Below are 69154 nucleotides of genomic sequence, written 5' to 3'. Positions count from 1 at the left end.
CTGCATATGTATCCAATACAGACATTTTTGTAAGTGTCTCCCCTATTCCAGATCTCGGCTGATAACACCCTTACATTACATCTCAAAAAGAATACATCTTTGCCACCACGAAGCCTTAAGCAGAGCCACTGGAATTATTCAGCAGAAGAGGACCTCATTATGCGGCATGCTTGACTAAATGATGCAGCAAGAAAAGGTAAATTATGCAGCACAATGTGCCACATTTTGTGGTTAGCATTACTTCATTATTTTGTCATTTTAACTCAAGGTAACGCTGTCACTGGAAATATTTCACCTCATTATTACCAGTTTAACACCCAAATACAGCAGTAAGCAACTACAAGACTACCAGTGAATCTTTGCAAAGGGCCTTCCAATTCTCCGGAACACTTTGTCATGCTTTAAGTAACTTTTGTTCCGTTTGAGCTAGAATCATGTTTCTTTAGTTCAAATCTGCAGATTAGGGAGCAAATGCAGTAAAACTATAATTATGTGGAAAACACTGCTGATGCAGAAACTCGTAATTCCAGTGGCCCTGGCTTTAAGTGACTCAATCAATTAATAGCTGGTAAGAAGGCTGTTTTTTTAAAACTATCTGCACTACCACCACACCCTTCGCTTTCAGGCAGAGGCACCTCAAAGTCAGTATTAACCATTCAGGGGCAGTTTTTTTTGTGAATGCTGAGTGAATTGGGTGGCAGGTAGAAGGCAAGCAGGGTTGCATTCAAATGCAGAGCTCTAATCCTCTCGATCCCTGGGGCCTCACAGTAATGGTCTAGGAGACAAAGGAAAGGAGCGAGATTCATAGATTTTGTCACAGAGAAGGCCCAGAATAGGGAGCACTGTATGTTGAATTATTTTTATGTTACAAATGGCCAGAGACAGCTTCTTCAGAGATATACCCCAAAGAAGGGGACAATATGAGTTTTTTTTTTAGGGACATTCATTAGTGGAGATTGTACTGCTGCCAAGTGTGTAAGTAGACAATGCTGGTTATCAATAAGGAAGCAGATGCATCAGGACTGCGGCCCAGGAATTTGAGGGTATGACTGTCTACCTTTAAAAAAGGGGCATTGGAGCTTATTTTCCTTTCAATCATTAGGACCGAGGTGATGATCCATCATGGTGGGGAAGAGGTAAAAGATGCAGAGGAGATGGCCTGCTACTCAGGACTGCGGTTATCATTAGTGCAGCAGGTATAGTTGCTTTGGGGTCAAAGAGTATGAGAGGCTCACAACACCCCAACTATGGGGAGCAGTTTTGTTTGGGATAATGTCTGGTTTTGTATGATGCATTTGCTGTCTTATAAGTCTCATATTTAGTGCAGTTCATAAGCTATAGAAAAAGTATTCTTGAAATCGTCTCATAAGCCCAGCTCCTTGCACGAACCATGTCCCTCCCGCTCCCCCAATCCTTGCCATAATGTTTTAAAGAGGGGGCCTGACCTCAAAACATTTTGCTTACGTGGGGCTCAGAGTGAAAATGTTTGAAGACCTCTGCTCTACATGGATAAAACATAACAGCCATAGATGCAATGCAGCTGGCACCAAGGTATTAATAGTAGTACTACGCCTCCCCATTGCCACCTGATTTATCACTGAAATATCAGCTTTAAATATGTTTGCGAAATTATGAGGTTTAAAAATACAAGTATTTTTGTGTTGAATAGACACTTTAAAATGTTGGTCAACACGACTAACTTAACTAACCAAAAGTGTCTAATTTAGTAGGTTGGGCTGCACACAGGAGAGCTACTTACAGGTGGTTGGAGAGCTGCCAGTAACTCACGAGCTACTCATTGGAGAAGCCTGGCTTAGGAACACCAATCATCATGATGGAATCAGTACTGGCAGGTCTACTTTTAGTGGGTCACAGGGAGTTGTTAGGTTCATGACCGAGATAGGCCCCAAAGGAAGAAGAAGAGGGAAAATTATCCAGAGTCAAGTGCCCAGTATGAGCGCCTAAGCTTTGAGTACTCGAGGTATTGGAAGTTACCCCGTTGTAGTTAAGCGGCCACAAAGGCACATGAATGGGAATTTGCTGATCATGATTAGCAGTGGGAACTTCATCGAATATGGGATCGGCACCCTTATTCACAGGAGTCACCATCTGGTTACAGCAGCAGATGGTCTGGAGATGGTTCCAGGTAGATCAATTTGCCCAATAAATGCATGCTTGTTGCAAAGAGCTAGAAGCTGTTTCAAAGAATTGAGCAGTGATGTAATCATGGATTTTAGACCCCCCACCTCAGTTTTCAAATCTAAGATAAAAGCAAGGAGGGGGGTGGCGAATAACCTTTAACAGTTTTTAACACGTTTATTGATAATAGTGTTGTGTTCAGAATGCTTGTGTCCCCTGCGGGACACCATACCTGATGTGCTTGTCGGTGTCCCTGCGAGGACACCGTACCAGCAGTGAGGTCATCAGCTGGTAACTGTCAGAAGTGACAGTTCCCAGCTGATCGCCAACCTGATTGCAGCTCAGCTCCGACGGCTGTAGGAGCATGCGTGTTGGCTCGTATTAATAAAAGAATTATCTTCTAAGCTTGGTGGAGAAATTAATAACAATACTGGCGACGATGAGCCAACACAGAACCCACGGAATATGAAAGAGTAAATTGAAAAAGATCGAGTGAAAAACCACGCTACCCGTCATTGTGCTGCAGATGGGGTTTGAAAGGAACGAAAAAAAATAAACTAGGCACAAAGGAACAAGTAATTGGAAAAAAAGACTTTTGGCAATCTGAAGAGAAAAAAAAAAAAGAAGAAGAAGAAGGAATAACCTGCCATGGATGCGGAGTGAGTAGTTTGCTGGAATCTGACTAAAACAGATAATTTACGAGTGTGGCAAGGAAACGAGTTAAATAGCACCTAACCAACTGCTAAGTGGCTTATTGCGAGGCATAGGAAATTGGTGTGCGCAATGTGTAAACTGACTGGAAATATCTTCAAGGAAAATTGACTTCAATTTCATGACTGAATTGCGCATGTTGACCACCTACTGACGTGTGCACGAAACAGATTGAGGAACGTGTGGCGCATAAGGAATAAATAATACTGGTCAACTGGATCAACGGCAAACTCCAACCGTCATTCTGCAACTGCAACCAGGACAGCTGTGATCACCGTCAGCCGACTCCCACGTCATCGCGTCACACGTGATTGATGTCGGCGGCCATTTTGAAGAGGAAAATACATGCATTTGTAAAAAGCGGTGCAGTCTATGTGGAAAAGACGTCCAGGAAGCGATCCACTCGTAAAAGACAACGCGGACTGTGCGCTCGATATAAAACAACCATAAAAAAAAGCCTTGTGAATCTCAGCAAACAGAGGATCAGACGGTAATTAAAACTATATAAAAAAAATTCATAATATTTTAAAGTTTATGCAGAGTGCTTTTAATTCATTCTTGTGGAAGGTATTACACCAACACAAACTAAAACGAACAATAGGACACATTCAGGGGTCATAAGTATAGCACTTTGCACTCAACATACAGCTACAATTTACCCAAAAACTGTATAAACTGAAGAATACAAATGAGTGACATGGCAACTGGCTGTATATGGAACCTTTCACCCCCTGAGTCATTTCTGCGTGCAGGCAGTGAACCAGTGTTAAAGTGGGAAGAGTGGAGGGAATATTTCCTCAACTACATATCCACCCTTGAAGAAGATGCAGAAATAAAACCTGAAAAGAAGTACAAAATGCTGATGCACAACTTAGGGGCAGGAGGAATAAAAGTTTACAATTCTATAAACAAGAAAATAAGAGGGGAAAATGAAGGTGATGCATTCACCAATGCAATTGATGATTTAAATGCATATTACAAACCGATGGTTTGCGTTGGAGTAGATAGGTACAAATTCTTTCATAGGAAACAAGGAAAGGAAGAGTTAATAGATGACTATGTGGCTGCTCTTAAAGACTTAGCTATAAACTGTCGGTTTGGACAACTTCACAATGAATTAATAAGGGATCAAATTGTAATGCAAGGCTCTAACGAAAATATTCAAGACAATCTTTGGGCTAAGGGTGAGTATCCCCTGCAGAACATAATAGATATACCTAGGAAGGCTGAACTCACGGGACGATGCGCAAAAGCGGTGCTAAAAGAAGACAAAGTAAAGAAGGAAGGCGAGAATGTCAACAAGGTGTCTGATCAAGGGAGTTGGAAAGTTAATAAGCAGAATGTGAAAACAAAAGACACCACACAAACGTACAGGAGGAATGAGACACGAGGTAGGGGATATTGTTATCGATGCCTCAGCATTGCTCACATGGCATACGACTTTAAGTGCCCTGCCCGTGAAGCAAAATGCACATTTTGTGCTCTGATTGGACCTTTTAACAAAGCATGCAATAGGAAGAGACCCCAACGTGTAAAAGCAGTGGAAGATGAAGAAGAAGAGTTAAATGATGAGGATGATGAAGACATCAACATGTACATTCTCAACATAGATGATGAACAAGAAAAAGACAACGGAACAAAATTGAAGGCTAAGACAAAAAAACGGTTTGCACCATGACAATCGGTGGAGTGGAAATAAACATAGTGGCAGATTAAGGGTCACCTTATACCATCGTGAACGAGAAGGTCTGGGAGGCCAAATTTAAAGAAATTGGAGAAAGACTCAATAAACCAGACATTGCAATAAAATCATTCAATTGTAAACCTATAGAAGTACGGGGTTACAGAAGTCTTAAGTTTATATACAAAGGTAGAGAAGCCAAATGTAAGCTCTATGTTTCAAAAGTAGGACCATCTGTACTCGGATGGATGGACCAGGGAAGTCTAGGAATCAAGCTTGATCCAAGCAGCTATGAACCGGTGCTGAGTCTGTTGGACACTGACAACTATGCTAGCCAAATACTAGCAAAATACCCCAAAGTATTCAGTAGCAATGTAGGAGTACTTAAGGGATACCAGCATAAAATAAAATTGAAACCCATCACCACACCTACGGTGCACAAAGCAAGGAACATACCATTTGCAATAAGAGATGAGGTCAGAAATCAACTTGACAAATTACTTAGTGACGGAATAATAGAGAGGGTACAGGCATCAGAGTGGGTTGCACCACTCGTCGTGGCTAAACGCCCCAATGGAAAACTTAGACTTGTACATATTTCCCATTTCACAATTCATTTTAAAAAGAAAAGACATATGATTAGATTGTTAGCTTTTCAAAAGAACGACACAGTATCCAGATTTAGGGAAAGACTGTTAAAAAACGCAACAGCAAATTACATTGCGTGGATGTAGTCCAAAACAAAACACCTTGTGGTTATCTATAAACCACCTCTCTAAAATGTGCCGCCGCGGAAGGGGGATGAAATAAGTTTTTACGCGGAAACACATAAAGAGAAATGGAAAATTGGCGATCGATTATCAAAACCACAGACAGATCTTATTTAGGCTTCAATTGACACACTTTAAAACAAACATCAGACAGGTTTCAAATCATATACTACATTGTCACTGATAATACATTATTCCCTATCTGTTCAGGGTCATTTCACAGCTTCATAGTATATTTTCAATAGATTTCATACATATTGTGGTTTCCCATCATATTCCTGTCCTTTAGAGTACAGATTCCACATTAATCGTCAATGGATAGGCAATGCCCCAATTAAGATTTGTTTTTGTGTGTATATTTTGGGCATTTTGGGACTTTTCAAAGTGAGAGGAAGAGAGAGAGAGGAAGGAGGGGTAGGCAGAGGCAGACAAAGAGTATTGTCAAAAGAATTTGAGAGAGAAACAGTTGTAGTAGTAGAAGCCAGTGAGAGTGTCAGTGTCAGTGATAGTGTAAGTGAGAGTGTCAGTGTCAGTGAGAGTGTCAGTGTCAGTGAGAGTGTCAGCCTCAGTGAGAGTGTCAGTGAGAGTGTCAGTGTTAGTGAGAGTGTCAGTGAGAGTGTCAGTGTCATCATCAGTGAGAGTGTCAGTGAGATTGTCAGTTTCAGTGTGTCAGTGAGAGTGTCAGTGTCAGTGAGAGTGTCAGTGTCAGTGTCAGTGAGAGTGTTAGTGGGAGTGTCAGTGTCAGTGAGTGTCAGAGAGAGTGTCAGTGGAAGTGTCAGTGAGAGTGTCAGTGCTAGTGTCAGTAAGAGTGTCAGTGATTGTCAGTGAGAGTGTCAGTGAGTGTCAGTGAGAGTGTCAGTGAGAGTGTCAGTGGAAGTGTCAGTGAGAGTGTCAGTATCAGTGAGAGTGTCAGTGAGTGTGAGTGAGAGTGTCAGTGAGAGTGTCAGTGTCAGTGTAAGTGAGAGTCTCCGTGAGAGTGTCAGTGTCAATGAGAGTGTCAGTGAGAGTGAGAGTGTCAGTGAGAGTGTCAGTGAGTATTAGTGAGAGTGTCAGTGTCAGTGAGAGTGTCAGTGTCAGTGAGAGTGTCAGTGAGAGTGTCAGTGAGGGTGTCAGTTTCAGTGTGTCAGTGAGAGTGTCAGTGAGAGTGTCAGTGAGAGTGTCAGTGAGTGTGAGTGTCAGTGTCAGTGTCAGTGAGAGTGTCAGTGAGTGTGTCAGTTAGTGTGCCAGTGAGTGTGCCAGTGAGTGTGTCAGTGTCAGTGAGAGTGTCAGTGAGAGTGTTCAGTGAGTGTCAGTGAGAGTTTCAGTGGTAGTGTCAGTGAGTGTCAGTGAGAGTGTCAGTGAGTGTCAGTGAGAGTGTTATTTAGTGTCAGTGAGAGTGTCAGTGAGAGTGTCAGTGTCAGTGAGAGTGTCAGTGTCAGTGAGAGTGCCAGTGAGTGTGTCCGTGAGTGTGTCAGTGAGTGTCAGTGAGTGTCAGTGTCAGTGAGAGTGTCAGTAAGTGTGTCAGTGAGTGTCAGTGAGAGTGTCTCTCTCAATGAGAGTGTCAGTGAGTGTGTCAGTGAAAGTGTCAGTGAGAGTGTCAGTGTCAGTGAGAGTGCCAGTGAGTGTCCTTGAGTGTCAGTGAGAGTGTCAGTGAGAGTTTCAGTGAGAGTGTCAGTGAGAATGTCAGTGTCAGTGAGAGTATCAGTGAGAGTGTCAGTGAGTGTGTCAGCGAGTGTGTCAGTGAGAGTGTCAGTGAGTGTGTCAGTGAGAGTGTCAGTGTCAGTGAGAGTGTCAGCATCAGCGAAATGGTCAGTGAGAGTGTCAGTGTGAGTGTCAGTGTGAGTGTCAGTGAGAGTGTCAGTGAGAGTGTCATTTTCAGTGTGTGTCAGTGAGAGTGTCAGTGTCAGTGAGAGTGTCAGTGAGTGTGAGTGAGCGTGTCAGTGAGAGTGTCAGTGTCAGTGTCAGTGAGTGTCAATGAGAGAGTCAGTGAAAGTGTCAGTGAAAGTGTCAGTGAGTGTGTCATTGAGTGTGTCAGTGAGAGTGTCAATGTCAGTGAGAGTGTCAGTGTCAGTGAGAGTGTCAGTGAGAGTGTCAGTGAGTGTCGGTGAGAGTGTCAGTGTCAGTGAGAGTGTCATTGAGAGTGTCAAGGAGATTGTCAGTGAGAGTGTCAGTGTCAGTGAGAGTGTCAGTGAGAGTGAGAGTGTCAGTGAGAGTGTCAGTGTTAGTGAGAGTGTCAGTGAGAGTGTCAGTGTCATCATCAGTGAGCGTGTCTGTGAGTGTGTCAGTGAGAGTGTCAGTGTCAGTGAGAGTGTCAGTTTCAGGGTGTCAGTGAGAGTGTCAGTGAGAGTGTCAGTGTGAGTGAGAGTGTCAGTGAGTGTGAGTGAGAGTGTCAGTATCAGTGAGAGTGTCAGTGAGAGTGTCAGTGAGTTTGTTAGTGTGTCAGTGAGAGTGTCAGTGGAAGTGTCAGTGAGAGTGTCAGTGGTATTGTCAGTGAGAGTGTCAGTGATTGTCAGTGAGAGTGTCAGTGAGTGAGAGTGTCAGTGAGAGTGTCAGTGTCAGTGTAAGTTAGAGTGTCGGTGAGCGTGTCAGTGTCAGTGAGAGTGTCAGTGAGAGTGTCAGTGGCAGTGAGAGTGTCAGTGAGAGTGTCAGTGAGTATCAGTGAGAGTGTCAGTGAGTGTGTCAGTGAGAGTGAGAGTGTCAGTGAGAGTGTCAGTGAGAGTGTCAGTGTCAGTGAAAGTGTCAGTGTCAGTGAGAGTGTCAGCGTCAGTGAGAGCGTCAGTGAGAGTGTCAGTGTGAGTGTCAGTGAGAGTGTCAGTGAGAGTGTCAGTTTCAGTTTGTCGGTGAGAGTGTCAGTGAGAGTGTCAGTGTCAGTGAGTGTGAGTGAGTGTGAGTAAGAGTGTCAGTGTCAGTGAGAGTGTCAGTGAGTGTGTCAGTGAGTGTGCCAGTGAGTGTGTCAGTGAGAGAGTCAGTGCCAGTGAGAGTGTCAGTGAAAGTGTCAGTGAGAGTGTCAGTGGTAGTGTCAGTGAGAGTGTCAGTGAGAGTGTCAGTGAGTGTCAGTGAGAGTTTCAGTGAGAGTGTCAGTGTCAGTGAGAGTGTCAGTGAGAGTGTCAGTTTCAGTGTGAGTGTCAGTGAGTGTCAGTGAGAGTGTCATTTAGTGTCAGTGAGAGTGTCAGTGTCAGTGTCAGTGAGAGTGTCAGTGAAAGTGTCAGTGAGAGTGTCAGTGAGAGTGTCAGTGTCAGTGAGAGTGTCAGTGAGTGTGTCAGTGAGTGTGTCAGTGAGTGTCAGTGAGAGTGTCAGTGTCAATGAGAGTGTCAGTGAGTGTGTCAGTGAAAGTGTCAGTGAGAGTGTAAGTGTCAGTGAGAGTGCCAGTGAGTGTCCTTGAGTGTCAGTGAGAGTGTCAGTGAGAGTGTCAGTGAGAGTTTCAGTGAGAGTGTCAGTGTCAGTGAGAGTGTCAGTGAGAGTGTCAGTGATGGTGTCAGTGAGTGTCAATGAGAGTGTAAGTGTCAGTGAGAGTGTCAGTGAGAGTGAGAGTGTCAGTGAGAGTGTCAGTGAGAGTGTCAGTGAGAGTGTCAGTGTCAGTGAGAGTGTCAGCGTCAGTGTCAGTGAGAGTGTCAGTGAGAGTGTCAGTGTGAGTGTCAGTGAGAGCGTCAGTGAGAGTGTCAGTTTCAGTGTGTCAGTGAGAGTGTCAGTGAGAGTGTCAGTGAGTGTGAGTGAGAGTGTCAGTGAGTGTGAGTGAGAGTGTCAGTGAGTGTGTCAGTGTCAGTGAGAGTGTCAGTGTCAGTGAGAGTGTCAGTGAGAGTGTCAGTGAAAGTTTCAGTGAGAGTGTCAGTGGTAGTGTCAGTGAGAGTGTCAGTGATTGTCAGTGAGAGTGTCAGTGATTGTCAGTGAGAGTGTCAGTGGTATTGTCAGTGAGAGTGTCAGTGTTTGTCAGTGAGTGTCAGTGATTGTCAGTGAGAGTGTCAGTGAGAGTGACAGTGGGAGTGTCAGTGAGAGTGTCAGTGAATGTCAGTGAGAGTGTCAGTGAGTGTCAGTGAGAGTGTCAGTGAGAGTGTCAGTGAGAGTGTCAGTGAGAGTGTCAGTGAGTGTCAGTGAGAGTGTCAGTGAGAGTGTCAGTGTCAGTGAGAGTGTCAGTGAGAGTGTGAGTGAGAGTGTCGATGAGATTGTCAGTGAGTGTCTCAGTGAGAGTGTCAGTGAGTGTCAGTGAGAGTGTCAGTGAGTGTCAGTGAGAGTGTCAGTGTCAGTGAGAGTGTCAGTGAGAGTGTCAGTGAGAGTGTCAGTGTCAGTGAGAGTGTCAGTGAGAGTGTCAGTGAGAGTGTCAGTGAGTGTCAGTGAGAGTGTCAGTGAGTGTCAGTGAGAGTGTCAGTGAGAGTGTCAGTGTCAGTGAGAGTGTCAGTGAGAGTGTCAGTGAGAGTGTCAGTGTGAGTGAGCGTGTCAGTGAGAGTGTCAGCATCAGTGAGAGTGTCAGTGAGAGTGTCAGTGAGAGTGTCAGTGAGAGCGTTGGTGAGAGTGTCAGTGAGTGTCAGTGAGAATGTCAGTGAGAGTGTCAGTGAGTGTCAGTGAGAGTGTCAGTTAGAGTGCCAGTGTCAGTAAGAGTGTCAGTGAGAGTGTCAGTGTCAGTGAGAGTGTCAGCATCAGTGAGAGTGTCAGTGAGAGTGTCAGTGAGAGTGTCAGTGTGAGTGTCAGTGAGTGTCTCAGTGAAAGTGTCAGTGACAGTGTCAGTGTCAGTGAGAGTGCCAGTGAGTGTCCTTGAGTGTCAGTGAGAGTGTCAGTGAGAGTTTCAGTGAGAGTGTCAGTGTCAGAGAGTGTCAGTGTCAGTGAGAGTGTCAGTGAGAGTGTCAGTGAGTGTCAATAAGAGAGTCAGTGTCAGTGAGAGTGTCAGTGTCAGTGTCAGTGAGACTGTCAGTGAGAGTGTCAGTGAGTGTGTCAGTGTCAGTGAGAGTGTCAGTGAGAGTGTCAGTGTCAGTGAGAGTGTCAGTGAGAGTGTCAGTGAAAGTTTCAGTGAGAGTGTCAGTGGTAGTGTCAGTGAGAGTGTCAGTGATTGTCAGTGAGAGTGTCAGTGATTGTCAGTGAGAGTGTCAGTGAGAGTGTCAGTGGTATTGTCAGTGAGAGTGTCAGTGTTTGTCAGTGAGTGTCAGTGATTGTCAGTGAGAGTGTCAGTGAGAGTGACAGTGGGAGTGTCAATGAGAGTGTCAGTGAGTGTCAGTGAGAGTGTCAGTGAGTGTCAGTGAGAGTGTCAGTGAGAGTGTTAGTGAGAGTGTCAGTGAGAGTGTCAGTGAGAGTTTCAGTGTCAGTGAGAGTGTCAGTGTCAGTGTCAGTGAGAGAGTCAGTGAGAGTGTGAGTGAGAGTGTCGATGAGATTGTCAGTGAGAGTGTCAGTGTGAGTGAGAGTGTCAGTGAGAGTGTCAGCATCAGTGAGAGTGTCAGTGAGAGTGTCAGTGAGAGCGTTGGTGAGAGTGTCAGTGAGTGTCAGTAAGAATGTCAGTGAGAGTGTCAGTGAGTGTCAGTGAGAGTGTCAGTGTCAGTGAGAGTGTCAGTGTCAGTGAGAGTGTCAGCATCAGTGAGAGTGTCAGTGAGAGTGTCAAGTCAATGAGAGTGTCAGTGGTATTGTCAGTGAGAGTGTCAGTGATTGTCAGTGAGAGTGTCAGTGAGTGAGAGTGTCAGTGAGAGTGTCAGTGTCAGTGTAAGTTAGAGTGTCGGTGAGCGTGTCAGTGTCAGTGAGAGTGTCAGTGAGAGTGTCAGTGAGAGTGTCAGTGAGAGTGTCAGTGAGTATCAGTGAGAGTGTCAGTGAGTGTGTCAGTGAGAGTGAGAGTGTCAGTGAGAGTGTCAGTGAGAGTGTCAGTGTCAGTGAAAGTGTCAGTGTCAGTGAGAGTGTCAGCGTCAGTGAGAGCGTCAGTGAGAGTGTCAGTGTGAGTGTCAGTGAGAGTGTCAGTGAGAGTGTCAGTTTGTCGGTGAGAGTGTCAGTGAGAGTGTCAGTGTCAGTGAGTGTGAGTGAGTGTGAGTGAGAGTGTCAGTGTCAGTGAGAGTGTCAGTGAGTGTGTCAGTGAGTGTGCCAGTGAGTGTGTCAGTGAGAGAGTCAGTGCCAGTGAGAGTGTCAGTGAAAGTGTCAGTGAGAGTGTCAGTGGTAGTGTCAGTGAGAGTGTCAGTGAGAGTGTCAGTGAGTGTCAGTGAGAGTTTCAGTGAGAGTGTCAGTGTCAGTGAGAGTGTCAGTGAGAGTGTCAGTTTCAGTGTGAGTGTCAGTGAGTGTCAGTGAGAGTGTCATTTAGTGTCAGTGAGAGTGTCAGTGTCAGTGTCAGTGAGAGTGTCAGTGAGAGTGTCAGTGAGAGTGTCAGTGTCAGTGAGAGTGTCAGTGAGTGTGTCAGTGAGTGTGTCAGTGAGTGTCAGTGAGAGTGTCAGTGTCAATGAGAGTGTCAGTGAGTGTGTCAGTGAAAGTGTCAGTGAGAGTGTAAGTGTCAGTGAGAGTGTCAGTGAGAGTGTCAGTGAGAGTGTCAGTGAGAGTTTCAGTGAGAGTGTCAGTGTCAGTGAGAGTGTCAGTGAGAGTGTCAGTGATGGTGTCAGTGAGTGTCAATGAGAGTGTAAGTGTCAGTGAGAGTGTCAGTGAGAGTGAGAGTGTCAGTGAGAGTGTCAGTGAGAGTGTCAGTGAGAGTGTCAGTGTCAGTGAGAGTGTCAGCGTCAGTGTCAGTGAGAGTGTCAGTGAGAGTGTCAGTGTGAGTGTCAGTGAGAGCGTCAGTGAGAGTGTCAGTTTCAGTGTGTCAGTGAGAGTGTCAGTGAGAGTGTCAGTGAGTGTGAGTGAGAGTGTCAGTGAGTGTGAGTGAGAGTGTCAGTGAGTGTGTCAGTGTCAGTGAGAGTGTCAGTGTCAGTGAGAGTGTCAGTGAGAGTGTCAGTGAAAGTTTCAGTGAGAGTGTCAGTGGTAGTGTCAGTGAGAGTGTCAGTGATTGTCAGTGAGAGTGTCAGTGATTGTCAGTGAGAGTGTCAGTGGTATTGTCAGTGAGAGTGTCAGTGTTTGTCAGTGAGTGTCAGTGATTGTCAGTGAGAGTGTCAGTGAGAGTGACAGTGGGAGTGTCAGTGAGAGTGTCAGTGAATGTCAGTGAGAGTGTCAGTGAGTGTCAGTGAGAGTGTCAGTGAGAGTGTCAGTGAGAGTGTCAGTGAGAGTGTCAGTGAGTGTCAGTGAGAGTGTCAGTGAGAGTGTCAGTGTCAGTGAGAGTGTCAGTGAGAGTGTGAGTGAGAGTGTCGATGAGATTGTCAGTGAGTGTCTCAGTGAGAGTGTCAGTGAGTGTCAGTGAGAGTGTCAGTGAGTGTCAGTGAGAGTGTCAGTGTCAGTGAGAGTGTCAGTGAGAGTGTCAGTGAGAGTGTCAGTGTCAGTGAGAGTGTCAGTGAGAGTGTCAGTGAGAGTGTCAGTGAGTGTCAGTGAGAGTGTCAGTGAGTGTCAGTGAGAGTGTCAGTGAGAGTGTCAGTGTCAGTGAGAGTGTCAGTGAGAGTGTCAGTGAGAGTGTCAGTGTGAGTGAGCGTGTCAGTGAGAGTGTCAGCATCAGTGAGAGTGTCAGTGAGAGTGTCAGTGAGAGTGTCAGTGAGAGCGTTGGTGAGAGTGTCAGTGAGTGTCAGTGAGAATGTCAGTGAGAGTGTCAGTGAGTGTCAGTGAGAGTGTCAGTTAGAGTGTCAGTGTCAGTAAGAGTGTCAGTGAGAGTGTCAGTGTCAGTGAGAGTGTCAGCATCAGTGAGAGTGTCAGTGAGAGTGTCAGTGAGAGTGTCAGTGTGAGTGTCAGTGAGTGTCTCAGTGAAAGTGTCAGTGACAGTGTCAGTGTCAGTGAGAGTGCCAGTGAGTGTCCTTGAGTGTCAGTGAGAGTGTCAGTGAGAGTTTCAGTGAGAGTGTCAGTGTCAGAGAGTGTCAGTGTCAGTGAGAGTGTCAGTGAGAGTGTCAGTGAGTGTCAATAAGAGAGTCAGTGTCAGTGAGAGTGTCAGTGTCAGTGTCAGTGTCAGTGAGACTGTCAGTGAGAGTGTCAGTGAGTGTGTCAGTGTCAGTGAGAGTGTCAGTGAGAGTGTCAGTGTCAGTGAGAGTGTCAGTGAGAGTGTCAGTGAAAGTTTCAGTGAGAGTGTCAGTGGTAGTGTCAGTGAGAGTGTCAGTGATTGTCAGTGAGAGTGTCAGTGATTGTCAGTGAGAGTGTCAGTGAGAGTGTCAGTGGTATTGTCAGTGAGAGTGTCAGTGTTTGTCAGTGAGTGTCAGTGATTGTCAGTGAGAGTGTCAGTGAGAGTGACAGTGGGAGTGTCAATGAGAGTGTCAGTGAGTGTCAGTGAGAGTGTCAGTGAGTGTCAGTGAGAGTGTCAGTGAGAGTGTTAGTGAGAGTGTCAGTGAGAGTGTCAGTGAGAGTTTCAGTGTCAGTGAGAGTGTCAGTGTCAGTGTCAGTGAGAGAGTCAGTGAGAGTGTGAGTGAGAGTGTCGATGAGATTGTCAGTGAGAGTGTCAGTGTGAGTGAGAGTGTCAGTGAGAGTGTCAGCATCAGTGAGAGTGTCAGTGAGAGTGTCAGTGAGAGCGTTGGTGAGAGTGTCAGTGAGTGTCAGTAAGAATGTCAGTGAGAGTGTCAGTGAGTGTCAGTGAGAGTGTCAGTGAGAGTGTCAGTGTCAGTGAGAGTGTCAGTGTCAGTGAGAGTGTCAGAATCAGTGAGAGTGTCAGTGTGAGTGTCAGTGAGAGTGTCAGTGAGAGTGTCAGTTTCACTGTGAGTGTCAGTGAGAGTGTCAGTGAGAGTGTCGATGAGATGTTAGGGAGATTGTCAGTGAGAGTGTCAGTGTCAGTAAGAGTGTCAGTGAGAGTGTCAGTGTCAGTGAGAGTGTCAGCATCAGTGAGAGTGTCAGTGAGAGTGTCAAGTCAATGAGAGTGTCAGTGAGTGTGTCAGTGAGTGTGTCAGTGAGAGTGCCAGTGTCAATGAGAGTGTCAGTGAGTGTCTCAGTGAAAGTGTCAGTGACAATGTCAGTGTCAGTGAGAGTGCCAGTGAGTGTCCTTGAGTGTCAGTGAGAGTGTCAGTGAGAGTTTCAGTGAGAGTGTCAGTGTCAGTGAGAGTGTCAGTGTCAGTGAGAGTGTCAGTGAGAGTGTCAGTGAGAGTGTCAGTGAGTGTCAATAAGAGAGTCATTGTCAGTGAGAGTGTCAGTGAGAGTGAGAGTGTCAGTGAGAGTGTCAGTGAGAGTGTCAGTGTCAGTGAGAGTGTCAGTTTCAGGGAGAGTGTCAGCATCAGTGTCAGCGTCAGTGAGAGTGTCAGTGTGAGTGTCAGTGAGAGTGTCAATGAGAGTGTCAGTGAGTGTCAGTGAGAGTGTGAGTGTGAGTGTCAGTGTCAGTGAGACTGTCAGTGAGAGTGTCAGTGAGTGTGTCAGTGTCAGTGAGAGTGTCAGTGAGAATGTCAGTGAAAGTTTCAGTGGTAGTGTCATTGAGAGTGTCAGTGATTGTTAGTGAGAGTGTCAGTGATTGTCAGTGAGAGTGTCAGTGAGAGTGTCAGTGAGAGTGTCAGTGAGAGTGTCAGTGAGAGTGTCAGTGAGTGTCAGTGAGAGTGTCAGTGAGAGTGTGAGTGTCAGTGAGAGTGTCAGTGAGTGTCAGTGAGAGTGTCAGTGAGAGTGTCAGTGAGTGTCTGTAAGAGTGTCAGTGAGTGTCAGTGAGAGTGTCATTGAGTGTCAGTGAGAGTGTCAGTGAGAGTGTCAGTGTCAGTGTCAGTGAGAGTGTCAGTGTCAGTGAGAGTGTCAGTGTCAGTGAGAGTGTCAGTGAGAGTGTCAGTGAGTGTGTCAGTGAGTGTGTCAGTGAGTGTGTCAGTGAGAGTGTCAGTGAGAGTGTCAGTGAGAGTCAGTGAGAGTGTCAGTGAGTGTCCTTGAGTGTCAGTTAAGGTGTCAGTGAGAGTGTCAGTGAGTGTCAGTGAGAGTGTCAGTGAGAGTGTCAGTGAGAGTTTCAGTGTCAGTGAGAGTGTCAGTGTCAGTTAGAGTGTCAGTGAGAGTGTGAGTGTGTCGATGAGATTGTCAGTGAGAGTGTCAGTGTCAGTGAGAGTGTCAGCATCAGTGAGAGTGTCAGTGAGAGTGTCAGTGAGAGTGTCAGTGAGAGTGTCAGTGTCAGTGAGAGCGTCGGTGAGAGTGTCAGTGAGTGTCAGTGAGAATGTCAGTGAGAGTGTCAGTGAGTGTCAGTGAGAGTGTAAGTGAGAGTGTCAGTGTCAGTGAGAGTGTCAGTGTCAGTGAGAGTGTCAGCCTCAGTGAGAGTGTCAGTGAGAGTGTCAGTGAGAGTGTCAGTGTGAGTGTCAGTGAGAGTGTCAGTGAGAGTGGCAGTTTCACTGTGTCAGTGAGAGTGTCAGTGAGAGTGTCAGTGTCAGTGAGAGTGTCAGTGAGTGTCAGTGAGACTGTCAGTGTCAGTGAGAGTGTCAGTGAGAGTGTCGATGATATTGTCAGTGAGATTGTCAGTGAGAGTGTCAGTAAGAGTGTCAGTGTCAGTGAGAGTGTCAGTGAGAGTGTCAGTGTCAGTGAGAGTGTCAGTGAGAGTGTCAGTGTCAGTGAGAATGTCAGCATCAGTGAGAGTGTCAGTGAGAGTGTCAGTGAGAGTGTCAAGTCAAGTCAAGTCAAAGATAGCTTTATTCGAATTCAATAAGAAATCATAAAAGCATATTAAAATGCATAGATGCAATAAAATCCAATAATAAAATGATAGAATAATACTATCCCCAACACAGTTCATTTGAAGTAGGGGCTTACAGCATGGTAGATCTACATCTAATAATGCTTTTTAGAAACAATGAGACCGCAGTTATAGACATTTCATCTTGCAATAATTGGATCTTGAAAAAAGCGGGTCTACACTGTCTCCGGCCCCAGACCTTTAACAAGGGTAACAAGTATCTCTTCCTGTCCCAAGAATAAAATTTACAAAATAAAATACAATGTATTGTTGATTGCAAAGAGGAATCATCACATGGACATCGTATTAAGTATTTCGACCAGTCGTGTATACCTGGAAAGGTAATCAGCCTAAAAAAAGTGCCTGTTCTCAATCGTGCTAATAACATCCTACTATAACTGGACTGGTTAGAGGACAGATAAATCTGGATACCAGGACCCTGTAATAGAAGATGGTGCTCAATGACAGATACCTTCTTCCTCTCTGGTTGCCAACGTTGATTGTCAGTGAGAGTGTCAGTGAGAGTGACAGTGGGAGTGTCAGTGAGAGTGTCAGTGAGTGTCAGTGAGAGTGTCAGTGAGTGCCAGTGAGAGTGTCAGTGAGAGTGTCAGTGAGAGTGTCAGTGAGTGTCAGTGAGAGTGTCAGTGAGAGTGTCAGTGTCAGTGAGAGTGTCAGTGAGAGTGTGAGTGAGAGTGTCGATGAGATTGTCAGTGAGTGTCTCAGTGAGAGTGTCAGTGAGTGTCAGTGAGAGTGTCAGTGAGTGTCAGTGAGAGTGTCAGTGAGAGTGTCAGTGAGAGTGTCAGTGAGAGTGTCAGTGAGAGTGTCAGTGTCAGTGAGAGTGTCAGTGAGAGTGTCAGTGAGAGTGTCAGTGAGTGTCAGTGAGAGTGTCAGTGAGAGTGTCAGTGAGAGTGTCAGTGAGAGTGTCAGTGTCAGTGAGAGTGTCAGTGAGAGTGTCAGTGAGAGTGTCAGTGTGAGTGAGCGTGTCAGTGAGAGTGTCAGCATCAGTGAGAGTGTCAGTGAGAGTGTCAGTGAGAGTGTCAGTGTCAGTGAGAGCGTTGGTGAGAGTGTCAGTGAGTGTCAGTGAGAATGTCAGTGAGAGTGTCAGTGAGTGTCAGTGAGAGTGTCAGTTAGAGTGTCAGTGTCAGTAAGGGTGTCAGTGAGAGTGTCAGTGTCAGTGAGAGTGTCAGCATCAGTGAGAGTGTCAGTGAGAGTGTCAGTGAGAGTGTCAGTGTGAGTGTCAGTGAGTGTCTCAGTGAAAGTGTCAGTGACAGTGTCAGTGTCAGTGAGAGTGCCAGTGAGTGTCCTTGAGTGTCAGTGAGAGTGTCAGTGAGAGTTTCAGTGAGAGTGTCAGTGTCAGAGAGTGTCAGTGTCAGTGAGAGTGTCAGTGAGAGTGTCAGTGAGTGTCAATAAGAGAGCCAGTGTCAGTGAGAGTGTCAGTGTCAGTGTCAGTGAGACTGTCAGTGAGAGTGTCAGTGAGTGTGTCAGTGTCAGTGAGAGTGTCAGTGAGAGTGTCAGTGTCAGTGAGAGTGTCAGTGAGAGTGTCAGTGAGAGTGTCAGTGAAAGTTTCAGTGAGAGTGTCAGTGGTAGTGTCAGTGAGAGTGTCAGTGATTGTCAGTGAGAGTGTCAGTGATTGTCAGTGAGAGTGTCAGTGAGAGTGTCAGTGGTATTGTCAGTGAGAGTGTCAGTGTTTGTCAGTGAGTGTCAGTGATTGTCAGTGAGAGTGTCAGTGAGAGTGACAGTGGGAGTGTCAATGAGAGTGTCAGTGAGTGTCAGTGAGAGTGTCAGTGAGTGTCAGTGAGAGTGTCAGTGAGAGTGTTAGTGAGAGTGTCAGTGAGAGTGTCAGTGAGAGTTTCAGTGTCAGTGAGAGTGTCAGTGTCAGTGTCAGTGAGAGAGTCAGTGAGAGTGTGAGTGAGAGTGTCGATGAGATTGTCAGTGAGAGTGTCAGTGTGAGTGAGAGTGTCAGTGAGAGTGTCAGCATCAGTGAGAGTGTCAGTGAGAGTGTCAGTGTCAGTGAGAGCGTTGGTGAGAGTGTCAGTGAGTGTCAGTAAGAATGTCAGTGAGAGTGTCAGTGAGTGTCAGTGAGAGTGTCAGTGAGAGTGTCAGTGTCAGTGAGAGTGTCAGTGTCAGTGAGAGTGTCAGCATCAGTGAGAGTGTCAGTGTGAGTGTCAGTGAGAGTGTCAGTGAGAGTGTCAGTTTCACTGTGAGTGTCAGTGAGAGTGTCAGTGAGAGTGTCGATGAGATGTTAGTGAGATTGTCAGTGAGAGTGTCAGTGTCAGTAAGAGTGTCAGTGAGAGTGTCAGTGTCAGTGAGAGTGTCAGCATCAGTGAGAGTGTCAGTGAGAGTGTCAAGTCAATGAGAGTGTCAGTGAGTGTGTCAGTGAGTGTGTCAGTGAGAGTGCCAGTGTCAATGAGAGTGTCAGTGAGTGTCTCAGTGAAAGTGTCAGTGACAATGTCAGTGTCAGTGAGAGTGCCAGTGAGTGTCCTTGAGTGTCAGTGAGAGTGTCAGTGAGAGTTTCAGTGAGAGTGTCAGTGTCAGTGAGAGTGGCAGTGTCAGTGAGAGTGTCAGTGAGAGTGTCAGTGAGAGTGTCAGTGAGTGTCAATAAGAGAGTCATTGTCAGTGAGAGTGTCAGTGAGAGTGAGAGTGTCAGTGAGAGTGTCAGTGAGAGTGTCAGTGTCAGTGAGAGTGTCAGTTTCAGGGAGAGTGTCAGCATCAGTGTCAGCGTCAGTGAGAGTGTCAGTGTGAGTGTCAGTGAGAGTGTCAATGAGAGTGTCAGTGAGTGTCAGTGAGAGTGTGAGTGTCAGTGTCAGTGTCAGTGTCAGTGAGACTGTCAGTGAGAGTGTCAGTGAGTGTCTGTAAGAGTGTCAGTGAGTGTCAGTGAGAGTGTCATTGAGTGTCAGTGAGAGTGTCAGTGAGAGTGTCAGTGTCAGTGTCAGTGAGAGTGTCAGTGTCAGTGAGAGTGTCAGTGTCAGTGAGAGTGTCAGTGAGAGTGTCAGTGAGTGTGTCAGTGAGTGTGTCAGTGAGTGTGTCAGTGAGAGTGTCAGTGAGAGTGTCAGTGAGAGTCAGTGAGAGTGTCAGTGAGTGTCCTTGAGTGTCAGTTAAGGTGTCAGTGAGAGTGTCAGTGAGTGTCAGTGAGAGTGTCAGTGAGAGTGTCAGTGAGAGTTTCAGTGTCAGTGAGAGTGTCAGTGTCAGTTAGAGTGTCAGTGAGAGTGTGAGTGTGTCGATGAGATTGTCAGTGAGAGTGTCAGTGTCAGTGAGAGTGTCAGCATCAGTGAGAGTGTCAGTGAGAGTGTCAGTGAGAGTGTCAGTGAGAGTGTCAGTGTCAGTGAGAGCGTCGGTGAGAGTGTCAGTGAGTGTCAGTGAGAATGTCAGTGAGAGTGTCAGTGAGTGTCAGTGAGAGTGTAAGTGAGAGTGTCAGTGTCAGTGAGAGTGTCAGTGTCAGTGAGAGTGTCAGCCTCAGTGAGAGTGTCAGTGAGAGTGTCAGTGAGAGTGTCAGTGTGAGTGTCAGTGAGAGTGTCAGTGAGAGTGGCAGTTTCACTGTGTCAGTGAGAGTGTCAGTGAGAGTGTCAGTGTCAGTGAGAGTGTCAGTGAGTGTCAGTGAGACTGTCAGTGTCAGTGAGAGTGTCAGTGAGAGTGTCGATGATATTGTCAGTGAGATTGTCAGTGAGAGTGTCAGTAAGAGTGTCAGTGTCAGTGAGAGTGTCAGTGAGAGTGTCAGTGTCAGTGAGAGTGTCAGTGAGAGTGTCAGTGTCAGTGAGAATGTCAGCATCAGTGAGAGTGTCAGTGAGAGTGTCAGTGAGAGTGTCAAGTCAAGTCAAGTCAAAGATAGCTTTATTCGAATTCAATAAGAAATCATAAAAGCATATTAAAATGCATAGATGCAATAAAATCCAATAATAAAATGATAGAATAATACTATCCCCAACACAGTTCATTTGAAGTAGGGGCTTACAGCATGGTAGATCTACATCTAATAATGCTTTTTAGAAACAATGAGACCGCAGTTATAGACATTTCATCTTGCAATAATTGGATCTTGAAAAAAGCGGGTCTACACTGTCTCCGGTGTTCTGAGAATCATTGGGTCCCCGTGAGTGGCTGCCTCCCCTACGTCACAGGGTACAATGATTCTCAGAACCAAGCTATTATCCGTCGCTCCCCCATGGCGGTTTGCCCCCCCTACGTCACGGGGGCGGAGCCGTCTGTGGAAGGCTCGGTGCACGAGGCTTCATGGCGGAGCCAGACAAGTCCAGGCGTGAGTCCTCATATTTCAAGCACGCTTCAATAGCTCAGTTGGGAGAGCGTTTGACTGCAGAGTTGGAGGACCCGGGTTCAATCCCGGGTTCGGCATAGTTGCAATTTCGGCTTTTATTTTTATTTTATTTATGTATGTATTTATTTATTTATGCGATTTTATATAGCGCAGACTTTACCCGAAGGTGTCAGAGCGCTTCACTTTAGGACCAGTAATGATACAAGAGGAAACAATTGCAAATTAACAAATTACAAAAGCAAACGTTAAGTTACATGATAAAAAATGACAATAGTGAGCAACCAAAATACATGAGGTAGCAATCGGTACATTACAGGAGAAACAAGCACTGGCGTTGCCAATAGGTTTCGCCTTTGGAAAGTTGGAGCTATTGGTTTTGTAAATGACATTTTATATTTATATATTGTTATTGACCATGCCAATAACGATATATAAATATAAAATGTCATTTACAAAACCAATAGTTCCAAATGCGAAACCTATTGGCAACGCCAGCGCTTGTTTTAAATGACGCGGCATGGCACAGCTAAATTGGCCGCAACACCCCGCTGCGCCATTTCCTTGTAATTATAGCCCCCTGTTCCTTCCTTCCCTCCCAGGTGATGGTCGTCCCCTGCTGATCCTGGCGAGTGCGCGGGGTCAAAGGTTGCGTTTCACTCAGTGAAAGGCAGTAAATAAACTGAAACAGCCTCTAAATCAGCTCCCACCAAGAGGTGAGTGACGGGGGGAGGGGCTCAGAAGGAGGGGGCCAGCCCCGGCAGGGGGCCCACGGAGCGCTGCAGGACAGGCCTTCCGGATGGAGGCCGGAGCCAGGTGAGCAGGGCGAAGATCGTGGTGTCAAGGTGCATTATGGTATATTTAGTGGATTGCATTGTTTGGTTCATATTTTGTAAACGGCCCGTGAGATCCCCGGGGCCAGTGTGGCGGGAGGAAGCCAGGCAGGACTTGCAGTTAAAGTTCACCATCAGGCATCCGATCTCTAAACAGAAACAGCAGGAAAGCCCGTCGGCATAGCTCAGTGGGTTAATGCGCCTGAAAGTGAGATGTATCTGCAACCTGCAGCTTACACGCTGGAGGAGCCACTTGGGCCTTTCATCCTTCTGAGGCTAATAAAATGCTGCGCTCCAAGTTTGTATTATAAGATGACTCGCTCTTTGCAGCATTTCAAAGATAAAACTTGTAGCTGCGAGCACTACATACAAAACCTTCCATGCTGCACCCAATTACCCCACAGAGGCCAATGTACAAGCAACAGGCTACGAATCCTGCACCACGAAAAGCGCCCAGGGGGTCAGTGAAAACGGTAGCGCTTCCGTGACCAGGACAGGGCCAGGAAGCGCTAGACATACACAGAGTAGCCACTTAAGAAGTGAGGAAGCGCTTCAGGCCACAAGGGGGTACGGGTAGCGCTATGTAAATAATATTAAAAATGCATCTGATGCTCTGACGAACGGGGCAGACTTGGGGGGCAGGTGGGGGATGACTCCGCCTCCTTAACGTGGCACTGGGGGCAGTCGGTAGGTAGGCGCCAAGGGATGTGCTGAGAGCCTCCCGGGCACTGTGGCCCTCACGTGGGCACCGGCTGCTGCATGGTGTTCGGGCACAACAGAACGGAAGCCATGCCAGTGCAGAGTCGACTCTAGTCTATTGTAGGCAGAAGGGGAGACTGGCCCTGCAGAGGGGGAGTGGGGGTACAGACAGGAGGATGCTCATGTACCAGCATGATGGGGGCGGGGTAAGAAGAGGGGTGACGGGCACGAGAGATGCAGGATAATCAAAATCAAAAGGAGCACCGCCAGCTGGACACAGGAGGAGAGGGTGACAACACCCGCAGACAGACAGCGGGACAGCCAGAGATAGGTGGGGTGAGAAGGGCACAGAGTAAAGCAGAGGGGTGAGAGGCACGGGCGCCCTCAGGGACCCAATCACTCACCACGTAGGAGGACCCGCCCTCCCCGCTGTGGGTCTCGGTCTCTGGGATGGAGAAGTGCATGTCCCCCGGTCTCGCGCACCATGCTCCTCTCTCCAGGCACGGCATGCGCCGTCTCGCGCCTGCCCCTCCCACACACCTTCCCCTCTCCTCACAGCATCACAGACAGTGGGTGGGAGGGCGGGAGGTGGCACGGAGAGTGGGTGGGCGGGGGGTGGCACGGACAGCGGGCGGGAGGGAGAAGGCAGGACAACGGGAGGGAGGGGGATTTTATTTATGAAGGCATCGGAAACGGACAGTGGGCGGGCGGGAGGGAGGAGGCACGGACAGTGGGCGGGCGGGAGGGAGAAGGCAGGACAACGGGAGGGAGGGGGATTTTATTTATTTCTTTTATTTATGAAGGCATCGAACACGGACAGTGGGCGGGCGGGAGGGAGGAGGCACGGACAGTGGGCGGGCGGGAGAGAGACGGCTAAAAAAACAAGGCCAAGGGAGAGAGGAAAATCCCTGAACATCGTGAAAGAAACAGGAGCCAGTAGTTGATGTATCTAGGATGTTTCTGTTTTGCATGTACTACACTAAGGGGATACTCTCATCCATCACTCTGCCAGGTTTGTAGGAGGATATTGGGTGGTGGTGTATAAAACAACTGAGAGGGATAGGGAAGGTTCAAGGTTCTATAGATGAGTTATAGGGCCGAAGGGAATGGGATAATATGACTGGGAAACTACACAAAAAGTGCCTTTGAAAAATCATGTGCTGACTGGCTCAAAGTAGCGGGCAGAGCGGAGCAACAACGTGAGTGTGTACAGGAAACAATTCTCCAAAACGTAGTGTGCTGGCCGGCTCAGCTTGAGTACGTGAGCGGAGCAGCAAAACATACGATAAAAAGAAATGATGGGAACTCTGAGGAGTGACACCTATGACACGGCGTGCTGACCGGCTCAGGAATTAGGAGCGTAGCAGCAATGCGCGTGCAGGCAGAGCTCACGAGCAAAGAAATATGAGGCTGGGGGGGGGTCGCGTGCTGGCCGGCTCCAAGTTCACAGGAGCGGAGCAGCAACTCGAATAGGGAGATGCCAAAATTAAAGGTGTGGTGCACTGACCGGCTTAGAAGCGGGCGGAGCGGAACAGCGACGTGCACGCCAACAGGAATGTACCTCTCTTGAAAGGGGGCCAAGGAGGTCCGCAGGAGTCCGGGGCCAAGGCTGGATAAACCCATAATTAAAGACGGGACGGAGAGCTGGACAATACACCAAACGCGCAGCAACCAGGAACCAAAATGAAACAAGGGGGGCGTGGTCACGTGTCAAGAACAGTAAGCCAAGCAATGGCTTACGTAGGAGATGGCCTGTTACGAGCCTCAGGGACCATCTCAAAAGTACTCGCATCAGTGGATTTCACAATCCCTGGCCATGCATTAATGTTCTACCAGTTTGTAGTCCTCTGGAGGCATGGCGCTAAACCTAGTTCCTAACACACTAGAGATGTGTCATAAGTGTAAGGTGGTCCTGCTTTGGTGAGGGGGCGAGATAATAAAACAAGTCCGGTCCCGGGCCGTGCTGTGATTGGCTGACGTCACGGGGGTGTCCCGGACCGGCAGCCAATCACAGCGCGGCCCGTGAAATGACGTCACGGGGGTGTACCGGGCCGGCAGCCAATCACAGCGCGGCCCGGGACAAAGGGGCGGGACTTAAAAAAAGCCCGAGAAACGCCCCCGAATCGCGTTTTCCCGAGAAAGCGTGATTGACAGCCTCTGTCTCCCAATGGCTAGCCTCCATTTATGGAGCTAGCCAATGGGAAACAGAGGCGGTCCGAACATCCCTACTGTACTGTACTGTAGACAAAAGTTTTCGATCTGGGAGGGGCACTGTGTGCCCCTCGCCAGGTCGAAACCTAAAAAGTGATATGTGTGCAGGCTACAAAAGCATACAAAGTACAAGTAGAGGTATAATACTGCAATAAATGGCAGACACTCCAGCACAAGAACAAACGTTACGTAGGCAATGGTGGCACTTGTGCAAGTATCTAAAGCAAACAAAATGTGAGAGGTAGCAAACAGTGTGTTACAAGAGAAAAGTGACATGTGCAAGTTACAAAAGGGTACCATACACCGGTACAAGGATAATACTGGAAAAAATGGTAAACATTCAAACTACCAGAACACACTCGGAAGGAACTTCCATAGTCCAGGACAATAGACTTTTCGATAATGGGAGGTCTTCCTTCAGAAGATAGCGAGGGTGTGAATTAGATTTGGAGGTGTCTTTGGAGGAGCAGTCAGTCTTAAGTCAAAATCAAAATCAAAATCAAATTAAGATCAAAATACGGCGGTCTATCCTCAACGCGGGTGGCCTTATTAGACTTAGTTTTTATACCCGTTTTACACCCCTTTTACAATAAAGGCCTGACGGATCTCTGTTATATGTGTTCATATGTATTTCCACCTGTAATAGAAGGGACCTTGCAGCTTTTCTGTGTTATTTACTGTCCCTTGGTTTCTCACGCTTACTAAGTGTTCCCGACAGGAATTGTTTTCGCCCACGGGCGGGATACTTGAAATGTTCCTTGACCGGTGGAGTTTTACCAATGTGCGCTTCTAGTTGCAATGCCTGTGCAATTTGCATTATAAGCTTCATGCCTCAACTGCCTAGACGATGTCTTTGTGTCATAACACGAAATGGTTAACACTTCCAGTCACGCAGCCTTAAGACGCTCACGTTGGTGTGGAGATGGCGCGCTCTCATGTTATAGATTGACTCTACATACGATGGCCCAACTGGACGCTAAATCCAGATGGGGCTGGGAGAGCTTGGCCCCGCTCTGGGGTTCCAGCGTTACTACTACACCACTGTCGGGTGATGGTAAGGTATCTTACTAATGCCAAGGGTTACGTATTCAGTGCAGGTAGGTACTATATATTGTCCCAAACTAGTACCTTCACAATGTACTTCCATGAGTACATCGGGGACTACTTCCTATCATGGCGCAGTTTCTCGCGTATCCGCGACAGGCCTTCCCAAGTGGCTGAGTGCGGATTAGAGACGATTACGAGCCGGGGGGCGTAACCCAATCAGGTTCCACTTATACCAGTTTGGATTACGCCCTTCGCTCGTGTTCCCAAATTGCTCCTAGGCTCCTAATGCTTCAAGTTCAGACGGAGCAATTTTTTGACTTACGCCTTACCGGCTGTAACAACAGGAGGGCCCTCGGAGTGCGCACACGCTCCTTATAACTAGACATGGCTCTTACGCCCTTGTGGGCTGCAATGATTTCGACTACAGCTCTGCTGAGGAGCCGGTTATATTATTAATTTCACTTCTGGTGTGCAAAGGGTTGGCTCCCCCTCTTACTCCTCCGTGATCGGTGCCTTGCACTACAATATTACATTCTGACACCCTTACACGGGCGTGATTGGTGCTTGGCACTACAATATTACATTCGGACACCCTTACAAGGCTGGGTGAGTTACAAGGAGGATGAAACGTACATTAAAGGAGCATTCGCCCCAGAATGCACTTGGTGCCAATCGGGATTTTTCCATCCCAGTGTCGGTCACCAGGGCCCCAGGTATACAGTCCTCAACACGGTGTGGTAAGCCCTATGACCGCCCATCATTATTATTTACGCATATCCTTTGGGCGTTGTTGTTTTGTCTTGTTTCTTATCCTTTTTCTTTTTTCCTATTTCATTTCTCCTACCGCCAAGGTCGGTCTTCTTCCTACCATTGACATCCACTCCCGCCTGATTCTAGATCTTAAATACGATGGATTTATCCAGCACTGTCGTACTAGATAGTTCGGTCTCTCTGGGGACTCCGCGGGTTGCAGGGTCCACGATACGGTTTTGGGTACGTTTTTCACCCCTTCTCCTCCAAGAGATGTAAATCCCTTTTCTGGGAAATGGATGATTTATCCATGCCACATGGGGGGTCGTTCACCATTAACTTTGTGGCAAGGTATCTGGAGTTTTTGGGGCAAGTTTAGCCTTCCCCTAGACCCCCGGGGATACGTCATAATAACGGTCCTTTACGTTTGCACCTTCTTATCGCCATTTTCGCCTATAACCCCTTATGCTTCAGGGTTTCTGCTTCCGGTCCCTTTTCGGGAATACACAATATCAGGGCCGGTTCCAGCTGCACTTCCGTTCCCCTATGCCTCAGGGGGTTCATCCATTATCTCGTTCTCTGGCATTGTCTGAGGGTGCAATTTTTCACATACTTCCCCTTGAAGCTCACTCTGGAGCTCTCCGTGCAAGGGTTCCTTCAGGCGCTTTGGTGTGCTGGTATTATTACCTTCGTTCCCATTAGCCTCTTTGGCTCTTTCCAATATATTGTAAACGGAGCTACCGCCAACTTAGGAGGTTCCTGTTCCTCCTACTAAAGGAGGGGTTGACTCCTTTTCCCTTAGACACCCTTCTAAGGCCTTATATTGGAAAGGGGTGTGGCGTTAAGGCGACTGACGCTGGAATCTGGGGATCACGGTTCGATCCTCGGCGCCAGATTAGCCTGGCACCATGTGACTCTGGCAATAGCTTGCTTAATCTTCCTGACGACCCCTACAGTGGAGGGGTGGAGTGGAGAAGCGTGGCTCAGTGGTTAGAGGCGGCAGACCCAGAAGCTGAGATCAGCCGTGGACCAGGGTTCGATTCCCCGCCTCGGCGGGTCTCGGGCTCAAAAAAAAAAATTCCACGGGGTCGACAATTCTCGCTCTGGTGCCTACTCGACTCACGGGGTCACACTCTGCGACTCTGGGCAATAGCTTGCTTAATCTCCACTACGGCCCCTCGCGGCGGGATGCCTGGCTTTCACCTTGTGGATACCCGGCCGGGGTATCTCACAGGGGAATACCAGGACGGGTTCCCTAAGCAAGCGCCTTGAGGCCCCTGGGTTAAAGTGCGCTATATAAATCGAAACACATTTACATTTACATTTACAGCTTCACTGTCAGCAGAAACAGATCCTATAATTTCTGATGTATGAAGACCTCCATCCCGACTTCAACACCCATGGCCAAGGGTTGTGTCCTGATTACCAAGGTTTCTTGCATGTCCGCCGTCAAGTAAGCAATCACCTTTTTTGGGTTCAGGGTTTCCGATAAAAACTGAAAATTGTCAGGCGCTTAACTGCGTGCTGGCGCTCCCCTATAACTCCAGGTTCTTCAGTCCCTTGCGATTCATTCAACGTGGGAGTGCCAGGTTAGCTGGTGGATATATGACACGGGACTCTGCTGTGGGGTTAATTTTCCCCACATGGTGGGCGCTCTTATACCAAATGTGTGCATATTGATTTTTCGCTCGGTTTTTCCAATGGACCGGGTTTTAGACTATTATTTTCCAACAGAGGGTGAATGGATAGGCTTGAGCCAATATTTCTCGTTAGGTATTCCGTTCACTCCCTCCCAAATCAGAATATTCCTCAGGGGAAGGGTTTTTCTCTACTTTCCCTTATTGATAATGGCCTTTTCATACATACTATCCAGTGATGATAGGCCTAATCTACTTTGCCAGTGTGCGTTGTGTACGGTTTGGCTGGTGTGGATGGGGAGCAGGTAGTATTTCTGCTCCCCGTGGTTTTGTGTACCCCCTAACTCAAAAGGGAGCTTATACAGGCCTAATCTACTTTGCCAGTGTGTGTTGTCTAGGGTTTGGCTGGCGTAGTATTTCTGCTCACTGTTGTTTCCTGTACCCCCTAACTCAAAAGGGAGCTTATACAGGCCTGTTCTAGTTTGCCAGTGTGCGTTGACTAGGGTTTTGCTGGCGTTGATGGGTAGCAGGTAGTATTTCTGCTCCCCGTTGTTTTGTGTACTCCCTAAGTCAAAAGGGAACTTATACAGGCCTAATCTTGGTTGACAGTGTGTTTTGACTAGGGTGATGGTGTCTGTATACCCTCTTTGCAGCTCCTTAATCATTCTAACATATAATTTCTGCACTATCTTTTCAGTTTTGGACAAAAGAGTGTTACCCCAGTGTCTTCTCATCAGGTACGATATCTTTTTCACCTTTTTAGGGCTTGCAAGCGAAGCGAGCGAAAAGCACTTTTACTAGGGTTTCAAAAATGGACCTTGAAATTCCACATAGGTCGTGCATGTGCATTTCAAGGTCCATTGTGATTGGGCTTTGCATGCGTGCTGTTATATAACAAAACACGCAATAGGCCATAGGCGGTCGCTTAACTCCGCCTACGGCCTATTGGTGTTTGTTATGCGCACCAAAGCCCATGTGTCTTCAATTATGGCAGCCAGACACGGCGCCACTCAGGAGCTTATTTTTTTTGTTTGGGATCCATTTCACTGTCGAAGCAACTAAACGCTGGATGGTGCCTGGTTGCCCAGGGTGGTCACTCCTTGGCCACAAGGGAGATTCTTCAGTCTTCAGCTCAGGTGAATGTCGAAGGGCAAGGGACTGTGGGAAGTAGTGCTGTCAGAACCATTCGGGAACATGAAATGCCCCGTGTAGATAATCCAACCCTCTACAGTGCGTGGGCACAAGATAACATTTTACCTGGTAGTACTCATGCCCACGCTCTGATACCCACAGATCAGCCTGATCCGTTTTCAATATCTTCTGCCTCACATAATCAGGAACTAACACAATCACAAGGTTCCTCTGTTGCGCAAGTGGTCACTCATCACGCTAAAATTAGGTCATTGGCCTCCAAATCTAAAACTCTACTCGTAATTTTGAAGGTTCTGTCCTGGAACGTTGCGGGCATTGCCAACAAAATATATACTGATGACTGGGATGTCCTAGTAGCTAATAGTGATGTTTGTCTCTTTCAAGAGACTTGGGCTAGGGAACCCCTGTACAGAATGGGATATGCTACCTTTGAAATCAAGGCCAGTTGGAGTGGCAAGGGGAGACCCTCGGGCGGCTTGGCGGTGTGGGTAGCCAGCCACATTGGATGCACTGTGGAGAATGCAGTTACGTCCTCCCAGGACATACAGTGTGTCTTGCTCGAATGGCCCAATGCCCCTAAGTTAGCAATCATAAATGTGTACTTTCGTCCAGTTGGTCCCACCATGGAGTCACCTACACTTGATGATCTCTCGTCCTTTCTGGGCCAACTACCCAAAGACTGTAAGATACTGATGGGTGGAGACTTCAATAGTCACTTCGAACCACTTGAAGGGTTGAGGGAAGGCGCACTCACAGCAGAAGATGACTTTTGGGGTGTTCCGGTGTGTCAATCTCCACATCCCAAATCTTGGTCTCCTCTTGCAGTGCAAATTATGTCTTTGACACTTAATTTTGCTCTAAGGGCTTGCAATGGGCGAGCAATCTCAGACACCCCTTCAATATGTACTTTTAACAGGAAGGATCAGGAATCGCGGCTGGACTACATTTTCGTAGATATTAGCCTGTGGTCCAAGGTTAAAGATTTTAAAGTAGTTGCACGAACGGACAGTGACCACAATTCACTTTTATTAGACATGGTGTATCCTGTAGCTGCAGTGGGACCGCAGCCCGCTGAGACCAGGGAGGACCTAAGTAACCTGGTTCTCACCTTCAACAGGCGTAGGGTAAAATGGGAGAAACTGGTAAATTTGCAAGAAAGCATTAGGAAATTGTATGAGCTAGCACTCCCTAAGTTAGAGGACTTGGATAATTTAATTAACCAACCCAGACTTCAAAACTTTAATAATAAATTAGCTTTAATCCACGAAGAGTTAGTGGGCGTTCTGGGTGAGGTTCTTTTCCCGGAAGTAGTGCAGCGCAAGCAAAAGACTCGAACCTCTACCTGGTATAACTCAGACTGTAAAAAGTCCAAGTCTGAGTTAATAACAGCAATAAAAGCTGGAACAGACAGGGGCAAGGTCGCTGAGCTTAGGCGGGAATATAAGGACATGATGGCGCAGGCAAGGTCAGAGTGGGACTGGGACAGATGGCAGGATCTCTCTCTCGCCCTAGAGACGAGGGATTCTAGGAGATTCTGGTCTTTGGTAAACATTGGTACCGGCGAACCAAAAACTGCAGTGGAGCCCAACATTGCAGCCTCTGTGTGGGAAGACCACTTTGGTAAGCTCTACGAAGATATCTTCGAAGGTTCCAATGATGTGGCTTCTGCCGTCCTATCCCAATCTGGCGACGGATTGGAATTTAGCCTTGGGGAGGTGGTCAGCGCAATAGAGAGACTGGCACTGGGTAAAGCACTGGGGCTGGATAGATTGCCTGGTGACCTCTTTAGGTCCCATCCTGAGATCTGGGCCCCGTATCTTTGGAGGGGTGTTTGTGGTGCTACAGCCCCCTAATAAATGCTTTTTCTGGTAAATAGTTGGGTACAGATGCTTTAAGTCGGGTATGGTGAGGTGTCGGTCGGATTTCACCAGGAATGTTTGCATACATGCAGACAAAAAATACACTGTCTCCTCTCTGTTTTAAAAGTCTTCATAAATGTTGGTTATTTTACAAAATATTGTGTTTTCTCTCACTTAGTACCGCTACCCATCCTCATTTGTCTCCCTTTCCACTGCCACTTTAGCCCCTCTCATGCACCCTGCTTGTTGTATAATGTATTATAACATTAAATGCCAGCGCAATTGTTGGGAAATCTGAAGCTCACACCCCCAATCTTACTGACCAAACTACACCTCTGTGACTGCAAACCCGTATCCCCTGTGCTTCAGCAGCATGCTGTCTCACAGCTTCAAGGAACTATAAACAGCCAGGTTTGAAGGCTTTCACAATTTGAGGTGGATGTCAATTCTTCTTGCAAGAATTGAGTTTCAGAGGTGCCGCCCTGGACTGAGGAGCTTGCAGCAGTGCAGGACATCCTGAAGGAAGTCATCCTGTGTGAAGTTTATACATTTGTGGGTGGGGGGGCGCGAACTAGACCTGAAGGCATCAGAGCGCTTTACATGAGCACCAGTTGTGTTAGAGACGAACACATTAATTGTTAGGTCTCGCTAAACCAATGCGTAAGCATTGTTCGGCGAGATTATAGTAAGGCTTCCGAAAAGTCTCCCCAAACTGCGGATTCAATTCAGTTCATGTGAGCCAGGCGCGTGCACATCGCCAGCCACATCCCACACCATGCCTCGGCATCAGACTTGAAAGGAAGCCGCTCCCCCGCCCCACTCCGCGCAATGCCAGAGCTAGTTTTTCTCGCTTTTTTTTGGTGCTTCATTCCACCTACCACTTTACACTGACTTGTTCACTTTCCTCCCATTTCTATCTCCTTCTCTCAGTCTCCTCCTTCATGTATTTCTCTGTCAATCTCCCTGTCTCCCATTCTTCATCTTCGATGCATCTTTTATTTTCTTACATGCTTTGGTGTACTTTCTCCTTTCTTCCCCTTCCTCCATATTTTCTACAACTTCATCACCTGTATTCTCATATCTTCTTTATTACTGCCTTCCTTATTTGATTTCCTCTTCTTCATTCCACCTTCCTTGTTCTCGCTCCGGTTTTCTCTTTCTTACCTCATTCCTCGTTCTTTCCAACATTGCCGCATCCTCTTCAGTCTCTTTCTCTGTCCGTCTGCCTTTCTCCGTCTCTACTTCTGCTCATTATTTCTTCTGTCCCCAATGTGCAGCTTCCAGTCTTTATTCCTTCCATTCTCTTCTTTCTATCCTGTTGATCTTTCCCCTCTACTCCTTCCACCCTGCATGCCCGCCTCTACTGCTTCCTTCCTTTTCGCGCTTTACTTCCGTAGTCTTTATTCTGTAATCCACTTCGGTTCTCCTCCCTCATAACCAATGTTCCCTCTAATTTTTTTCCTCTGTGTGCGGCAGTGGAGGGTCTCTGTGCGCTGCAACCATGGCTATGTGCGCCAGGAACCGAACCTCGCTTGTCTGCGGCGCCAAATGCCACTCATTTTTGGTGCTCTCCTGCCCTCTGTCCCACTCTTTTTTGGTGCCCTCCTGCCCTCTGCCCCACTCGTTTTTGGTGCCCTTCTGCCCTCTGTCCCACTCGTTTTTTGTGGCCTAATGCCCTCTGTCCCACTCGTTTTTTGTGCCCTTCTGCCCTCTGTCCCATCGTTTTTGGTGCCCTTCTGCCCTCTGCCCCACTCGTTTTTAGTGCCCTTCTGACCTCTGTCCCACTCGTTTTTGGTGCCCTTCTGCCCTCTGTCCCACTCGTTGTTGTGCCTTTATGACCTCTTGCCCTCTGTCCTATCGTTTTTGGTTCCCTTCTGCCCTCTGCCCCTCGTTTTTGGTGCCTTTCTGCTCCCTGCTCCCTGGTGTCCGTCCCTGCTCCCTGGTGTCCGTCCCTCCTCCCTAGTGTCCGTCCCTGCTCCACTGTGTCTGTCCCTGCTCCATGGTGTCTGTCCCTGCTCCATGGTGTCTGTCCCTGCTCGCTGGTGTCTGTCCCTGCTCGCTGGTGTCTGTCCCTGCTCGCTGGTGTCTGTCCCTGCTCGCTGGTGTCTGTCCCTGCTCGCTGGTGTCTGTCCCTGCTCGCTGGTGTCTGTCCCTGCTCCCTGTTGTCTGTCCCTGCTCCCCGGTGTCTGTCCCTGCTCCCCGGTGTCTGTCCCTGCTCCCCGGTGTCTGTCCCTGCTCCCCGGTGTCTGTCCCTGCTCCCCGGTGTCTGTCCCTGCTTCCTGGTGTCTGTCCCTGTTCCCTGATATCTGTTCCTGCTCCCTGATCTCTGTTCCCGCCCTGGTGTCTCTCCCTGCTCCCTGGTGTCCGTCCCTGGTGTCTGTCCCTACTCCCCGGTGTCTGTCCCTGCTCCCTGGTGTCCGTCCCTACTCCCTGGTGTCTGTCCCTGCTCCCTGGTGCCTGTCCCTGCTCCCTGGTGTCTGTCCCTGTCCCTGGTGTCTGTCCCTGCTCCCTGGTGTCTGTCCCTGCTCCCTGGTGTCTGTTCCTGTGTCTGGTGTCTGTCCCTGATCCCTGGTGTCTGTCCCTGCTCCACTGTGTCTGTCCCTGCTCCCTGGTGTCCGTCCCTCCTCCCTGGTGTCCGTCCCTGCTCCACTGTGTCTGTCCCTGCTCCATGGTGTCTGTCCCTGCTCCAGGGTGTCCGTCCCTGCTCCCCGGTGTCTTTCCCTGCTCCCTGATGTCTGTCCCTGCTCGCTGGTGTCTGTCCCTGCTCCCTGGTGTCTGTTCCTGTGTCTGGTGTCTGTCCCTGCTCCCTGGTGTCTGTTCCTGTGTCTGGTGTCTGTCCCTGATCCCTGGTGTCTGTCCCTGCTCCACTGTGTCTGTCCCTGCTCCCTGGTGTCCGTCCCTCCTCCCTGGTGTCCGTCCCTGCTCCACTGTGTCCGTCCCTGCTCCATGGTGTCTGTCCCTGCTCCCTGATATCTGTTCCTGCTCCCCGGTGTCTGTCCCTGCTCCCTGGTGTCTGTCCCTGTCCCTGGTGTCTGTCCCTGCTCCACAGTGTCTGTTCCTGCTCCCTGATGTCTGTTCCTGCCCTGGTGTCTGTCCCTGCTCCCTGGTGTCCGTCCCTGGTGTCTGACCCTACTCCCCGGTGTCTGTCCCTGCTTCCCGGTGTCCGTCCCTGGTGTCTGTCCCTACTCCCTGGTGTCTGTCCCTGCTCCCCGGTGTCTGTCCCTGCTCCCTGGTGTCTGTCCCTGTCCCTGGTGTCTGTCCCTGCTCCACAGTGTCTGTTCCTGCTCCCTGATGTCTGTTCCTGCCCTGGTGTCTGTCCCTACTCCCCGGTGTCTGTCCCTGCTTCCCGGTGTCCATCCCTGGTGTCTGTCCCTACTCCCTGGTGTCTGTCCCTGCTCCCCGGTGTCTGTCCCTGCTCCCTGGTGTCTGTCCCTGCTCCCCGGTGTCTGTCCCTGATCCCTGGTGTCTGTCCCTGCTCCACTGTGTCTGTCCCTGCTCCCTGGTGTCCGTCCCTCCTCCCTGGTGTCCGTCCCTGCTCCACTGTGTCCGTCCCTGCTCCATGGTGTCTGTCCCTGCTCCCTGATGTCTGTTCCTGCTCCCCGGTGTCTGTCCCTGCTCCCTGGTGTCTGTCCCTGTCCCTGGTGTCTGTCCCTGCTCCACAGTGTCTGTTCCTGCTCCCTGATGTCTGTTCCTGCCCTGGTGTCTGTCCCTGCTCCCTGGTGTCCGTCCCTGGTGTCTGACCCTACTCCCCGGTGTCTGTCCCTGCTTCCCGGTGTCCGTCCCTGGTGTCTGTCCCTACTCCCTGGTGTCTGTCCCTGCTCCCCGGTGTCTGTCCCTGCTCCCTGGTGTCTGTCCCTGTCCCTGGTGTCTGTCCCTGCTCCACAGTGTCTGTTCCTGCTCCCTGATGTCTGTTCCTGCCCTGGTGTCTGTCCCTGCTCCCTGGTGTCCGTCCCTGGTGTCTGTCCCTACTCCCCGGTGTCTGTCCCTGCTTCCCGGTGTCCGTCCCTGGTGTCTGTCCCTGCTCCCCGGTGTCTGTCCCTGCTCCCTGGTGTCTGTCCCTGCTCCCCGGTGTCTGTCCCTGCTCCCCGGTGTCTGTCCCTGCTCCCTGGTGTCTGTCCCTGTCCCTGGTGTCTGTCCCTGCTCCACAGTGTCTGTTCCTGCTCCCTGATGTCTGTTCCTGCCCTGGTGTCTGTCCCTGCTCCCTGGTGTCCGTCCCTGGTGTCTGACCCTACTCCCCGGTGTCTGTCCCTGCTTCCCGGTGTCCGTCCCTGGTGTCTGTCCCTACTCCCTGGTGTCTGTCCCTGCTCCCCGGTGTCTGTCCCTGCTCCCTGGTGTCTGTCCCTGTCCCTGGTGTCTGTCCCTGCTCCACAGTGTCTGTTCCTGCTCCCTGATGTCTGTTCCTGCCCTGGTGTCTGTCCCTACTCCCCGGTGTCTGTCCCTGCTTCCCGGTGTCCATCCCTGGTGTCTGTCCCTACTCCCTGGTGTCTGTCCCTGCTCCCCGGTGTCTGTCCCTGCTCCCTGGTGTCTGTCCCTGCTCCCCGGTGTCTGTCCCTGATCCCTGGTGTCTGTCCCTGCTCCACTGTGTCTGTCCCTGCTCCCTGGTGTCCGTCCCTCCTCCCTGGTGTCCGTCCCTGCTCCACTGTGTCCGTCCCTGCTCCATGGTGTCTGTCCCTGCTCCCTGATGTCTGTTCCTGCTCCCCGGTGTCTGTCCCTGCTCCCTGGTGTCTGTCCCTGTCCCTGGTGTCTGTCCCTGCTCCACAGTGTCTGTTCCTGCTCCCTGATGTCTGTTCCTGCCCTGGTGTCTGTCCCTGCTCCCTGGTGTCCGTCCCTGGTGTCTGACCCTACTCCCCGGTGTCTGTCCCTGCTTCCCGGTGTCCGTCCCTGGTGTCTGTCCCTACTCCCTGGTGTCTGTCCCTGCTCCCCGGTGTCTGTCCCTGCTCCCTGGTGTCTGTCCCTGTCCCTGGTGTCTGTCCCTGCTCCACAGTGTCTGTTCCTGCTCCCTGATGTCTGTTCCTGCCCTGGTGTCTGTCCCTACTCCCCGGTGTCTGTCCCTGCTTCCCGGTGTCCATCCCTGGTGTCTGTCCCTACTCCCTGGTGTCTGTCCCTGCTCCCCGGTGTCTGTCCCTGCTCCCTGGTGTCTGTCCCTGCTCCCCGGTGTCTGTCCCTGATCCCTGGTGTCTGTCCCTGCTCCACTGTGTCTGTCCCTGCTCCCTGGTGTCCGTCCCTCCTCCCTGGTGTCCGTCCCTGCTCCACTGTGTCTGTCCCTGCTCCCTGGTGTCCGTCCCTCCTCCCCGGTGTCTGTCCCTGCTCCCTGGTGTCTGTCCCTGCTCCCCGGTGTCTGTCCCTGATCCCTGGTGTCTGTCCCTGCTCCCTGATGTCTGTTCCTGCTCCCCGGTGTCTGTCCCTGCTCCCTGGTGTCCGTCCCTCCTCCCTGGTGTCCGTCCCTGCTCCACTGTGTCTGTCCCTGCTCCAGGGTGTCCGTCCCTGCTCCCCGGTGTCTTTCCCTGCTCCCTGATGTCTGTCCCTGCTCCCTGATGTCTGTCCCTGCTCCCTGATGTCTGTTCCTGCTCCCCGGTGTCTGTCCCTGCTCCCTGGTGTCTGTCCCTGCTCCCTGGTGTCTGTCCCTGCTCCCTGGTGTCTGTCCCTGTCCCTGGTGTCTGTCCCTGCTCCCTGGTGTCTGTTCCTGTGTCTGGTGTCTGTCCCTGCTCCCTGGTGTCTGTCCCTGGTTTTAGTTCGGTTGTTAACCGAGGCCTTTCCATTTTGACTAAAATGATATATATATATATATATACTATTTTTATAAGGACTTTCAACCTGCTCTCTTCACAATGGCCTGTTATGTTTGTCATTCGCATTTTATTACGCACACTATCCTGTAAAACATGGATCAATGTGGGTCAGCACGTTTTACCATTTCAAAAATATTTTTGAAGGCCCAGGTGTTTCTCCAGCAATAACTTTTTCAAAAATCTTGTTAATTTTTACTGTCCGTGTGAGTTACATTCAGTCGTCTGTGTTTTCGTCTATACTAATGGTCTTGATGATCGTTCCTCTCCCTTACAGGACAGGAGAGCTGGAGGAAGGCAATGCAACAAAAAGGATCACAAACAGCCCCTCAGTAGTGCACAATGACGATTCTTACAAGGCACAGCTGCGGGGCTGATTGTAGGTCCTTTGCATTTGTATTTGTGTTAATTGCAGTGCACGGGGGGGGCCTACAATTAACATTAATACAAAAGGTTCACAATCAGCACGCAGCTGTGCAGTGTTAGAAAAGGAATGCAGAGGAATGGTGAGTGTCAAACACAGCGTGTGCTAAAGCACACGCTGTGTTTGAGACTGCTTTTTTTTTTTTCAAACTCCCGCAACGAGGAAATGGCACTTTTTCGCGCCGCTCGCATTTTAAAAGCGGCGCCGCTAACGGTGTTGCTGGAGTGCGCGGTAAATTCAGCAACCTGCGCGCTCAGGGTGACTTCTCTGCGCGCGCGCTCACCCGCGCAGCTTGTTGGGAACAGTGCTCATAACCCCCTCCTCCGTTTATCCCTGTCTTCGCCCCTCTTCCTTCTTCCTTATCATATTATTTTCTTCCTCCTCTCCTTTCCTCCCTCGTCTTCCCCGCTCTTTCTTGCTTCCTTGGTTCCTCCGTTCCTGTGTGTCCAGCCCCCTCTCCCTGGCACCTCTGACCTTTCCTGCTGCTTCCCGACCACCCTGACAGTCGGGAGCTGGTGCCTGTGGGTGCAGAGTCTGGCTCGGCGTGATTTATGCCATTGGTATAACAGCAGACACACTGCAGTCCATCACTGCAGTCCCCCCCTGATTAAAATTCAGCTCCGGCCCCGACTGCAGCACTCCACAAATGGAATATTCTACATAATTTCCGAAAATGCTTGTTTTTCTTGTTTAAAAAGTGACCTTGTGTGATGTAACTAGTGTTTATTTAAAGCGCTGCAATACCTTCCGATAGAGTTCGCGCTAAATAAAAGTGCAGAAAAAACACAAAACAAATCGAACGCTTTAAAGCAAGAAAGGAACACCTCGGTGGGTGAATCACCCAGCTGGTGTCACAAGGCCCCCATAGGCAGAGCGGATGTTTCTTTCCATCCTCACCTCTGCTGATTATGTAGAGGCTACCAGGCCTTACAGTGACACCTCGTCACCCAGAATACCCTCGGCACCCTCTCCAATCTCACACCTCAGCAAAGAGCCTTTGATCAGCATTAAACAGGCGAGTGCTCCCCCCTGGGGCGCTACCTCCGGGCATAAAACACCACCTTGAGTGTACCCCTTCTTTGAGGCAGACAGTACCACATAGGAGAGGTGCAAAATAAGTGTATAATCTTGTTGTAAGCCTTTATTACTGCAAGACATAATCAGGGTTTCTTTGCTACAACAGCTTGAATTATATACAACACTACATTGGGCGCTAAAAACTGGAAAAATTCACATTGGAATGTTTAGAACTCCAACTGCTCAAAATTACTCAAAACATAACCATGAACAAATCAATTTACACTGGAAGAATACTGAAGCATTTGCTGTGTGTAATATACTAAAAAAACAAAACATAAAACCGGTTTGCCCATAGGCAATTAAAACAGAAGTGGAATGCATGCAGGGTGAACGAACTGCTCAACTTTGCGGAAAATTGTTCTTTAAGTCCACCAATGCAGTGTGCTAAAGTGTTTGGTCTTTCAGGGCAGTTTCTCAACTAGTTTTCATCAGTGGTGGTTAAGTCCCCAGAGTAATCATTTGGGTCAGCAGCATCATCCGCATCTGCACTTTCTGCCTCCACATTATCTGCTCCTCATTTTCATCGTTTTCACCATCAATGTCCTCCTTTTCGTTTTGCTCATTGTCTTCATCATTCGCATCAGTTGTTTCCTCAACTACCGATTCTCCTGTTTGTTCAACGATTTCAAAGGGATTCTCACCCTAAAAGTAAACACAAGTTTTAAACCATCTTTAGCAAAATTTTGCAGAACAAATGCACACTAACTAGTACAAAAGTAACAGCAAAAGTCTTGTGTACAGTGCAAGTAAAGAACTCAGATTTCAGATCACAAAAAAGCAGAAAGAATGTATTATTAGAAAAGGCATCTTACAACGGGGAGAACATATGCAGGACTTCTAAATTTTAGAGTATGTCCAGACAGGCCATAGGATGGAAAAATCCATGCCATGTCTATGAACGCCCATGAGCTCTGAGGAGTCCTTGTACAGAGGGGGCGGTGACTGGAATATTGAGGGTGGGCATCACATTTCCAAGAAATTAATTTCCTGCGAAACTACAATTTTTTTTGGGTGAAACTCAGTACGGAAGAAGTGTTATTTGCAAAGCTGAGGAAGGAGTAAACAGATCTGAACATTCAATATGCAGTGTGAGCCCTGGAGGCAGGAAGGGTGGAAGTGCATCCACAGCATTACAGGCTGCAAGCTAATTGTTGATGGTCATTAACTTATCAGTTTGCAGCATGTGTACCTGTTTGATTTAATTAATGATTTTATTTAATTTGTATAGCTCTTGAATCACCCCCAGGGGGGTATCTCAGCGCTTGGAAGCACAGCATAGGTCATGGGTACTCACAAACGTTCTCTCAGGGGCCAAATTTACACTGTGGTTTGTGTCCGAGGGCCGCACCAGTGGGGGCGGGGTCAGTGGGGGAGGTGGCAGGGCTAGAGCAACAAAAAAATACACAACTGACCATGAGGTTGATCACTGGTCCCTGCAGCGGACACCTTCGTCCACTGAGCCACCAGACCCGGGATACACACATCTCTTGCTCTCTCTTTGTCTCCCTCCCTCACTCTCCCTACCTCTCCCATACTCTGTTCCCCTCCCTCTGTCTGTCTTCCTCCCCCTGTCTCCCTTTCCCTCTCTCACTCCCTCCCCCCTTTCCCTCTCACTCCCTCACTGTCCCTTTCCCTGTCTCACTCCCTCACTCGGTCTCCCTTTCCCTCACTCACTCCCTTTCCCTCCCTTCCTTTCCCTCTCACTGTCTCCCTTTCCCCCTGTCACTCCCTCACTCTGTCACTCCTTTTCCCTCCTTTCCCTCCCTTTCCCACTCTCACTCCCTCACTCTGTCAGGGCAGTTTTCAGGAGTCTTCTGAATTTAAGATGGTCCAAACACTGTCTTAGGGCCAGCTGTAGTTGATTCCAGATGAAGGGTGCGAGAAGGACTTGCCTCCGGGTCTAGCCTTTTTTATGTTGGGGCTTTTGAGGAGCGATTGGGAGCTGGCGCGCAGAGTCCGAGCCGGGTAATAGCGGCGAAGTTTCTCTACTACATCGGGAGGGCCATTGCCCCAGATAGCTTTGTGTGTGAGACAGCAGATCTAGAATTTCACGCGCTGTCGTATTGGCAGCCAGTGTAGCTGATGAGGGAGGGGAGAGGAAGCTGATCTGGGGGGAGCATTCAGAACCGTGCAGGCGGCTGTGTTCAGTATCATTTGCAATTGGTTTAAGGAGGACTCATTTGCGGCGATCAATAGGGCGTTGCAATAGTCCAGCTTGCTTGGTATCAGGGCCTGTGTTAGGGTTTTCCTTGTTGTGTCGGGGAGATAAGTAAAATCTTTCCTTAGTAAGCCATGGGTGTGGAAGCAGGATTAGACTGTGTGAGTAACGTGTTTCTTCATGTTTAGGGACTGTTGAAGGTGAACACAGAGGTTTTTGACTGTGGTTGCCGGGGTCGGGGGTGTGCCTAGTTCTGGGGGCCACCAGGAAGGTGACCAGAGGAGGGGGCATCTCCAAAGAGCAGAACCTCAGTTTTTGCAGCGTTCAGCTGAAGGAAATTGCTTTCCATCCAGTGAGATTTCCAGCATTCCTAAAGAGAAGGTAGATTGGGCAGATTGAGAAGTTTTATTGAAAGAGAACGTAAGCTGTTGATGCTTTTATGCCTGTGGCTGAAGGGTTACCCATGTGTGGTGTGAAATTCGCTTTTAAGTAGAACTGCAGAATGGCCATATTTCTGGTTGAATACAAGACTGCAACAGAAATATACTTACTAGAAATACCAATAAAGAATTTGCTGGATTACATTTATATTTAAAGCAGACATCTCCAACGGATAGCTCTGAATCTACTGGCAGCTCACCAATACCCTGGAAGATTGGGGGTTTGACAGTGTGAAAACACGAGTCAGGATACAGGTATCCTGAACCTATAGGACACATGGGGGGACCCCCTCATGGGCAATTGCTTTTTTTAAAAAACCTATTAAAATTATAAGTGCTAACTTTTCTATGGTTGTGTGGGTAAAAATGAAACTAACGTCCCTGGAACCTTTGGCATTTTCAGTGGGTTGTAAAACGTTTTTTTTTTTTTTTTTTTTTTTGGTGTAAGACATTTATTCTGTATTAAAGAGACAAATGATGTACACTGCGTCACGCCAACAACCCGGAGGCAGGCCGCTATCAGGTATACAATGCACAAGGGTCAGTAAAACAGTCCGAGGGCTATCGTCCAGCCGGAGCTGGCACTCCCAGTGATATATATAAAACAGTAGTAACGTGGTCGTGAGCAGTACAACACCTGCGCATAAGTGATCTTACTTTTCTCTCAGTGTCGCAGACATGCAGATGTATCAGGAAGCAACCAGGTCGCCTTGGAGCGAACAGCGGTCAATAACCCGCCGCGGCGGCCAGTAGGAAGGATACGTCCAGCAGCACTGTTTTCTCCCAACATACCCCCCCAACAGTCAAAAAAACTAAAACAGCAAACTGCGGTGCAAGTACATAGAATTGCTATGCAACATATCATCCGTCCTTAGGGCTGCGCGGACCTGTGCTGGAGTGTCATGAGTAAAGGCGAGTCGCGATAAGGGTGATGGTGTGGCGATTGCCACCTCCTCCACATGTAGGCGAGAGAATAAAAAAAAGGGGGGGGGAGGGAGGAAGGGGGGGGGGGGAGAGGAGGAGGATAAGTGGGGCTATTCGCCGAGGTCTGGGGCCGCAGGAGGGTCTGAGGGGATAGGGTCAGCGGCATATGCAGGGCCAATGGGGTTGCATGGCTAGTGCGTGTGACAATACAGGGCAGGTCCGCACTACCTCAGGGCTGACAAGCAACAAGCATTCAATCACGTAATGAACACAGTCAGCCCATATCATCTGAAACACCTGAATCCGGTGATCTCCCCAGGGTGTCCGAGCCCTCACGTTCTCTAGCCCACTGTATGAACGGGTCCCAGATATCAATAGGTCTGGAAGCGGTGGGCATAGTCTCCCAGTAGTGTGTCAGTTGTGTATGGCCATATGTTACATCTCTAATCCACCCCGTGAATGAGGGGAGAGCCCTCCTACCCCAATGTAGCGCGATCTGTCGTTTGGCATAGAGAAGGAGTAGGGCATGTAGCTTCCTGTCGCAGGGTTCAGTGTCTTTAACATAACCTAGCAAACCCAGGAGAGGAGTTGGTGTATCATTCCTATGCGTAATTTGATTTATGGCTGTAAAAACCTCCGACCAGTATGAATCCAGTTTGGGGCAGCTCCACGCCACGTGGAGAAAGGACGCATCTTCCCCTCCGCATTTCCAGCAGGAGGCATCTGCGCGGATGCCCATTCGGTGTAACAATGTCGGCGTGCGGTAATAGCGGTGTAGGAACTTGAAATGTATGAGCCGCAGTCGATAGTTCGGAGACAGTGCCGTGAGTTGCTTACAGCAGTACTCCCAGATGTCATCCGTTAGCTGATCAGTCAGATCCGCGGCCCATGCCTGTTTGGCCATGGCCTCAGTGATCGGTGCCTGCTCCTGCATGCAGTTATATAGTCTTGATACCAGCTTTTTGGGGGAAGGCCGTGAAAGCAGATTCTGGAGGGCGTCTAGTGTGCATGGCTCCTCTGGGAAGTGGGGTCCTATCTTTTTGCAGGATTCACGGAGGGAATGGTACAGTAGCGTGTCCGCGAAAGATTCTGGCAGGACATCCTCGTTCGTGTCCATCTCGACGAAGGTACCATCCGGATATAAATCAGCGAATGTGTGCAGCCGTTTTCCCCGGATCGTGAGGACGTCTCCCCTGGCGGTGAGACAAGGCAGCATCGGGTTACCCCGAAGGGGGATGGCCGGAGCATAAAGCAAAGAGAGACCCGCTCTCTTCTGCAGTTCACGCTAAGCCCAGCGGATCATCTCCACGGTATCCACTTCTCGCGACGGGCAGGAGACCTTACCGTATAGAGCCACTCGCAGCGGCAAAGGGGTGACCACGGCCAGTTCAACCGCCACATGCGGTTGATAGGGAGTAGGGAAGGCCCAGAAGTGCAGAAATTGCGCTTGGGCGCAGAGGGAGTAAAGCCTCAGATCAGGAGCACCGAGACCTCCTTGTCGGAGCGGTAGTGTGAGTAGGTCCCAGGAGACTCTCGCTTGCCCACCAGCCCACACCAATTTCAGCAATAGTGAGCGAACACGAGCGTGAAAGTGTGCTGTCATTGGTAGCGGTACGTTCACGAACAAATATAAGAATTTGGGGAGAACCACCATTTTTGCTAAGGCTATCCTTGCGACTAGGGAAAGGGGCAGTTTGTTCCAGACCTCAATTTTCCCCTCCAGCCAGTCTACCGCCCTCCCGAAATTTAGTGTCCACAACTCCTGCACATCCCGACTGACCCAGACTCCCAAATACTTAACAGCGTCCGTCTCCCACCTCAAAGGGTAGTCCGGAGCCGGGCGATTAGTCTCGTCCGTCAAGGGGAAGGCAACCGATTTAGACCAGTTAATGGACACTCCTGCTAGGCCCTCAAATCTCACGAATTCCCGAAGTAGTGGATTCATGTTGTCCTTGGGATTGATGATGTATAGGGTGACATCATCCGCGTATAACGAGATTAGTAAGCTCCGAGAGCTAAATCCGATGCCCCTTGCAGTGTGGTGTTGTCTTATCCGAGCCGCAAGCGGCTCCATTGCAATGGCAAAGAGGAGGGGTGACAGAGGGCATCCCTGCCTTGTCCCCCTGGAGACTCGGAAGGGCTTAGACACGAGACCGTTGACACTCACCCTAGCTCTAGGTTCCGTGTACAGTAGTTTAATCAAGGTCATGAAGTTTTGGCTAAAGCCCATCTGTTCCAAAACTTTAAACAGATAAGGCCACTCTAAGGAGTCAAATGCCTTGGTGGCGTCAAGGAACACCACCGCCGCCTGTACAGATGGATGCAAGTAGTGGAGAACAGAAAAAATGGTTCTGAGGTTATGTGATGTTGCGCGGCCCGGGATAAACCCCGACTGATTAGGGAGTGCAATCATAGGCAGCATAGGCTGCAATCGATCCGCAATTACCTTAGCGTAGATTTTAGCATTGACGTTTATCAGAGAAAGGGGCCTATAGGAATCTAGGTGTAGCTCGTCTTTATCAGGTTTAAGGAGTGTAATTATTAGGGCTTCCCGCATGGAGTCTGGTAGGGAATTCAATTCGAGGGCCTCAACAAACACTGTATGCAGTTTCGGCGCCAACTCATCCACATAGGTTTTATAGAAGGCTGTTGTCAGGCCATCTGGGCCAGGGGCTTTGTTGGCCGGCATGTTTTTTCTCACCTGGGCTATGTCCTGGACCGTGACAGTGAGGTCCATGTATTGTCGGTGGTTATTGTTAAACCATACGAGAGCTATGGAATCCAAAAAGGCTTGCAAAGTGGGCGGTATCGTGGGCTGCCTGGAGGTGTAGAGGGAGGCATAGAAATCCGCGAAGGCGCCTAGTACTGCCTCTTGGCCCATCGCGAGGTGCCCGGCCTTGTCATATATGGTGTGGATGTAATTGGATTGTGTGCAAGGAGTTATCAACCTAGCTAGTGTTCTGCTCGGCCTGTCCCCCTCCCCATATCTGCGTGCTTCTGCCCGTTTTCCCAGGAACCGTACTTCCCTCTCCGCTTCCTCATTAAAAGCTAGCAGCTTGGTTTTCAGAGCCCCAGCTATCTCCAATGATGGGTCAGCACTAAAGGCAGCGTCTAGGTCTCTCAGTTCCCCCTCCAGCTTAGCTAACGTGTCCCTTATGGCACGCAGGACTCCCGCCTTCCGTGCTATGCACTGACCTCTGATCACAGCCTTAAAGGCGTCCCATTCTATGGCCTCAGATGAGACTGATCCAGTATTTTCGGCAAAATAATGGACTATGTCGTCTCTAATTTCTTCTACAAATACTGGGTCCGTGAGCGCGTGTGGTGGGAGGCGCCATGTGAATGCCCTGTGAATAGCGTTTGGGGGTCGCAGCTCCAATCCGCATGGGGCGTGATCTGACAGCGACCTGGCCAGTATATCAACCTTTGTCACCCACGTTGCAACTCACTCACCAGGAGAAGGATTAATTAAGGATTTGTCAGAGTAGCCGGCGGAGCCCACTCAGAAAGCGGCCATCTCGCTGCTCAGCTAGCCACGCCCCCCCAGTGGGTTGTAAAACTTTAATTGTGACAGACATCTGAGTAGTCAGAACAATAATTCTGGAAGGCATGGTCACTCACCATTGTGGTAACTCTCATAGAAAAAGTTGGACTGCCGATTTAACTGGCCAAGCAATTATTCAACTTGAGGCAATAGGTTCAATGTCTTCAGATATGGCTCCTAAAAATCTTACCGTTGCATACTGTTCGTACCGGGACTTGACTGTTGGGTTGTTTAGGATACTTGTAGCAGTGAGTACGCTCTCCCTTTTTATTTGTTCCTTGTAAGCCTGGAATTTTTTTTAGATAAATAAACGTTAATTTATACACATACTGCTAGTTCAACTACAATAACTTGGTTGGAACCTAGAAGAGAAGGCATTCAATGTGGACAGAAACCCTTTAGAAACTACTCTGCCACCAGGGTGTGCCAGATACGCGTTTTTAAAAAACACCAGGGACTCTTATTAGGGAATGACCCGCAATCTCGCTCCCTCCACAAGCAAGCAATCAAACCCCACCAAGCAGGCCGTGACCTGAAACCCCCAAGGGAAAAGAGCACAGCCAAGAGACCAGGCGAGCAGATAATGTGCTTTAATGTAAGCTGGGACTCCGATGTCTGTGCTCTTTTCAGGACATGCCCTTTGAAGGACACAGATTGGTCAATGAGAGAGCCCAAGGATTTGGAAAAAAAAGAAATAGGGAGAAGAGGCCATCCAATTTCAAAGACATGCCCTTCACATTGACAAAGCCTTTATTTTGAGATACACATAATTAATATTATAACCACCACACTGCCCAATTATTTCAACTATCAAACCAATGCCAAGGTGTTGGCGATGTGAAGGTCTGTAATTGTTAATGATGTGATGGGTTGCACTGACATTCATATAGAGCCACTCTCACACAGACAGAGCCACCCACACACAGAGCCGACAAAAGAAGCTATCCACACAGAGCGCTACACAGAGCGCTATGCGCCACACACAGACAGAGCGCCACACACACACAGACAGACAGACAGAGCCACACACAGAGACAGAGCCACACACAGACAGAGCCACACACACAGACAGAGCCACACACACAGACAGAGCCACACACACAGACAGAGCCACACACAGACACATCTTCTCACCTGCACAAAGGAAAGGACAAAAATGCACACAGGCTTCGATCAAACACCTTCCAGATTAACTGACAAGAATGCAGCAGCACGCACAGCTTCAGACCCAGCACTTACCCACCAAATACACTTCCGCCACAGAAGCAGCACTGGCTGGTGAGACTAGCCAGCCACCAGGGTAAAACCAGACAGAGCAGATGTTCTGAAGAGGCCGCTACCCACAAGACAAGGACGCCACCAATTTCCAGGACATGGCTCACCAAGACTAACTATTAGTCAGTCAAAGCTCTAGCCTGTAGAATGGGCAATCCAAAAACCACTTGTAACCCAACCATGTCCCCATCCTCCCTCGCCCCAAAAGAATGTACAGTTAAATGAGATTGATAGGACACTTTGTAAGGCTGAAACAGGGCACATTAACTGTAATATCCAGACGCGGGTAGAAATCTAAGCTCGGAATCAGAAAGGGGGGCCCTGAATACTGCAGGGGGGCTGGGGAGTTCAGCAGTCAATTACTCTCTGCCTTGAAAATAGTACTGTGCCAAAATGGCCTCTTACCCAGAGTGACTAGTACATGTCGCAGCTCAGCGCCCATCACAGAGCCATTGGCTTCTTTGTCGCAGACCCTCAGCCCCTCCACAAAGTCATCGTAGGTACCCTGGTCCTTGTTCTTCGCAATTGTCTGCAGCATGGGCAAGAACTCGTTAAAGCCAAGCTTCTTGGTGTTAAGCTCTGGGAAGGAGAGAAGAGTTCAGAGGAGCAGTCACCGGCTGCAGCAGCGTGCCAGGCTGGAGAGTACACATTAACAGTGACAATGTGATCGTCCAAGTTCCCCAAAAACCCCCTACCACCTCCAGTCAGGTTTTTGTCCCATCCCAGACTGCCAATGAATATTACTGATATGGTCCATCTAGCAACTGTGAACGAGGCAGAGATCTCCAATTCAATGTGTGGCACAGGGCAGGGTCAGAGCTGAGGGCACAGGTGTAAGAGCTGAGGGCACAGGTATAAGAGCTGAGGGCACAGGTGTAAGAGCTGAGGGCGAAGGGGTAAGAGCTGAGGGCGAAGGGGTAAGAGCTGAGGGCGAAGGGGTAAGAGCTGAGGGCAAAGGGGTAAGAGCTGAGGGCACAGGTAAGAGCTGAGGGTGAAAGGTGAGTAGAAATCTGGCGTGTGGGGAATGAGTAGAGCACAGGATACAGATTGCTTAGTGGGTGGGTGTGTGTGTGTATTCAAAGGATAAGAAGTATGCGCGGACTTCTGTGAGCTCCCCATTCCTATCGCAATACATAATGCCTTACATACTAGAGTCACATTTTCTACAGCGTGTTCCTCCTGTCACAAATCAATATTTCAACTATTTATTAAACAATTATTGCTTGAAATAGCCTGGAGGTAGGACAGCAAACGCGCCTAATTTACGAGACGGTTTCCAGTTTCCCTTTGCTGCTGGGGGGAGAGTTGCATCATAAATACCAGAAATCATGTTTCCACAATTTAATCGCCAGTAACTCCTGAAATATTTACCAATGTTAATACCAGATCTGCCACGATTGTCACATTTTATGTAATATCCAAAATCAGATACAAGCAAGACGTCGCGTCCAAGTGAAAGAGGCCCTTTAGACTCTAATGCAAGCCTAAGGTTTAGTAATAATAGCCAACGAGGATATAGTGAGCTTTTCTGACTTGCCCCCAAGGTTCAATGCACCACAGACATAATAAGCCCCTGGGTCTCATCGTAACAGACTGTGCACTCTGAAATACACCTTAAAATGTAGCTCCTTCAGATTCACCTAAGTTAATTTTTAACTGGGGGGTGCTCTGGTCCACGGATGAGTGGCGTGTGCTCAGATCCAGGGGTGAGTGGCGGGTGCTCTGGTCCAGGGGTGAGTAGCGGGTGCTCAGATCTAGGGGTGAGTAGGGGTACTCTGGTCCAGGGGGTGAGTGGCGGGTGCTCTGGTCCAGGGGTAAGTGGTGGGTGTTCTGGTCCAGGGGTGAGTGGCGGGTGCTCTGGTCCAGGGGTGAGTAGCAGGTGCTCAGATCTAGGGGTGAGTGGGGGTGTTCAGATTCAATGTTTAGTGGCGGGAGGCAGACATGGTGTAGTTGTGAGTGATTCCTGCAGAGGTCCTGTGGTGATGGCAATGTCCAGTGTAGGGGTGAATGACTGGTGCCGAGGACAAGTGCGGGGGTGAATAACATGTGCGGGGGTGCATAACGTGTGCGGGGGTGCATAACGTGTGCGGGGGTGAATGAGAGGTGATCGGGTCCAGTGTGAGTGACGGGTGCCGGGGTCCAGTGTGAGTGACGGGTGTGGAGGTCCAGTGCAGGGTGAGAGATTCAGGTTCATCCCAGCCACTCGTTCGTCTAAACCTCGCTCTCATCCAGCACCGACTCCGCATCTCACCCGCCCAGTATTACAAAATAATCCAGCGCCCACCTGTTCGTGAGCCGAAGGGGTGGCAGCGAGGGGGTGAGCTCTCTGTCCGCCATATCCCGGCTCAGGACGCCTCCGACAGACAAACACTCACTGAGTAACTACAACACCTGCCTGCTGCGCTCCATCACAGCAAAGTTCGCCCAACCGGAAGTTGCATTCTGAAGGAATCCGAGCTCGGAGCCGGCCGGGTCTGGCTCCTCTGGAATGCGGCTCCACCGGCGCAGCCTCGGCCCAGGCCTCGGGGGGGGGATGGATGCGGGCGGGCCACGGGCGCCTGCTCTGGGCACCAGGTTCAGGCAGAAAAGGGAAAGGCTGGTTCCGTCTGAACTCAACAGGAGGCAGTTCAGAGAGCAGCCGCTGGGCGGCGCGCCTGGCGTTTACAAGAGAGCGCCAACCTGCCAACCACTCCCAAAAGACAATGAGGCATTGCCCTGGCTGCCGTAGCCTGCCAGGGAGAAGAGCGCAGAAGAGCATGGCAGGCAGGGGGTGCACAATAATCGAGTGAAAGCCACAGACGTATGCCAGCTGCACCCTGGCCATCAGACCCCATCTCTGCCCGCCAGCGACATAATCTTCGAACTTCGCCCTCTGGTAGCAGCGCACACACCCAGTCTACCCAGCCCGTCATCATCCCAGGCTGTGCGCCTCACCCATCGGTGCCAGCTAAACGAAAACTGTTTAACCGGACCCCACATACCCTGTCGTCGGACCTACCCTCTGGTGCCAGCCACACAGCGGCGGCTGAATGGCACCGGCTAGACTTGGAACCGCATTCTTCCTTACGAGCCAATCTCTAGAGATAGATAGAGGTAGGGCGATAGATAGAGGGAGGGAGGGCGATAGATAGAAGGAGGGCAATAACAGACAGATGTCCCTTCCAATGGCTAGCCTCCATTTATGGAGCTAGCCAATGGAAGAGCAGGCGGGACAAAGCACCCATACTGCTAAACAAAAGGTTTCGCCTGCGCGATCGCTGCTGCGCAGCAGAGCGCCAGGCGAAACCTAAAAACCAGAAGCTGTCTATCTAGAAACATACCTTTTTTTGACCGCATTGCCATTTGATCCAGGTTTTCTCAATTTAGGTTTTTTGCCGACAAACGCCCCTCCAACAGGTTTATTAAGCGATTGCATCATCTTTCTTTTCATCCATCTTCCAGCAGGCCCACCAAATACCAGACTTGTCTGGTAATCGACAACAATTCCAGGTCTCTGCATACCGCCATAATCCTGCAAATTGATAACATAAAATTAGCAGAGAGTATGCAGATAAGGCAAGTTACATGGTGTGCAAAAATGTGTTAACAGTTTTATAATAATGGCAGGCATAATCCAAGAACCAATGTTGGGTGGTCAAGGAATTCGTAGGCTAAGCAGCAGTTGTTGCCATTCTGGTAGGTGTAGATACTTCTTGGCTACAATTATGAAAACTGCAGTAAGGACACTGCTGTACAGGTTTTCATTTGCATTAGTGAGTTGAGAAATAAAGAAGATAAAATGCTTATAAACATGTGTGTGGTTGGGTCTGGTAGCGCGTGTGGTTTGGTTGTGTGTGGTGTGGTTGTGTGTGAGAGAACAGGGAGTTAGAGAAGAAGGCGGGGTGAAAGAACAGCAGATCAGCACAGTAAAAGAACAGGGAGTTAAAGAAGGAGGTGGGGTGGAAGAGAGCAGCAGTTCAGCACGTGAGAAGACAAGAGAACAGGGAGTTAGAGAAGGAGGCAGGGTGGAAGAGAGCAGCAGATCAGTACGTGAGAAGAGAAGAGAACAGGGCGATAGAGGGAGGGCGATAGATAAGAAAGAGAAGGAGGGCGTTAAAGTAAGGGAGGGCGATAGAGAGGAAGGGAGGGCGATAGAGAGGAAGGGGAGGCGATAGATAGAGTGAGGGCGATAGATAGAGAGGGAGGGAGGGCAATAGAGTAAGGGAGGGCAATAGATTGATAGATAGATAGAGGGAGGGCGATAGATAGAGAGGGAGGGCGATAGAGAGTGAGGGCGATAGATAGAGAGGGAGGGAGGGCAATAGAGTAAGGGAGGGCAATAGAGTAAGGGAGGGCAATAGATTGATAGATAGATAGAGGGAGGGCGATAGATAGAGAGGGAGGGCGATAGAGAGGGAGGGCGATAGAGAGGGAGGGCGATAGATAGAGGGAGTGTGATAGATAGATAGAGTGCGATAGATAGATAGAGGGAGTGCGACAGATAGATAGAGGGAGGGCGACAGATAGATAGAGGGAGGGCGATAGATAGAGGGAGGGCGATAGATAGATAGATAGAGGGAGGGCGATAGATGGATTGAGGGAGGGCAATAACAGACAGATGTCCCTTCCAATGGCTAGCCTCCATTTATGGAGCTAGCCAATGGAAGAGCAGGTGGGACAAAGCACCCATACTGCTAAACAAAAGTTTTCGCCTGCGCGAACGCTGCTGTGCAGCGGATCGCCAGGCGAAACCTCTATCCAGAAACATACCTTTTTTGACTGCATTGCCATTTGATCCAGGTTTTCTCAATTTAGGTTTTTTGCCGACAAACGCCCCTCCAATGGGTTTATTAAGCGATTGCATCATCTTTCTTTTCATCCACCTTCCAGCAGTCCCACCAAATACCAGATTTGTCTGGTAGTCGACAACAATTCCAGGTCTCTGCATACCGCCATAATCCTGCAAATTGATAACATAAAATTAGCAGAGAGTATGCAGATAAGGCAAGTTACATGGTGTAGATAGATAGAGAGAGGGAGGGCGATAGATAGATAGAGGGAGGGCGACAGAGAGAGGGAGGGTGATAGATAGAGAGAGGGAGGGCGATAGATAGAGAGGGAGGGCGATAGATAGAGAGGGAGGGCGATAGATAGAGAGGGAGGGCGATAGATAGAGAGGGAGGGCGATAGAGAGGGAGGGCGATAGATAGAGAGGGAGGGCGATAGATAGAGAGGGAGGGCGATAGAGAGGGAGGGCGATAGATAGAGAGGGAGGGCGATAGATAGAGAGGGAGGGCGATAGATAGAGAGGGAGGGCGATAGATAGAGAGGGGGGGCGATAGATAGAGAGGGGGGGCAATAGATAGATAACGGGAGGGCGATAGATAGATAGAGGGAGGGCGATAGCTAGATAGATAGAGGGAGGGCGATAGATAGAGGGAGGGCGATAGATAGAGGGAGGGCGATAGATAAATAGAGGGAGGGCGATAGATAGAGGGAGGGCGATAGATAGAGGGAGGGCGATAGATAGAGGGAGGGCGATAGATAGAGAGGGAGGGCGATAGAGAGGGAGGGCGATAGATAGAGAGGGAGGGCGATAGATAGAGAGGGAGGGCGATAGATAGAGAGGGAGGGCGATAGATAGAGAGGGAGGGCGATAGAGAGGGAGGGCGATAGATAGAGAGGGAGGGCGATAGATAGAGAGGGAGGGCGATAGATAGAGAGGGAGGGCGATAGATAGAGAGGGAGGGCGATAGATAGAGAGGGAGGGCGATTGATAGATAGAGAGGGAAGGCGATAGAGGGAGGGCGATAGATAGATAGAGGGAGGGTGATAGATAGAGAGGGAGGCCGATAGAGTAAGGGAGGGCGATTGATAGAGAGGGAGGGCGATAGATAGAGGGAGGGGGAGGGCGATAGATAGAGGGAGAGGAAGGGCGATAGATAGAGGGAGAGGAAGGGCGATAGAGGGAGAGGGAGGGCGATAGATAGAGAGGGAGGGCGATAGATAGAGAGGGAGGGCGATAGATAGATAACGGGAGGGCGATAGATAGATAACGGGAGGGCGATAGAAAGATAGAGGGAGGGCGATAGATAGAGGGAGGGCGATAGATAGAGGGAGGGCGATAGATAGAGGGAGGGCGATAGATAGAGGGAGGGCGATAGATAGAGAGGGAGGGCAATAGATAGATAACGGGAGGGCGATAGATAGAGGGAGGGCGATAGATAGAGGGAGGGCGATAGATAGAGGGAGGGCGATAGATAGAGGGAGGGCGATTGATAGATAGAGGGAGGGCGATAGATAGAGAGGGAGGGCGATAGATAGAGAGGGAGGGCGATAGATAGAGAGGGAGGGCGATAGATAGAGAGGGAGGGCGATAGAGAGGGCGGGAGGGCGATAGATAGAGAGGGAGGGCGATTGATAGAGAGGGAGGGGATAGATAGAGGGAGGGGGGATAGATAGAGGGAGGGAGGGCGATAGATAAATAGAGGGAGGGCGATAGATAGAGAGGGAGGGCGATAGAGTAAGGGAGGACGATTGATAGAGAGGGAGGGCGATAGATAGAGGGAGCGGGATAGATAAATAGAGGGAGGGCGATAGAGAGAGGACACTTATGGGACGTTTGCACACGTGGTAGACGTGTGCACACATGATGGAAAGCATCGGGTGGCGGTGTGCACTGTCAAATCTTTCCATGTTGGACCTGTCCTGAGGGGTAGTGTTCGTGTGCAGGATGACGGTATGTCGAAAGTATTACAACTTGCGTGTGCGTAAGTGCATGGTTTTAACTGTCCCGCATAGACAGCTGTAGTATTGTTGAGGGATGACTAGTGTTTAGTGTGCTACGAGGCTGGAATCTGGCATGACATACCAGGTGTACACACACAGTGTGCAAGCCCTCACCTACTTCGCAGAACCAGTGGCAGGCGCCTCTCGTTAGAATGTTATTATGCACATGTACACACCGTGTGTGAAATACTTAAAGTGTGCAACACCTAAAGTGTGCAAGGAGTGACTGGGATGATACATGCTGCTGGAGTTGGTGTTCCTGGTGCAGGAGGTTAGTGAGTACCACGGCATGCCACATGTACACACGCCACGCACTGCTCCTTACCTAACTCGCAGGATTAGTGGCAGGGGTGTAGTGTGCAGGGGCGGCTGATGTGCTGCGTGCCGCTGGTGTTAGCGCCCCCTGTGCAGAAGGCGAGTGTTGCATACGCCGCACGCTGCCCCTTACCTAGCTCGCAGAACTAGTGGCAATGTGCAGTGTGTGCACGGGGCGGCTGAGGTGGTAGTGCCCAGTGAGCAGAAGGCGCAGCCCCTTGCCTAAACAGGACCACCTTCCTTGAACTGCGATGCTTCTTTACACATGCACGAAAGCCCAGTACTAAAAAGATTGTGTCTTCGTGACATAGTCACTTGCCAACCATATGTATTACCAACCTCATAAGGAGGAAAAACAGAGCCAGCCCTAGGAGGATACCTCTGTAGGTGGCATTCGTTTTGTTGAGTTATCTTATTTGATACTTTTGTGGAATACACGCAAGGAGCCTTACTGTTTCTATCCTTTAATCCAAAAGGCAGCAATGGGGCCTTTGCATTAAAGGGTTATACATGCCTTAGGTGCTGGGAGGGAGGAGGGCTCAAGAACGGTTATAGGTGCAGAGGACACGCTTCAGAACACCTTAGCCTCCCGAGGGGGCAGAGAGTAACTTCTATTTGACATGTGTAAGCATGAACTCTGTGGTGTGGCTGCGCTGCTCATACCTGATAGGAGACCCCTTTGAGATTTTTGGACAGAGGTAGCGGCTGACACTTGACATGGAGCAACTAGAGCACTCTGCTAGATGGACCATATCAGTAATATTCATTGGCAGTCTGGGATGGGACAAAAACCTGACTGGAGGTGGTAGGGGGTTTTTGGGGAACTTGGACGATCACATTGTCACTGTTAATGTGTACTCTCTTGAGTCCTTGTGACCTGGTTACACCTAAACAGTGCCTTCCCCATGTATTCCACTTTAAAGACACTCGCGCTTCTCTTGAAGCTGACACGCCTCAAGATGGCGTCTTTACATCTTGTATGCAGAGTTGTTAGGCGTGGTAGCTCTGTGCACGCTGCAAAAAGAATATAATATGCACGTACTGCCTAAGTAGCCTTCCATCATTGTGCTGACTAGACCCGTTGATCAACTTTCCCATCTATGTTTTAGTCTGCATACTTATTGTATGGCACTCAAGGGTGGACGGGGTGATTGCTTGTTATTCTACCTCAAAACCTGGCCTTAATATATGAGACACAGTAAGCATCCTTGTCTTTTTAATAAAGTTTGTCGAACCTGACCAAATGCGTGTTTTGTATTAATGTCATCGACCTAGGTGGGAAGTGGTGCCTTGCAGGGACCCCTCATATGTCCTGCAGGGTACACGCTGATCTATATAGCCAGCGCCTATGGATCCCGAATTATCTTACCCAGGTCTAACCTTGTAATCTTCTTGGTGGAGACTGATCTCTGCGGTAGATGCATTAACCCGCTGAGTAATAAAATAAACAAAATGTGTGGATTCTAAAGTGAGGGGCCTAGGTCGCACGATTTGTGGCAGGGGTGTAGAGTGTGCAGGGGCGGCGGGAGTGGTGCACGGCGCTAGGCGCAGTCCGCAGATAGAACGACGGCGGCATCCCCCGAGTAGGAGACACAGGTCGGGGGATGCCGTTTGGGGCACACTGGAGCCTTCTCCCCGGCGTGAGGATAGGGACGCCAGCGCCACCCCAGGCCACACGCTCAGGGCAGCCGCCGCTACGCTGCATATTGGGGCGACACTGGAGCCTTCTCCCCGGCGGACCAATTTATTAGAAAGAGGATAGGGACGCCCGCGCCACCCCAGGCCACACGCTGCCACTGGTGATTCGGTCTCTTAGCTGCCTTAGCCCGGTGCCCAGGTACCTGAGGTGTGAGGCGCAGTATCCTGGAGTGCCAGCACCTTCGCTCGCGCGCGCGGCGCCTCACTCACAGCTCCAACCCTTACAAGTTCGGCCGCGGCGTCTAAAGAGAGCGCGCTGACTAGAAGCTGATGAGCCAATGAATGAAGTGTTTACACATGGCAACGTAGAACAACTGATGGACTGTCAGTAAGACGACTTGTGATTTGTCTGCGACAAACTGCGCAGAAAAGCGGGAGGCAGCCAATTATGGCTACGTAGTGCACACGTCATGAAAATGGAACTGCGCATGCGTAAAGGTTGTGCGCACGCGCAAAATGACAGGGGGGGCGCTCAATCATGGGAGCAGCGGATTATAGAACACCGGCCCCAGACCTTTAACAAGGGTAACAAGTATCTCTTCCTGTCCCAAGAATAAAATTTACAAAATAAAATACAATGTATTGTTGATTGCAAAGAGGAATCATCACATGGACATCGTATTAAGTATTTCGACCAGTCGTGTATACCTGGAAAGGTAATCAGCCTAAAAAAAGTGCCTGTTCTCAATCGTGCTAATAACATCCTACTATAACTGGACTGGTTAGAGGACAGATAAATCTGGATACCAGGACCCTGTAATAGAAGATGGTGCTCAATGACAGATACCTTCTTCCTCTCTGGTTGCCAACGTTGATTGTCAGTGAGAGTGTCAGTGAGAGTGACAGTGGGAGTGTCAGTGAGAGTGTCAGTGAGTGTCAGTGAGAGTGTCAGTGAGTGCCAGTGAGAGTGTCAGTGAGAGTGTCAGTGAGAGTGTCAGTGAGTGTCAGTGAGAGTGTCAGTGAGAGTGTCAGTGTCAGTGAGAGTGTCAGTGAGAGTGTGAGTGAGAGTGTCGATGAGATTGTCAGTGAGTGTCTCAGTGAGAGTGTCAGTGAGTGTCAGTGAGAGTGTCAGTGAGTGTCAGTGAGAGTGTCAGTGAGAGTGTCAGTGTCAGTGAGAGTGTCAGTGAGAGTGTCAGTGAGAGTGTCAGTGTCAGTGAGAGTGTCAGTGAGAGTGTCAGTGAGAGTGTCAGTGAGTGTCAGTGAGAGTGTCAGTGAGAGTGTCAGTGAGAGTGTCAGTGAGAGTGTCAGTGTCAGTGAGAGTGTCAGTGAGAGTGTCAGTGAGAGTGTCAGTGTGAGTGAGCGTGTCAGTGAGAGTGTCAGCATCAGTGAGAGTGTCAGTGAGAGTGTCAGTGAGAGTGTCAGTGTCAGTGAGAGCGTTGGTGAGAGTGTCAGTGAGTGTCAGTGAGAATGTCAGTGAGAGTGTCAGTGAGTGTCAGTGAGAGTGTCAGTTAGAGTGTCAGTGTCAGTAAGAGTGTCAGTGAGAGTGTCAGTGTCAGTGAGAGTGTCAGCATCAGTGAGAGTGTCAGTGAGAGTGTCAGTGTGAGTGTCAGTGAGTGTCTCAGTGAAAGTGTCAGTGACAGTGTCAGTGTCAGTGAGAGTGCCAGTGAGTGTCCTTGAGTGTCAGTGAGAGTGTCAGTGAGAGTTTCAGTGAGAGTGTCAGTGTCAGAGAGTGTCAGTGTCAGTGAGAGTGTCAGTGAGAGTGTCAGTGAGTGTCAATAAGAGAGTCAGTGTCAGTGAGAGTGTCAGTGTCAGTGTCAGTGAGACTGTCAGTGAGAGTGTCAGTGAGTGTGTCAGTGTCAGTGAGAGTGTCAGTGAGAGTGTCAGTGTCAGTGAGAGTGTCAGTGAGAGTGTCAGTGAGAGTGTCAGTGAAAGTTTCAGTGAGAGTGTCAGTGGTAGTGTCAGTGAGAGTGTCAGTGATTGTCAGTGAGAGTGTCAGTGATTGTCAGTGAGAGTGTCAGTGAGAGTGTCAGTGGTATTGTCAGTGAGAGTGTCAGTGTTTGTCAGTGAGTGTCAGTGATTGTCAGTGAGAGTGTCAGTGAGAGTGACAGTGGGAGTGTCAATGAGAGTGTCAGTGAGTGTCAGTGAGAGTGTCAGTGAGTGTCAGTGAGAGTGTCAGTGAGAGTGTTAGTGAGAGTGTCAGTGAGAGTGTCAGTGAGAGTTTCAGTGTCAGTGAGAGTGTCAGTGTCAGTGTCAGTGAGAGAGTCAGTGAGAGTGTGAGTGAGAGTGTCGATGAGATTGTCAGTGAGAGTGTCAGTGTGAGTGAGAGTGTCAGTGAGAGTGTCAGCATCAGTGAGAGTGTCAGTGAGAGTGTCAGTGTCAGTGAGAGCGTTGGTGAGAGTGTCAGTGAGTGTCAGTAAGAATGTCAGTGAGAGTGTCAGTGAGTGTCAGTGAGAGTGTCAGTGAGAGTGTCAGTGTCAGTGAGAGTGTCAGTGTCAGTGAGAGTGTCAGCATCAGTGAGAGTGTCAGTGTGAGTGTCAGTGAGAGTGTCAGTGAGAGTGTCAGTTTCACTGTGAGTGTCAGTGAGAGTGTCAGTGAGAGTGTCGATGAGATGTTAGTGAGATTGTCAGTGAGAGTGTCAGTGTCAGTAAGAGTGTCAGTGAGAGTGTCAGTGCCAGTGAGAGTGTCAGCATCAGTGAGAGTGTCAGTGAGAGTGTCAAGTCAATGAGAGTGTCAGTGAGTGTGTCAGTGAGTGTGTCAGTGAGAGTGCCAGTGTCAATGAGAGTGTCAGTGAGTGTCTCAGTGAAAGTGTCAGTGACAATGTCAGTGTCAGTGAGAGTGCCAGTGAGTGTCCTTGAGTGTCAGTGAGAGTGTCAGTGAGAGTTTCAGTGAGAGTGTCAGTGTCAGTGAGAGTGGCAGTGTCAGTGAGAGTGTCAGTGAGAGTGTCAGTGAGAGTGTCAGTGAGTGTCAATAAGAGAGTCATTGTCAGTGAGAGTGTCAGTGAGAGTGAGAGTGTCAGTGAGAGTGTCAGTGAGAGTGTCAGTGTCAGTGAGAGTGTCAGTTTCAGGGAGAGTGTCATCATCAGTGTCAGCGTCAGTGAGAGTGTCAGTGTGAGTGTCAGTGAGAGTGTCAATGAGAGTGTCAGTGAGTGTCAGTGAGAGTGTGAGTGTCAGTGTCAGTGTCAGTGAGACTGTCAGTGAGAGTGTCAGTGAGTGTGTCAGTGTCAGTGAGAGTGTCAGTGAGAATGTCAGTGAAAGTTTCAGTGGTAGTGTCATTGAGAGTGTCAGTGATTGTTAGTGAGAGTGTCAGTGATTGTCAGTGAGAGTGTCAGTGAGAGTGTCAGTGAGAGTGTCAGTGTGAGTGTCAGTGAGAGTGTCAGTGAGAGTGTCAGTGAGAGTGTCAGTGAGAGTGTCAGTGAGAGTGTGAGTGTCAGTGAGAGTGTCAGTGAGTGTCAGTGAGAGTGTCAGTGAGAGTGTCAGTGAGTGTCTGTAAGAGTGTCAGTGAGTGTCAGTGAGAGTGTCATTGAGTGTCAGTGAGAGTGTCAGTGAGAGTGTCAGTGTCAGTGTCAGTGAGAGTGTCAGTGTCAGTGAGAGTGTCAGTGTCAGTGAGAGTGTCAGTGAGAGTGTCAGTGAGTGTGTCAGTGAGTGTGTCAGTGAGTGTGTCAGTGAGAGTGTCAGTGAGAGTGTCAGTGAGAGTCAGTGAGAGTGTCAGTGAGTGTCCTTGAGTGTCAGTTAAGGTGTCAGTGAGAGTGTCAGTGAGTGTCAGTGAGAGTGTCAGTGAGAGTGTCAGTGAGAGTTTCAGTGTCAGTGAGAGTGTCAGTGTCAGTTAGAGTGTCAGTGAGAGTGTGAGTGTGTCGATGAGATTGTCAGTGAGAGTGTCAGTGTCAGTGAGAGTGTCAGCATCAGTGAGAGTGTCAGTGAGAGTGTCAGTGAGAGTGTCAGTGTCAGTGAGAGCGTCGGTGAGAGTGTCAGTGAGTGTCAGTGAGAATGTCAGTGAGAGTGTCAATGAGTGTCAGTGAGAGTGTAAGTGAGAGTGTCAGTGTCAGTGAGAGTGTCAGTGTCAGTGAGAGTGTCACCCTCAGTGAGAGTGTCAGTGAGAGTGTCAGTGAGAGTGTCAGTGTGAGTGTCAGTGAGAGTGTCAGTGAGAGTGGCAGTTTCACTGTGTCAGTGAGAGTGTCAGTGAGAGTGTCAGTGTCAGTGAGAGTGTCAGTGAGTGTCAGTGAGACTGTCAGTGTCAGTGAGAGTGTCAGTGAGAGTGTCGATGAGATTGTCAGTGAGATTGTCAGTGAGAGTGTCAGTAAGAGTGTCAGTGTCAGTGAGAGTGTCAGTGAGAGTGTCAGTGTCAGTGATAGTGTCAGTGAGAGTGTCAGTGTCAGTGAGAATGTCAGCATCAGTGAGAGTGTCAGTGAGAGTGTCAGTGAGAGTGTCAAGTCAAGTCAAGTCAAAGATAGCTTTATTCGAATTCAATAAGAAATCATAAAAGCATATTAAAATGCATAGATGCAATAAAATCCAATAATAAAATGATAGAATAATACTATCCCCAACACAGTTCATTTGAAGTAGGGGCTTACAGCATGGTAGATCTACATCTAATAATGCTTTTTAGAAACAATGAGACCGCAGTTATAGACATTTCATCTTGCAATAATTGGATCTTGAAAAAAGCGGGTCTACACTGTCTCCGGCCCCAGACCTTTAACAAGGGTAACAAGTATCTCTTCCTGTCCCAAGAATAAAATTTACAAAATAAAATACAATGTATTGTTGATTGCAAAGAGGAATCGTCACATGGACATCGTATTAAGTATTTCGACCAGTCGTGTATACCTGGAAAGGTAATCAGCCTAAAAAAAGTGCCTGTTCTCAATCGTGCTAATAACATCCTACTATAACTGGACTGGTTAGAGGACAGATAAATCTGGATACCAGGACCCTGTAATAGAAGATGGTGCTCAATGACAGATACCTTCTTCCTCTCTGGTTGCCAACGTTGATCTTCCAAGAGCGCAAGGCAAAGATCCTTGAGTGCTTTTCTAGTAATGGAGGGCATTGAAGATGGAGAGTTGTAGAACTCAGGGTGGCCTATATCTATTAAAAAAGCCTTTACGTAAGAAAGCCAGTAGATGTATTTCGCCCCCTGATGTTTAACACAGTCCTGAATGGTGGCCCTGTTAAACTCAGTTGCAGCAGAAGTCCACACCTTGTGCCATAACAGTACCGGGCTTACCTTGACTAAATCTGAAATGTAGGCCAAGGCAAGCTCCTTATGACAAACATGGGTAGAAGTAGATTTTGGGACAGCTAACAAGTATCGCAGGAATGCATTTTCACTTGTTTGGATTTCCTGGCAATCTGCGACCCCCCAGATGCCAGCCCCGTATATGGCAGTCGACACGCATTTAGCCTTATAAATATCAAGCAAGATACGTACCGGTCTGCCCCCCAGCTTATTAGCGAACTGTTTAACTGCGCCAATAGCGCAGGAGAATGCTAGCTTTCTTGTGGTTACTGCTTTAGTCCATGTGCCTTTTTAATTAAAAACGATCCCTAAGTATGAAAAAGTGCTAGTTAATCCTATCTTTGACTGTTCTAAAAGGTGTTACAGGATACATTTATTTTAGATGAGCAGCACATGGTGAATGTTTTCCCAATATTGATCTTTAGGCCCCTAGATCCCATGTATTCTGAGAATCTAGTTAACACCTTCTGAAGGCCTATTTGGGTTCTCGTCATTATAACCGCATCATCTGCGTACAACAGTATGGGCACTGCAACACCTTCTATTTGGGGATAATCCAGGTCTTGTTCAGTTTCTAAAGCTGCAACACTGTTGATATATAAATTAAATAGAAAGGATGCCAGGATGCAGCCCTGACAAACACCTTTCATTATTGGAAATGTAGTTGTACATTCCCCCTTTTTCCCTAATCGAACCTTTGCCCCTGCCCCTCTGTACAATTCTTTAACAAAATTAAGAATATTAAGGTCAATGCCAAGGTCTGCTAGGGTATCCCACATACCTTCGTGGCTCAAGCAGTCAAATGCTGAGCTCAGGTCAACAAAGGTCATGAATAATTTGCTCTTTTTGGCCACCACATACTTTCCCGTTATCATGGCCAAATTCAGTCCTTGTTCAACAGTACCTAGACCTGCCTTGAAGCCATACTGGAATTTAGAGAGAATACCTGCTTCCTTAGCCATGTCTGGAGTCTATTTAATATAATTCTACCCGCAACTTTCATCAGGGGGTCTAGTAGCGATATAGGCCTATAACATTTGGGGTTGTTTCGATATCCCTTTTTAAATATTGGCACTACAATCGCTTCCTGCCAGGTTGATGGAAATCCGTTGTTATTGCAACTATTTAGCACATTGGTCAGGAGGGGAGCCCATAAGGAGGTGTTAGCCTTATAAACATCTATCGGGACTCCGTCAGGTCCTGGAGCTTTGCTAGTAGAACTTTCTGAGATTGCTAGTTCCACTTCGGGTATGTAAAAAACAATGTCCAAGGGAAACAGTCCCAGAGTGTTAGACTCCGCGTTTATCAAATGACCTAGTCATCCTTCTTATATAGGTCAGTAAAGTAATTTACCCATGCAGTTTCCTCTATGGCAATCTCTATCAAGTACGATTTCCTTTCTACAAAAAAAGGGGCATTCACGGCCCTCCAAAAGGCTGTGTTGTCTCTCAGAGAACACGCCTTATGGAGGGCTTCCCACGCAGCCTCTTTCAATTCCATTTTCCTATTTTTTATTGCAGCTTTATAAAGTACTCTAGCAGACCTTATTTCTTGGAGATTTTTGGGTGTTTTTTTGAGAATTGACTTTAAAGAGGAGTGCGCTTTACTGCATTCGGCGTCAAACCAGCCTTCGGCTTTATTTCTATCGCCTTCCCTTATCGTGCCTGTTAGTTTACTACAGATTTGTCCTGTGAAAGCTATTATGACCAAGGATGGGTTAGGATTCTCAGAAAGACAGGTCATAAAATCATTTAGGTGATCTGTTATTAAGGTATGCAGGAAATTAGCGGGGTCCACCCTGTTACATTTTATTGAATAACCATTAACTCTGGCCAGGGTGATCCCATGGCGATATAAGTTTTCAGCCACATCGATGTTCCGGGTACAACTCTGGCCAAAATTAAAAGTTGAGATAATCGGAAAATGGTCGCTCTTTGCAATGTCCTCAGTATGTTATGTTATGTTATGATTTGATAAAGCGCAGAACACTGCGATGATAACTTGTGGTAACTAGTGTAAAATCGATCACTGATCTGAAGCCCCGACCAAATAAAGGTAGGGTGAAAGGCAACCTGTGGGTTACAAAACTCGTTTGCGAATCCTAAATCCCACTCGTGTAGTAAATTATTAAGTAAGGTCCCAATCATGGTATGCTCAAAGTGAGTAGAGGGATCTTCCTTAAGGTTAACCAGCCCACACTTGCCAGAGTCACAGTGGGGGCATAGGTGACAATTGTAGTCACCCGTCAATATAACACACCTCTCTGTTTGCCCAGATTCCGGTTGGTTGTGAAGGATATTATTTAAATCCTCCACAGCCTTAATTAATTCAGCCTTTGGAATATTGTTATAAAAATTGATCAGGAGAACTTGCTGATTTCCTCCTACCTTGAGCAAAAGTAGCTGATAATAGTTCCCCCCTGTGTTTAACTTTTTAACCGTTATATATTGACCATCTTTGATATGAAGGTACAAAGTCCGCCTGAACTCCTGCCCCTACTAGTCTGCTTGGCTGCGGGAAAAAAAGGTGTGATAACCATTTATATGTGTCTCACACTGATCCCAACACTCCTGTAAATAAATCACATTAAAATTATCTATGAATGCCAGGAATGTAGGGTCCTTAATTTTGTTTGACAGACCTGCTACGTTCCAGGATAAAAAGGCAAGATTTCCCCTTGGTTCAGCCCTTACGCACAATGGATCTATTGAAATATAATCAGGTGTACCATTATCCTGTAATACGGGCTCTAGACACTCTCCAGAATCCTCCATCACATCGCTTATGGCCATAGGCTGATAGGCCTTACTGTCTGCACCTACGTGGGCAGTTATGATCTTGGTAGTGTTATTTTCGTCTATCCCCTTATTTAATGGGCAGTCCGTGATAGAATTGTCTGCACCATCATTACCCCTTTTCTCAGATAGTATATTTTTGTTATGATGGACAATCAGATTGTCAATCGTATTAAACTTGTCTTGACCCTCCCTATACTCATTCAGGGTCCCTGTAGTCGTTGCCAGTCAGTCTACCATCTCTAGACAACTGTACCTATTAGCAGTAGGGATTCCCCTCCAATTATCCATGTACCCTTGATCCCTGTTGGGATTTCCTCCCCAATCTTGGTGTCCTACTCTGCCCTAATTCCCTCCACGGTCGAGGCCGAAATGGTTCCTTTGTGGATAAAAATATCAAAGACGTCTAGTTTCTATACCTCTACTACTATTTTGTGTTCTCCATGAGCAGATATATTCGACCATACGTGGATCCTCAAAGTTAACCAACACACAGTCCCCTTAAGTTGTCTTCCTATCGTGCCCTACCCATGGCACCCTACGTACCATTAAAATCTTACTTAACATGTGAGGTGGTAAGGTTTGGTTAGGATTGAACCAGTAAGAAACTTTATTCTTTAATGACCAACTTGGCTCCTCAATGGAGTCTTCCAGTTCCGGGACCCCAGTCAAGACGACTACATAAGGGCTCGCCTCTGGGGGCAAATTAACAGCAAATCTACCCTCTGTACCAGCCCTTGTCCAATTCCCTTTAGGGTGCGGGACAGGGGCCTTGGGTAAAATCTCCTCTTGCCTAAGTTGCTGAGTTGGGCCTGGGGGTTTATCGACTGATGTCTTCTCCGATACAATTGTAGGGTTAGAGTTTACTTTTTGCACTAATATCGGGGCCTTTTTAGTTGGTAAGCCTGTTTGTCCAATATTTGGAGGTTTATTGCATGCTACCTTTTTTGCCCCGTTGCTTGGTAAATTCCTAGTGAATTTGTCAAGTTCAGCAAGCTGCTTTTCAATATGCATTAATCTGGTTTCTAGTGGTGCTAGAAAAGATTTAAGTAACTTCCCCAGTCTTGCTAGAAGTTGACCTTCAGGTTCGTCCTTGCTTTCCCCATCTATGCTAACTGCTACCTCAATACTACTAGTGTCCAAAACCACATGCACATCATCTTTTAGCAATCGTTCGCAACGATTCTGTGGCGATTGTTCAGGCCCCTTCCCCCTGTCTTATTAGATGTATCACAGGTACCCCTGGTTTTAGCAATTTTAAGTTTTTTGTCCCCTGAGATGGTCCTATTGGCACTTTTCTTTTTAGGTATTGTGCCCTCCCTCCTCTCCCTCGACTGCCTGATATTTATTTCCCCCAGCGTGCAGTTCAAATTTAGATCAGGGGTCTTCTCTAAAGCCGAAATTGACAATGGGTCTAGTAGAGGTCGGGAGTTTGACTGATCTACCCCCATTGATAAATTATGCACATCCACGTGTACATCTATCAAACCTGTTCCTTTGACAGGCTCAGGAGTACGAGCCGAGGCAAAGTGCTCCATAGATTATCTTTTTGCAAGCGCTAAATCTTGGGACACTCTACGTTCCATTAGGCTAATTCCTTGATCTATGACTGAATTAGCCCTAGTTATAAAGTTGTCTAGAGTGCCTGTTAACTGAGCCCCCCGCCACAGTTTTACTCCTACTTCCTTGTGTAGTCATATTAAAATGCGAACAATATATGTATCCACAAACAGATCTACTCTAAAATATAATATATTAATACAAGGACACACATACAGTTCACACTATAGCAGGGGAAAGAGGGGGGGCCCGGTCCGGTTTTGATCGGTCTTGAACGGGCTTAAACGGGCCAACCCTTGGCCCAGGCTTCGCCCGGCACACGCCCGCGCGCGCGTGTTTGAGCGTGACTAAATAGGGAGGCGAGGCGGGAAGAGGACCCAGGTGCGGCCGGTGACTCTGCCGCTTAGCAACCTGGTCCTCGCAGTCCCGATGTCCGGTCCGATGATGAGCCCCAAGTTGGCGTTATCTCCAATGTGGCAGGCGACCCGGAATGGCGGCAACAAAGTGTCTCTGACCTCGAGCGGCTCCCGCGTAGCAGGGGCAGCGAGGCGCTATCAAGTGCTGGGAGGCGGGGCGGGAAGAGGACCCAGGTGCAGCCGGTGACTCTGCCGCTAAGCAACCTGGTCCTCGCAGTCCCGATGTCCGGTCCAATTATGAGCCCCAAGTTGGCGTTATCTCCAATGTGGCAGGCGACCCGGAATGGCCGAAAAAAAGTGTCTCTGACCTCGAGCAGCTCCTGCGTAGCGGGGGCCGCGAGGCGCTATCAAGTGCTGGGAGGCGGGGGAAGAGGACCCAGGTGCGGCCGGTGATTCTGCCGCTAAGCAACCTGGTCCTCGCAGTCCCGATGTCCGGTCCGATGATGAGCTCCAAGTCGGCGTTATCTCCAATGTGGCAGGCGACCCGGAATGGCGGCAACAAAGTGACTCTGACCTCGAGCGGCTCCCGCGTAGCGGGGGCCGCGAGGCGCTATCAAGTGCTGGGAGGCGAGGCGGGAAGAGGACCCAGGTGCGGCCAGTGACTATGCCGCTAAGCAACCAGGTCCTTGCAGTCCCGATGTCCGGTCCGATGATGAGCCCCAAGTTGGTGTTATCTCCAATGTGGCAGGCGACCCGGAATGGCGGCAACAAAGTGTCTCTGACCTCGAGTGTCAGTGAGAGTGTCAGTGAGTGTCAGTGAGAGTTTCAGTGAGAGTGTCAGTGTAAGTGTGAGTGTCAGTGAGAGTGTCAGTGAGAGTGTCAGTGTCAGTGAGAGTGTCAGTGAGTGTGAGTGAGAGTGGGAGTGAGAGTGTCACTGTCAGTAAGAGTGTCAGTGAGAGTGTCAGTGAGAGTGTCAGTAAGAGTGTCAGTGTCAGTGAGAGTGTCAGTGAGAGTGTCATTGAGTGTCAGAGTGAGTGTCAGTGAGAGTGTCAGTGAGAGAGTCATTGAGTGTCAGTGAGAGTGTCAGTGTCAGAGAGAGTGTCAGTGAGAGTGTCAGTGAGAGTGTCAGTGTCAGTGAGAGTGTCAGCATCAGTGAGAGTGTCAGTGATAGTGTCAGTGTGAGTGTCAGTGAGAGTGTCAGTTTCACTGTGAGTGTCAGTGAGAGTGTCACTGAGAGTTTCAGTGTCAGTGAGAGTGTCAGTGAGTGTGAGTGAGAGTGTGAGTGAGAGTGTCAGACTCAGTGTCAGTGAGTGTGTCAGTGAGAGTGTCACTGTCAGTGAGAGTGTCAGTGAAAGTGTCAGTGAGAGTGTCAGTGAGAGTGTCAGTGAGAGTGTCAGTGAGAGTGTCCGTGAGTGTGAGTGAGAGTATCAGTGTCAGTGAGAGTGTCAGTGAGAGTGTCAGTAAGTGTGTCAGTGAGTGTGTCAGTGAGTGTGTCAGTGAGTGTGTCAGTGTCAGTGAGAGTGTCAGTGAAAGTATCAGTGAGAGTGTCAGTGAGAGTGTCAGTGAGAGTGTCAGTGAGTGTCAGTGAGTATCAGTGAGAGTGTCAGTGAGAGTGTCAGTGAGTGTGAGTGTCAGTTTCAGTGTCAGTGAGAGTGTCAGTTTCAGTGTCAGTGAGAGTGTCAGTGAGAGTGTCAGTGAGAGTGTCAGTGAGAGTGTCAGTGAGTGTGAGTGAGAGTATCAGTGTCAGTGAGAGTGTCAGTGAGAGTGTCAGAGAGGATGTCAGTAAGTGTGTCAGTGAGTGTGTCAGTGAGTGTGTCAGGGAGAGTGTCAGTGTCAGTGAGAGTGTCAGTGAAAGTGTCAGTGAGTGTCGATGAGAGTGTCAGTGGGTGTCAGTGAGAGTGTCAGTGAGTGTCAGTGAGTATCAGTGAGAGTGTCAGTGAGAGTGTCAGTGAGAGAGTCAGTGAGTGTCAGTGAGAGTGTCAGTGTCAGTGAGTGTCAGTGAGAGTGTCAGTGAGTGTGTCAGTGAGTGTTTCAGTGAGTGTCATTGAGAGTGTCAGTGAGAGTGTCAGTGTGTCAGTGAAAGTGTCAGTGAGTGTCAGTGAGAGTGTCAGTGAGAGTGTCAGTGGGAGTGTCAGTGAGAGTGTTAGTGGGAGTGTCAGTGTGAGTGTCAGTGAGTGTCATGAGTGTCAGTGAGAGTGTCAGTGAGTGTCAGTGAGAGTTTCAGTGAGAGTGTCAGTGTCAGTAAGTCAGTTTCAGTGTGTCAGTGAGAGTGTCAGTGAGAGTGTCAGTGAGTGTCAGTAAGAGTGTCAGTGAGTGTCAGTGAGAGTGTCATTGAGTGTCAGTAAGAGTGTCGGTGAGAGTGTCGGTGTCAGTGAGAGATTCAGTGAGAGTGTCATTGAGAGTGTCAGTGTCAGTGAGTGTGTCAGTGTCAGTGAGTGTCAGTGAAAGTGTCAGTGAGAGCTTCAGTGAGTGTCAGTGAGAGTGTCAGTGAGAGTATCAGTGTGAGTGTCAGTGAGAGTTTCAGTGAGAGTGTCGGTATCAGTGAGAGTGTCAGTGAGTGTGAGTGAAAGTGTCAGTGAGAGTGCTAGTGAGAGCTTCAGTGAGTGTCAGTGAGAGTGTCAGTGAGAGTATCAGTGAGAGTTTCAGTGAGTGTCAGTTTCACTGTGAGTGTCAGTGAGAGTGTCAGTGAGAGTGTCAGTGAGAGTTTGAGTGTCAGTGAGTGTGAGTGAGAGTGTGAGTGAGAGTGTCAGAGTCAGTGTCAGTGAGTGTGTCAGTGAGAGTGTCAGTGTCAGTGAGAGTGTCAGTGAAAGTGTCAGTGAGAGTGCTAGTGAGAGTGTCAGTGTCAGTGAGAGTGTCCGTGAGTGTGAGTGAGAGTATGAGTGTCAGTGAGAGTGTCAGTGAGAGTGTCAGTGAGGGTGTCAGTAAGTGTGTCAGTGAGTGTGTCAGTGAGTGTGTCAGTGAGAGTGTCAGTGTCAGTGAGAGTGTCAGTGAGAGTGTCAGTGAGAGTGTCAGTGAGTGTGTCAGTGAGAGTGAGTGTCAGTGAGAGTGTCAGTGAGAGTGAGTGTCAGTGAGAGTGTCAGTGAGAGTGTCAGTTTCAGTGTCAGTGAGAGTGTCAGTGAGAGTGTCAGTGAGAGTGTCAGTGAGAGTGTCAGTGAGAGTGTCAGTATCAGTGAGAGTGTCAGTGAGTGTGAGTGAGAGTGAGAGTATCAGTGTCAGTGAGAGTGTCAGAGAGGGTGTCAGTAAGTGTGTCAGTGAGTGTGTCAGTGAGAGTGTCAGTGTCAGTGAGAGTGTCAGTGAAAGTGTCAGTGAGTGTCGATGAGAGTGTCAGTGAGTGTCAGTGAGAGTGTCAGTGAGTGTCAGTGAGTATCAGTGAGAGTGTCAGTGAGAGTGTCAGTGAGAGAGTCAGTGAGTGTCAGTGAGAGTGTCAGTGTCAGTGAGTGTCAGAGAGAGTGTCAGTGAGTGTGTCAGTGAGTGTCAGAGAGAGTGTCATTGAGAGTGTCAGTGTCAGTGAGAGTGTCAGTCGGTGTGTCAGTGAAAGTGTCAGTGAGTGTCAGTGAGAGTGTCAGTAGGGGTGTCAGTGAGAGTGTTAGTGGGAGTGTCAGTGAGAGTGTCAGTGAGTGTCATGAGTGTCAGTGAGTGTTAGTGAGAGTTTCAGTGAGAGTGTCAGTGTCAGTGAGAGTGTCAGTGAGTCAGTTTCAGTGTGTCAGTGAGAGTGTCAGTGAGAGTGTCAGTGAGTGTCAGTAAGAGTGTCAGTGAGTGTCAGTGAGAGTGTCATTGAGTGTCAGTGAGAGTGTCGGTGAGAGTGTCGGTGTCAGTGAGAGATTCAGTGAGAGTGTCATTGAGAGTGTCAGTGTCAGTGAGAGTGTCAGTGTCAGTGAGTGTCAGTGAAAGTGTCAGTGAGAGTGCCAGTGAGAGCTTCAGTGAGTGTCAGTGAGAGTGTCAGTGAGAGTGTCAGTGAGAGTTTGATTGAGAGTGTCAGTATCAGTGAGAGTGTCAGTGAGTGTGAGTGAGAGTGTCAGTGTCGGTGAGATGTGTCAGTGAGAGTGTCAGTGAGAGTTTGATTGAGAGTGTCAGTATCAGTGAGAGTGTCAGTGAGTGTGAGTGAGAGTGTCAGTGTCAGTGAGAGTATCAGTGAGTGTCAGTGAGAGTGTCGGTGTCAGTGAGTGTGTCAGAGAAAGTGTCAGTGAGAGTGTCAGTGTCAGTGAGAGTGTCAGTGAGTGTAAGTGAGAGTGTCAGTGAGTGTCAGTGAGAGTGTCAGTGAGAGTGGCCGTGAGTGTCAGTGAGTGTCAGTGTCAGTGAGAGTGTCAGTGAGTGTCATTGAGAGTGTCAGTGTCAGTGAGAGTGTCGATGAGATTGTTAGTGAGAGTGTCAGTGTCAGTGAGAGTGTCAGTGTAATTGAGAGTGTCAGTGAGAGTGTCAGTGAGAGTGTCAGTGAGAGTGTCAGTGAGAGTGTCAGTGTCAGTGAGAGTGTGAGTGTCAGTGAGAGTGTCA

General features: G+C 49.0%; 1 protein-coding gene across 2 annotated transcripts; it reads right to left on the bottom strand.

Annotated features, from left to right (window-relative positions):
- Positions 1 to 37695: 37695 nt before the first annotated feature.
- Positions 37696 to 54993, bottom strand: LOC147707888 (myosin light chain 3, skeletal muscle isoform-like). 2 transcript variants are annotated; one of them, XM_086926700.1, is made up of 6 exons: positions 54918 to 54993; positions 50743 to 50932; positions 49314 to 49504; positions 46399 to 46572; positions 44909 to 45004; positions 37696 to 38294 (listed from the first exon to the last, which is right to left on the bottom strand). In XM_086926700.1, exons 3-6 carry the CDS (start codon positions 49333 to 49335, stop codon positions 38290 to 38292), a joined length of 297 nt encoding a protein of 98 aa, XP_086782826.1. In that variant the 5' UTR covers positions 49336 to 49504; positions 50743 to 50932; positions 54918 to 54993; the 3' UTR covers positions 37696 to 38289. The 2 variants fall into 2 exon arrangements, with proteins under 2 accessions (XP_086782826.1, XP_086782827.1); XM_086926701.1 differs by lacking the exons at positions 44909 to 45004; positions 46399 to 46572; positions 54918 to 54993 and having other exon boundaries at positions 50743 to 50896.
- Positions 54994 to 69154: the final 14161 nt, after the last annotated feature.

The sequence above is a fragment of the Lissotriton vulgaris genome, chromosome 6 (assembly GCF_964263255.1).
Source record: "Lissotriton vulgaris chromosome 6, aLisVul1.2, whole genome shotgun sequence".
Taxonomy (NCBI): Eukaryota; Metazoa; Chordata; class Amphibia; order Caudata; family Salamandridae; genus Lissotriton; species Lissotriton vulgaris.
Note: the sequence above shows the minus strand (reverse complement) of the source record. Positions and strands in the feature narration are given on the sequence as shown.

Coding starts and splice junctions, on each gene's coding strand:
- LOC147707888 (XM_086926700.1), bottom strand. CDS start 49,335: ATGGCAATGCGGTCAAAAAAAG. Junction 46,573..49,313: donor GGCAATGCGGTCAAAAAAAG/GTATGTTTCTAG, acceptor TCTCCTTCCCAG/AGCTTAACACCAAGAAGCTT. Junction 45,005..46,398: donor ACATGTACTAGTCACTCTGG/GTAAGAGGCCAT, acceptor AAAAAATTCCAG/GCTTACAAGGAACAAATAAA.